The sequence below is a fragment of the Xenopus laevis genome, chromosome 1L, assembly GCF_017654675.1.
Source record: "Xenopus laevis strain J_2021 chromosome 1L, Xenopus_laevis_v10.1, whole genome shotgun sequence".
NCBI classification, from domain to species: domain Eukaryota; kingdom Metazoa; phylum Chordata; class Amphibia; order Anura; family Pipidae; genus Xenopus; species Xenopus laevis.
In genome coordinates this window covers 10,250,688-10,322,434 of record NC_054371.1, presented here as the reverse complement: position 1 = coordinate 10,322,434, position 71,747 = coordinate 10,250,688, and the positions used below count along the sequence as shown (strand labels likewise).

General features: G+C 42.4%; 4 protein-coding genes and 1 pseudogene across 10 annotated transcripts in view; 4 read left to right on the top strand and 1 right to left on the bottom strand.

Moving 5' to 3' along the window:
* The window catches only part of XB22166507.L [provisonal] (uncharacterized protein containing Ig superfamily v domain L homeolog), a 15,356-nt gene extending 10,415 nt beyond the window's left edge, over positions 1-4,941 (top strand). For all 7 annotated transcript variants that reach the window (XM_041586806.1, XM_018227477.2, XM_041586814.1 and 4 more), the window contains 6 exons: positions 1,049-1,183; positions 1,284-1,364; positions 1,833-1,949; positions 3,328-3,420; positions 3,636-3,731; positions 4,307-4,941. In XM_041586806.1, the coding sequence (XP_041442740.1) occupies positions 1,049-1,183; positions 1,284-1,364; positions 1,833-1,949; positions 3,328-3,420; positions 3,636-3,731; positions 4,307-4,473 (689 nt within the window). In that variant the 3' untranslated portion in view covers positions 4,474-4,941. The remainder of the gene's footprint in view (positions 1-1,048; positions 1,184-1,283; positions 1,365-1,832; positions 1,950-3,327; positions 3,421-3,635; positions 3,732-4,306) is intronic.
* A 16,214-nt stretch (positions 4,942-21,155) lies between these two features.
* On the bottom strand, positions 21,156-25,939 carry LOC108719417 (annotated as a pseudogene).
* Positions 25,940-28,648: 2,709 nt separating this feature from the next.
* On the top strand, positions 28,649-36,948 carry LOC108697487. Its single transcript, XM_018227574.2, has 5 exons — positions 28,649-29,044; positions 30,174-30,272; positions 32,115-32,247; positions 32,556-32,724; positions 36,527-36,948. Exons 1-5 carry the CDS (start codon positions 28,924-28,926, stop codon positions 36,728-36,730), a joined length of 726 nt encoding a protein of 241 aa, XP_018083063.1. The 5' UTR covers positions 28,649-28,923; the 3' UTR covers positions 36,731-36,948.
* A 6,162-nt stretch (positions 36,949-43,110) lies between these two features.
* LOC108719426 (neurotrophin receptor-interacting factor 1-like) lies at positions 43,111-43,828 on the top strand. The gene has a single exon (XM_018268280.2). The coding sequence runs from the start codon at positions 43,226-43,228 to the stop codon at positions 43,799-43,801; it is 576 nt and encodes a 191-aa protein (XP_018123769.1). The 5' UTR covers positions 43,111-43,225; the 3' UTR covers positions 43,802-43,828.
* Positions 43,829-49,114: 5,286 nt separating this feature from the next.
* On the top strand, positions 49,115-65,190 carry LOC108719437. Its single transcript, XM_041583649.1, has 5 exons — positions 49,115-49,185; positions 52,755-53,636; positions 55,909-55,997; positions 59,117-59,220; positions 64,849-65,190. Exons 1-5 carry the CDS (start codon positions 49,115-49,117, stop codon positions 65,050-65,052), a joined length of 1,350 nt encoding a protein of 449 aa, XP_041439583.1. The 3' UTR covers positions 65,053-65,190.
* Positions 65,191-71,747: the final 6,557 nt, after the last annotated feature.

Sequence of the window (71,747 nt, the reverse complement as noted above, 5' to 3'; positions counted from 1 at the left end):
GTACTGGATTGGATATGTGATTTTTTTTTTCCTCCAAACCAGGCTTTTAACCCTTTATCTGAATGATGTAGAATTGAAGTCAATGACAAAAAATGAGTGCCAGCAAGATAGAGGTTTTTGGGTTCCATTCAAGTAAATGGTGAAAAATGGCATTGCTAGAAAATTCATGGTCCCAAAGTGCCACACGGACTGGCACTTAAGGGCTGAATCAAAGATCACTTGCTGACTGATAAAGTGTCTCCAGAGTTATAATGTTGGTTATGTATGAAGTTTGGAGGGTCTGTGTGAGGAACCTAATATACAGGAATAACTAGGGAGACTTCTCACCTATAATCTGCTTATATCTCAGATTTTCATGGATATATTGATACAGTGTTGAGCATACCTCCCAACTGTCCCTTTTTCGGAGGGACAGTCCCTCATTTGTACTGGAAAGTCCCTCTTTTCTCTGCACTGAAGAGCCAGAAAAAGAAACAAAGTTTCTCACTTAATTGGCTTTTAGCAGAGAGCCCAGAACAACTAACAGGTGCAAATAAGATACTTTGTAACAATTTTGAGACACAAAAACACAGTTTAGATAAGGAGAAATATTTTCAAACTTTCATAACCTGCCAAATTTTGTAAAACAAACATGGTAATTAGGGGGTGTGGCCACAGAAAGAGGTGTGGTCAAAAACATTGCCACGCTACGTGCGGAAAAAATTTTTTTGTCCCTCTTTTTACTTCCAAAATGTTGGGGGGTATGATTGAGCAGCTCTTCCAACTGTTTATAACAAGTGTGAGTTATATTCCCTGTAGCATACACTGTTCTCTCACATAGGGCTCAGTGTGGCACAGAGATTGGCAGGCCACCCGGCTGCTATTTTACCAGTTACTTGATGCCAATGTTATTAATAGAAAAGAAAAATTCAAATATATAAAAAAGGTGGGGATCCTAAACAGAGAGGATTTGCCCTTGGGGATCATAAATAAAGAAATCCTGTAGAATAGTAAATTCAGCCCATTTGTGGTTCCGTTATGTGCAGTGACCATTATTCTTTTCTTGCAGTAAGTCTCATGGAAACATTGTGTTTTTGCCTCATCATCGCTGGCCTGGCCTTCTCACTCTATGTCATAGCATTCGGGCTGTTCTGGAACATTATTGTGCCACGGGCCAGACAGAACAAAAGGATCAAGGCTTCACGTAAGTAATTCATTATAGGAACACTAACACTATATTCTTATTGGATCAACTCCCCCTGCCCCGTGTGACGTCACAATGGTGTTTCTTGTTTCCCACTCAGCACTTATAAAAGGCCTCGCGGATGTAGTTTTTATTGTGAAGATCTTGTCTCCATTGGCAGCCACTGTGGTTTCAGCCTTCGGTAAGAACTGCTCCGTTCTGTTCCTTTCCCCAGCAAAATAAAATTCTTTAAATTCGGGGAGAACCCCATTTTTAAAGGCTAAGAGCACTTGTACCTATTTGCTGTAGCCCCATTAGGAACTTACCTCTGGGTAGGGGAATCCAGATTTGCCCCCCAAAGTGGCATAGAAGACACAAACGCACAAATCAGTGGAAAGAAGCAGAGCTTTGTATGGAGAGCCTGGGAAGACTGGGGATAATACCAATGGGCCCAGGTTTAATTCTTAATTGTGTTACCCATTCACAGAATATTTTGCCGTAGTACTAGTGATAAACGGGCACAGTGGGTGGCACAGCTCACATCAGGCGCCAGTAGCTCCAGCAAAGAAGAGGCAGTCGGTGTAAATCAGCCCCTTTGATAAATGAGCCAATGATTATGTGTTCACAGACCATAATAACAGCTTTCCTATGTTTCCTGCTTGGGTTTCAGGTCACTATTTGATCAGCTTCTTCCAAGTGTCATTTATTGTTTTATCTGTCGCTTTCTTCGCCATCAGGATTTTCTTCTCCATCATCCCCTACTGCCAATACTGCAGCAACCTGAGCAGTAAGTAGAGTATAGTGTCCCACGGAATCTGTCACATGACTAATATCATTGCGCTGTGGGTGGAGTCTGTGTATATGATGTCAGTGTAGGATTCAGTTTAGTGGTGTTGCTCTGTGACTACAGTTGGGGTTGTAAAGGGGCAGGGTGGTGATGTAAAGTGGCTGGGGGCAAGATTGGGCAGATCAAGAGAAGCAGGGGCTTTTACTGGTTAAACTGGAGGGGAACCTGGGCTGTTTGAGTCTATACTCCGACATGTCACACATCCTCTTTACCACCCACAGCACCACTTTGAGGCTCTCCCCAGGTAGGGGACCCAGAGCAGTGACTGGAGGGCCCAGCATGAAGGCCAGTTTGTGTGATATTTGCAGAGAACGTGTCCTTGCTCTAGATCCCCACTTGGAGGGTTAAATATAAAGTGAACATTTATTTGCTTCCCTGGCTGAATGGCAGTGCTGTAACTGGGCACCTGCTGCCCCCCCCACCCCATCCCTCACCTGCAGGCCACTCCCCTGCATCCCTCACCTGCAGGCCACTCCCCTGCATCATCCCTCACCTGCAGGCCACACCCCTGCACCATCCCTCACCTGCAGGCCACTCCCCTGCACCATCCCTCACCTGCAGGCCACTCCCCTGCACCACCCTTCACCTGCAGGCCACTCCCCTGCACCATCCCTCACCTGCAGTCCACTCCCCTGCACCATCCCTCACCTGCAGGTCACTCCCCTGCATCATCCCTCACCTGCAGGCCACTCCCCTGCATCATCCCTCACCTGCAGGCCACTCCCCTGCATCATCCCTCACCTGCAGGCCACTCCCCTGCACCATCCTTCACCTGCAGGCCACTCCTCTGCACCATCCCTTACCTGCAGACCACTCCCCTGCACCATCCCTCACCTGCAGGCCACTCCCCTGCATCATCCCTCACCTGCAGGCCACTCCCCTGCACCATCCCTCACCTGCAGGCCACTCCCCTGCACCATCCCTCACCTGCAGGCCACTCCCCTGCATCATCCCTCACCTGCAGGCCACTCCCCTGCACCATCCTTCACCTGCAGGCCACTCCCCTGCACCATCCCTCACCTGCAGGCCACTCCCCTGCATCATCCCTCACCTGCAGGCCACTCCCCTGCACCATTCTTCACCTTCAGGCCACTCCCCTGCACCATCCCTCACCTGCAGGCCACCCCTCCCCCCATGCACCAGCTGAAACAGTAAAACGGTGGTCCGGGATGATGAAGGTGGGCCAGAATCGGCATTGTGGGCTGTGAGTTGTCAGTTATAGGGTTGCCAGTCCCAGTACATGTATAGAACTAGCCTTATCTTTTTTTCTCTCTCTTGTTGACGAAAGGATTGTCACTTTTATTTTTTATCATTTTAGACTACTCTTTTATCAAGTGGATAATGGGTTTCACTGACTATTTCTTTATCTCTGGATTTTTCCTGTCTGAGACCATTTTGTTCAGCAGAAACTGTGAGTTACTTTCATGGATTGCAATTCTGTTTCATAGGCCAAATCACTGATTATTTCCCCATTCTTTGTTATAAGGAGAAATATTAGGTAATTACCCATAATTCTGTTTATGTCACATGGTATAACTGAATCAGTAAAGACAAAACTCAGCTATATAAGGGCAGCAATAAAGGACTTTATATCATTAGAATGAGACTTGTGCTTGTTACCAACAGACCCTCCCCCCTGTGAGAAGACGTTGGAGCCGGGGCTTCTCTATACACTGCCCTGGTTCATTCCTTGTGTCTTATTGGTCTTGGCCGTCTTTGTCTGTGAGTATTTCCTTCTCCTATAAATAATAATAGTGTAACCTTGGAGATTTACTGAATCTTCCAGTCTGATCATTGGTTTTTATACTTATATCTAATTATAACTCTTTATAACGTTAAAGGATTGTTAAAGGGATGATAAAGGCTAAACCTTCCCTGTACTCAAATAATCCAGTGGCACAGCCATATGGAAGATTATAAATGGGGGGCCTCAACCCTAAACGTCTGGGAACCTCTGCTCTGCATTGACATTGTCACCAGAAAAATCATCCTGGAAATTTAGCAGCAGTTAAATGTACCCCGATATATAAATATATGACCATTTAATAAACTCTCCGATACTATATTCACATGTAGGGCCTTCCAGCTGGAAAAGATGTTGATTCTCTCAGAAGGGGTTGTAATGGCAGATACATTAGATACTTTTTCAAGAAAGGGTTGGAGGCATTTTTAGCAAATGAAAGGTTCTGGGGTATCAGTACTTATGGGAAAGGGCTGGGGCAGATATTGATGGGTTTGTTACTATGTTACTGATACTGTGATATCTTATGTATTGTGTCTTTATCTTTTCATTGTAGACCGGAAGGTTAAACCTTGGAATAATGCAACAGAGCAGAACCCGAAACAGCCTTTAGCCGGTGATCGTGTGGGGGGGATGGATACAGGGATGGAAGGAAGCGACAGTTGTAAGCCAGACAGTTCCTTTATAGGAGTGGCAGCTGAGGGGGATCTGGCTACAGGTTGACGGTTACAAAGCAGACAAACTGCAGAGGGGATGTGACAATTCCAAAGCATATTCTGTATTACACATGATATCACAATGGGCAGCGCAGCCTTCCTGAGCATCAGGTGAGAGCCCAGGAGCAGAGCAATAAGCCGAGGTAGGGCACTGGCATATCTGAAAACTGGTTGGCTAAGCACAAGGGCCCTCCACAGTTTCCCAGTTTAGTGCCTCTCTAGGAAAGGAAGCTGCCATGTTGCTTGTTATATGTAAACTGCCTGTACCAAAGTGACGGGGGGGGGAGAGCTTGGCACAGAACTAAAACTGCTAGGGTTTCCTACAGGTGTTAGTTCAGATAATCCCCTGCCTCATAAACGCCATCCCCAATTACAGTTCTATACACCTTTTAAAAGGGACATATATTCATAGACACACACACCCATATATATATATATATATATATATATATATATATATATATATATATATATATATATATATATATATATAGAAAAAATAAAAACTGACACAGCACTCCAAATTTTGTATGCAAAAAAGAAGATATATTGTAAAACACATACCAAAAAGCCCAATGGGCGACGTTTCAGGGTATACAAACCCCTTTCTCAAGCCAAGGGCAGCATTCAATTAACAAGCATTGGTTTACACCTATTTATACAAGGTAACACAGGAAGTTATACATAGCACATGACATCATTAACGATCCTCACACATTAACCCCTGAATTGCTTAATGCTATCCATGCAGGTATACAACGACTCAGCGTTAGTCCACTGCATGTCCAAATCCAGCTAAAAAGAAACAGAACAAAGAATAAAAAACAGAAATGTGGTCAATATTTATCCCATCATAGAAATACATATAGGTCATAGTCTTTATTAAGGCCATTAGGGGCTAACGAATTTAATTGATGTATCCACCATACCTCTCTTTTCCTCAACATTAGCTCTCTATCTCCCCCTCGTTTAGGGGAGGGTACACTTTCCAGAACCATATATTTTAAATCTGTATCCTTATGCCCTTTCTCCACATAATGTTTAGAAACTGGCAACTTCACATTGCCCTTCCTAATTGTAGATCTATGTTGGGATATACGTGTTTTTATTTGTAATGTGGTCTCCCCCACGTAGAGTAGACCACAAGGACAAATCAACACATAAACAGCAAATTTAGTCAAACAAGTGTAGTACCCCCTCAGAGTATATTTGCGACCAGTGGTCGGGTGCTCAAACGTTGTACCTTTATGCACACAGCAACATTGTGAACATGTAAGACAGGGGAACATCCCCTGTGATTTATTACCCATATACGATTGTATCAAAACTTGTTTTTCATTCGTGTCAGAGTGTACCAACTGACTTCCCAGTGTTCTCCCCCTTCTATATGACACAAGTGGGGGTCGGCCAAACTCCTGAACTTCAGGATATGAGGATTGAAGAATCCCCCAATGTTTACGGAGAATGCTAGCCACCGTGTTGCTGCGATCACTATAGTGAGTAACAAATGGTATAGACTGTTCTTTTTCTCTACGATGAACCTTAGCTTTCCTTGCCCTAGATTGGGCTCTGTCCAGTACATATTTAGGATACCCACGTACAAGGAACTTATTATACATTTCTTTAGACTGCTGGTCACGTCTCTCCGGCTGACTGACTAGCCTCTCAACTCTAGTGAACTGACTAATGGGGATAGAGTCCCTAGTATGTGCTGGGTGATAACTGGTATAATGCAGTAATTGGTTCCGATCTGTGGGCTTCGAGTACAATTCTGTAGTAAATACACCTCCTTGTCTCTTTACTGTAACGTCTAGAAACTGTATAGACCCCTTATCTCTATGTATAGTATACGCTATATTTGGGTGTACCCCATTGATCTCCTGATGGAACTGGTCGAGTGAGTCCATGTCGCCCCTCCATATCACAAAAATATCATCGATATAGCACCACCACACAACTACGTGTGTGGTGAACGATACACGACGATAGATGTTATCCTCCTCTTGCATGAGCATAAAGGAGTTTGCATATGAAGGGGCGACATTAGAACCCATCGCGGTTCCCCTAAGCTGTAAGTAGTACTTGTCCTTGAATCTGAAATAATTCTCACAAAGGATAATTTCCAAAAGTTTCAAAAAGAATTCCACTTCCTCTTCACCATATTGTTTACTTCCCCTTAGTAATGTAGCACAAGCGTCAACACCATCTCTATGTGGTATAGATGTATATAATGAGGACACATCAAAGGTAACTAGTAGCAATTCCTCAGAGTCTTCCACCTGTACGGACCTTAATTTATCTAGAAAATGGTTGCTATCTTTTATATATGATTTTCCTTGCTGCACCAATGGTGCAAGGATCCTGTCCAACATGGAGGCCATGGGGCAGAACAAAGAACCTATGCTCGCCACAATAGGCCGACCAGGTGGTTGGACAGGATCCTTGTGTATCTTGGGCAGCGTATATAGTATTGGGGTAACCGGTTTATCAACTACTAAAAAATCTCTAAGTTCAACAGAGATGGTCCCCTTTGTAAGCATTTGTGAAAGGTAATCCCAAATTTTTCGCTTTATACGGAATACATATTCCACACGTAGTTGTGTGGTGGCGCTATATCGATGATATTTTTGTGATATGGAGGGGCGACATGGACTCACTCGACCAGTTCCATCAGGAGATCAATGGGGTACACCCAAATATAGCGTATACTATACATAGAGATAAGGGGTCTATACAGTTTCTAGACGTTACAGTAAAGAGACAAGGAGGTGTATTTCCCAAGTCACCATGGCAGCAATTCACCAACATGGGTTATCCCCTCCCCTTTTGGTCATTGGACAGGAACAGAAAACCTCCTCTACAAAGCCTCCTCCCTCCCCCTCATCACTGTCTTTTTTTCCTGTCCTTCGGTCATATGGATTGTTGGAGTGCTTACCCAGGATGTATTCCGTAAGAGGGGGGTTTTTCTCTCTCTTTTCCCCCCTCTTCGATGCCTCCCTTGTGCTCTCTGCGGAGGTCGCCATGGGAGAGGAGCTTCCAGAGGACGATGCGGGTCCAGGAGTCCGTACCCTTTGAAGCAGGGTGGGTGCTGGAAGCTAATAAGTATAATATGCAGGGAAATGGGCCTAGCATACTTTTCCGGAACATGTGCAGTCCAAAATGGCGCCTATGCGTTCCAAGGACCGGAAATGACGCACACATCCGGAAGTACGTTGGACGCAGAATGCACGGCGTGTTTACGCAGGCGTGTTTGCGTGGTTACGCGAGCGTAATTACGCGAGCGTAATTGCGTCACTTCAGGCGCCTTAAAGGAACGCCGGCGTGTTTTCGCCCGCGACGGTCGCCATCGCTGGAAACGTGTTTCAAGATGGAAATGGTTAGCTCTGGGAAAGGAGCACAATCTAAAGGCTCTGGGTAAGCAAAACAAGGATTGAAAAAAAAAAAAAGAGAGATATATGGAGTATATGGCTGATGATTTATATCTTGCCTTTTAGTCTCCCTGCCTCCAGTGACACTCAGAAGGATGCTTCTGGATCCAAGAAGTCAACAGAGGGACAGTCTCCTGCGGGACAACAACAGCAAGCCGCAGTGATGCCTCAGCTGGATGCTTTAGTATCGCTAATCAAGCAGGCTGTGGTACAGGGAGTGCAGGAAGCCTCAGCATCGACGTCTGTACCTGTAGCTGGCAGGAGGTCTAGGAGAGTCAGGGAATCGCTCTATGACTCGTTATCTGAAGTTTCAGAACAAGAATTGTATGATCCAGAGGAAAGTTTAACTGAGGAAGGAGAATTTGTTTCAGAGTAGAAACTACTCTAGATGTCGCAGCTGTTGACAGTTTGATTAAGGCTGTAAGAAAAGCGCTGACATTAACAGAGGAGACTCCAAAAGGTTCCTCAGCAGATAGATTCTTTCCATCTCTCAAGAAGAAAGCACCGACATTTCCGGTACACGAGTCGATTAAGGATTTGATTCACTCAGAGTGGAAGAATACGGAGAAGAAAGTGGTTATACAGGGGAGATTCTCGAAGAGATATCCAATTGAGAATGCTTTCTCAAAGCTGTGGGATAATCCACCCAAAGTTGATGCAGCAGTGGTTAGGTTGGCAAAGAAGACTACGTTGCCAGTCGATGATGCGGCTGCATTCAAAGATCCTATGGAGAAAAGATTAGAGTTTAATCTTAAAAAATCCTATGTTTCAGCTGGAGCAGCTTGTAGGCCAGCAGTGGCAATAACTTCTACCTCAAGGGCAATGAAGGTGTGGCTGGATAACCTGGATGAGGCCATTTCATCTAATGTGAGAAGGGCGAATTTGAAAGAAATGCTCTCGGAGTTAAGGCTCGCTGTGGATTTTATGGCGGATGCCTCTTTGGATCTGGTAAAACTTTCGGCGAGGTCCATGGCACTGTCAGTGGCTTCAAGGCGTGCCTTATGGCTGAAGCCATGGTTGGCAGATTCAGCATCTAAATCAAATCTGTGTCAGTTGACCTTCGAAGGAGAGATGCTGTTTGGGGAAAAATTAGATTCAATTATTAAAAAGGCATCTGGAGGGAAGAGCGTATTTCTTCCCCAAGAAAGAAGATTCAAGCGGCAGAGGTCTAGACAATCGTCCCCAACTGGTAATACTTTTCGTGACCGAAGATATTCCAGACCAGGTAGAAGCTATGGCAAACAGCAGAATTGGAGAAACTCTCGCGGAGACGGACGGCAGTCCAATAAGAAGACTTCAACCTTTCTCGCAGGTTCCAGTAAGTCACAATGAGATATTGCGGACCCAGGCTGTGGCGGTGGGGGCGAGGTTAGCCCTTTTTCAACAGATCTGGGTCTCAAAAATCCAAGATGTCTGGGTCTTGAAGATAATCCAGGAAGGGTATCAACTGGAGTTTTCCAAGATGCCGAGACACAATATTTTTTGTTGTTCAACGGCCCCGAAAGTTTTAGGGGCGGAAGCTATTTTTCAAGATTATGTTCAACAGCTCAAGATGTCTGGCGCGGTGGAGATGGTGCCGGTCTCCCAGCAGCGCTTGGGATTCTATTCGAAGCTGTTCTTGGTGAGGAAAGCATCGGGGGCCTTCAGGCCAGTCCTGGATCTGAGGCCCCTCAATCGGTTCATTTCATGTCGGAAGTTCAAAATGGAGTCATTAGCCTCAATCATTATGACGATTCGTCCAGGGTCTTGGTTGATAAAGTTAGACCTGAAAGACGCCTATTTCCATATACCAATTTACAAGCCGCACAGGAAGTTCCTTCGATTTATGACGGGAGGCCAACATGTTCAGTTCACCTGTCTTCCCTTCGGGCTGTCAACGTCGCCAAGAACGTTTTCGAAGGTGCTAATAACCAATATAGCAGCCTTAAGAGAGGTCGGAATTTCGGCATACCATTATCTAGACGACATTCTGTTGGTGGCCGAGACAGAGGAAGAGGCCGCAAGAAACAGAGACCATGCGATACAGACATTGCAAGCTTTCGGATGGGTCATAAATTGGCAGAAAAGTTGTCTTGTGCCAACTCAGGACTTGGTATTCTTGGGGGCTCAAATAGAGACCGAGTAAGTCTTCCTCAGGAAAAAGTAGAACAGATTCAAGAAAGAATATCTTTATTTTCGGCACAAACAAAGGTCACAGTGAAGGACTGTATGTCACTTCTAGGGGTGATGACATCAACCATTCAGATGGTGAAGTGGGCGAGATGGCATCTCAGGCCTTTACAACAGTTCCTGATCAAGTCAGGTTCGCTGAACCCTCTAAATCTAAAAAGAGATCTTTACTTGCCAGAGGAAGTTCGAGCAAGTTTAACATGGTGGACGGAAAGACAGAATCTTACCAGGGGCATGCCTCTGTCCGAACCCCAGTGGGTTACAATTACAACAGACGCATCGGAGTCAGGTTGGGGAGCAGTCATGCCTGGCAGATCAGCGCAGGGAAGCTGGGATCTGCGTGCCGTCTCTTCCAATATTCTGGAGCTGAGAGCCATAGGTCAAGCTCTAAGAGCCTTATCGGAAGAAATATCTCACAAATGGGTGAAGATACGTTCCGACAATGCCACAGCAGTGGCTTACATTCACAAGCAAGGGGGAACCAGAAGTCCCAGCTTAATAAAAGAGTTGACTCCAATAATGTTTTGGGCAGAACAAAATCTAGCAGGACTAGTAGCCTTTCATGTGCCTGGGGTTCAGAATTTGCAGGCAGATTATCTAAGCCGCAACATCCTAGCTCCTGGGGAGTGGAGTCTCAACTCTGCGGTTTTTCACCAAATAACTCAAAGATTTGGAATACCAGAGGTCGATCTGATGGCGACAAATGTGAACTGGAAATGTCAAAAATTCTTTTCCAGAAGAACCTGCCCATCAGCCGCAGCGGTGGATGCCCTGTTGCAGGATTGGAGCAAGATGTTCTCCTATGTCTTTCCTCCATTTCCTATGATCTGGAGAGTTCTGAAAAAGATAGACCAGGAGGGTGCCGTAGTGATAGCGGTAATCCCTCATTGGCCCAGAAGGCCTTGGTTCCCGTTGTTGCGACAGTTGGCGATGGAGAGACCATGGAGACTGCCAGTCAGACGGGACCTGTTGTCACAGGGTCCTGTGTTCTGCGAAGAGGTGGCACACCTGTCCTTGACGGTGTGGAAATTGAGAGGCAGAGGTTGTATGAGAAGGGGGTCAGTGGAGACCTAGCGACCCTTCTTTTAAAGTCCAGAAAGGCTTCTACCTCATCACAATATTATCGAGTTTGGGATCGATTTGTGCAGTTTGCTCAGTCCCAAGGTTTTGAACCTAAAGATCCAGAGTCCTGTCACATCGTGGATTTCCTTTTCTCTGGATACAAGAAAGGCTTGAGTAATAGTACATTAAGGGGCCAGATTTCAGCCTTGTCAGCTTTGAATGGTAAAACCTGGGCTGAAGACTCCTTGGTTGTAAGATTTTTTGCGGCATTGAAGAGAATTCGTCCATATGTTAAGCCGCGTGTCCCTCCCTGGGAGTTGCCCGTGGTACTGAAGGTTTTGATGGGTTCACCGTTCGAGCCAATAGAGAAAGCTTCAGATTGGCATGCAACCTTAAAAGTACTGTTCCTGGTGGCAGTCACCTCAGCATGTAGGGTAAAGGAGATCCATGCCCTTTCAGCAAAGGAACCGGACACAGTAATCTTTCAAGACAAGGTTGTGATGAGACCTTCGTTTGGGTTTCTTCCGAAAGTAATTTCTCAATTCCACATGGATCTGGAGGTGGTCTTACCCTCATTTTGTCCCAAGCCAAAGACAGAGCGCGAAGAACAATGGCATACACTAGATTTAGTGCGAGCAATCTCTCACTATTTGGAGCGAACAAGGAATTGGCGCAAGTCAGATAGACTCTTTTTGATTCCAAGAGGCCCAAGAAAGGGTCAGGCTCCGTCTAAATCTACGATTAGTCGTTGGATAATTAATTGTATAGTGACAGCTTATCAGTTGACTAGCAGGGAGATTCCCAGAGACCTGAAAGCTCACTCAACCAGGGCTGTTGCCACATCCTGGGCGGCGGAAGCCAGGGCCCCGCCAGAGGTGATCTGTAAAGCGGCTAGATGGACATCAGCCTCAACCTTTGTTCGGCATTATAAGTTGGACGTGTTACAGTCCCAAGAAGCTAGATTTGGGAGAAAAATCCTTCATTCTGTTATTCATTAATCAATTAAAAAAAGTGAAATTATGCAGCAGACAATGTGTCCCTCCCTTCTTTTTTGCTTGGTAGATCCCATGTTGGTGAATTGCTGCCATGGTGACTTGGGAAAGGTAGAAATTTTTTCTACTTACCGTAATTTCTATTTCCAAGTCACTTTCATGGCAGCATTCACCAACTGCCCACCCTTCAGACGCTGGTTACGAAGACAGTGATGAGGGGGAGGGAGGAGGCTTTGTAGAGGAGGTTTTCTGTTCCTGTCCAATGACCAAAAGGGGAGGGGATAACCCATGTTGGTGAATGCTGCCATGAAAGTGACTTGGAAATAGAAATTACGGTAAGTAGAAAAAATTTCTACCTTTACTACAGAATTGTACTCGAAGCCCACAGATCGGAACCAATTACTGCATTATACCAGTTATCACCCAGCACATACTAGGGACTCTATCCCCATTAGTCAGTTCACTAGAGTTGAGAGGCTAGTCAGTCAGCCGGAGAGACGTGACCAGCAGTCTAAAGAAATGTATAATAAGTTCCTTGTACGTGGGTATCCTAAATATGTACTGGACAGAGCCCAATCTAGGGCAAGGAAAGCTAAGGTTCATCGTAGAGAAAAAGAACAGTCTATACCATTTGTTACTCACTATAGTGATCGCAGCAACACGGTGGCTAGCATTCTCCGTAAACATTGGGGGATTCTTCAATCCTCATATCCTGAAGTTCAGGAGTTTGGCCGACCCCCACTTGTGTCATATAGAAGGGGGAGAACACTGGGAAGTCAGTTGGTACACTCTGACACGAATGAAAAACAAGTTTTGATACAATCGTATATGGGTAATAAATCACAGGGGATGTTCCCCTGTCTTACATGTTCACAATGTTGCTGTGTGCATAAAGGTACAACGTTTGAGCACCCGACCACTGGTCGCAAATATACTCTGAGGGGGTACTACACTTGTTTGACTAAATTTGCTGTTTATGTGTTGATTTGTCCTTGTGGTCTACTCTACGTGGGGGAGACCACATTACAAATAAAAACACGTATATCCCAACATAGATCTACAATTAGGAAGGGCAATGTGAAGTTGCCAGTTTCTAAACATTATGTGGAGAAAGGGCATAAGGATACAGATTTAAAATATATGGTTCTGGAAAGTGTACCCTCCCCTAAACGAGGGGGAGATAGAGAGCTAATGTTGAGGAAAAGAGAGGTATGGTGGATACATCAATTAAATTCGTTAGCCCCTAATGGCCTTAATAAAGACTATGACCTATATGTATTTCTATGATGGGATAAATATTGACCACATTTCTGTTTTTTATTCTTTGTTCTGTTTCTTTTTAGCTGGATTTGGACATGCAGTGGACTAACGCTGAGTCGTTGTATACCTGCATGGATAGCATTAAGCAATTCAGGGGTTAATGTGTGAGGATCGTTAATGATGTCATGTGCTATGTATAACTTCCTGTGTTACCTTGTATAAATAGGTGTAAACCAATGCTTGTTAATTGAATGCTGCCCTTGGCTTGAGAAAGGGGTTTGTATACCCCGAAACGTCGCCCATTGGGCTTTTTGGTATGTGTTTTACAATATATCTTCTTTTTTGCATACAAAATTTGGAGTGCTGTGTCAGTTTTTATTTTTTCTATGATATTGGCTACTTTGGCAGTGCCTTTTTGACAATTGCACCCAGAAACTAAGAGGGTTGTGCGGCAATATCTTCCTTTTTATATACTATATATATATATATATATATATATATACACACATATATATACATATATATATATATATATACATTTTTTTTTTCTTCTTGGATCCACGCAGAACAGTGAAATTGAAAACATATTTGTTCTCCATCTTCCTTTGTTCTTCAGAACAGTTATAGGAGCATGAGAAGGCACTTGGTGATGCTCCCTGTATAAATGAACTCCTCCTGTTCTGTAAACCTGAGCCGTATCATCTGAGGGAAGGGAGGTGATTTGTTATATAGGGGAGGTAGAGTGGATATCTTATCTGCCTTGCTCTGGATATATTTCCAACAATGTGAGTCTGATAATGGAACATTCCTGCATACTTTGGACATTATTAAACATTGAACAAAATGGGCCTCCTCTCACTTACCTGTAGCTCCTATCATGGGGCAACCTGGAATGTTCCCTGGGCTTGGACAGAAAAGCTTTTCACTGGTGCCAATCTCAAGGCCTTAGGGGCAAATTCACTAAGCGCCGAAGCGCCTAACGCTAACGTGAATTCGCTAGCGTTGGGCATTCACTTCTCAAATTCACTAACGGACACTGGCGTAACTTCGCTAGTGTTACTTCGCACCCTTACGCCTGGCGAATCTGCGCAACGGACATAACCGCAAATTCAGTAATGCGTGCATTATTCTGAACGCTACCTTTTACGCCAGACTTCCTTCGCCACCTCAGACCAGGCGAAGTACAATAGAGTAGATAGGGATTGCTTCAAAAAAAGTTTAAAAATTTTCTAAGTCCCTAAAAACGCTGACGTATTTTCTTTATTATGGGTGATAGGCTGAAAAAGATCGAAATTTTTTTTGGGGCTCCCCTCCTTCCCCCCTACATTTCTTAACTCATGGCAACTTAACTATACAGTGGGCACATGTGTAGGGCAAAATAAACATTTTATTTGCTGTTTTGAAGGTTTCCCAGGCTTGTGTAGTGATTGTACATATTCCTCCATTGAAATTTGAATTTGGCGCCGGATGCAAATTAACCATCGCTAGCGTAACTTCGCTTTGCTTAGCGAATCAACGCTAGCGCAACTTCGGATTTTAGTGAATTTGCGCAACTACGATTCTTAGTGAATGTCCCACTTAGTGTCTTGAAACACCTTTATGGCCTCTCTGACCCTATAAAAAGTTATAGATTCCAAAAGAAATATCCTTCCTCCCCTTCACAAAGGTTTTGCTTCAACACTTTCTTAAATGGGTCAGAATACACCAAGGTCCTTCTACCTAGAATCAATCGGAAAGTACAGGTCTATTTATATCTATTTATATTTGTATTTCAATTTGTATTTGTTTTTAACATTTTCTTGTCCTAATGTGTATGGTTTATATTGTACATATTCTTTTTGAATTACAAATACATGATTCTGCATACGCTTGGGATTATCAAAAGGATATGTAAATTATTTATATTTTATTGCAAACTCAATAAAAAGAATTTGAAAAGAAAGAGAATCAATCTGCGCTATTTCCCTGTATCCCTAAGGAGCTCTGTCTTGTCCCGGATTCTCCTGGAGACGTATTCCCCACATGTTCTTCCTTATGTGAAGGCAAAGGACCTCAGTCATTCCCTAGAGGAGCAAAACCGGCAAAAAACGTGGGACTCCATATCCCATAGTTCCATTAATACATCCTGCTGGAATCAGGTGATAAGACTTGATGGTTCCTGGTCCCAATCAGGATTCCTAATATGAACAATTCCTATAGGCCACTATGTCCCAGGGCATGTGGAGAGGAGGCCAAGCTCTTCCATACATGGTGGCAATGCTCCAGGGTTTGGACAATTATGAAGTTATATTTTCAGTCACTGATTTAGACATTCACATGATGCCAGAAAAAGCCCCCATACAAATAATTACACCAGATTTATTATTGTAAGAAGATGGGACCCCTCTTTACAGAATGTCACCCAGGCTTGTATGGACTGTGTTCTTCTCTCCAATGAATCAACCAATCATGTTGGGCAGCTTTGTTGGTGTAAGAGGGACAGTAAGGGAGGTTCAAGGCCTGAAGTGAACAACTGTAGCCTGGAAGCACCTTAAGAAACATTTCATTTGGGCACTTTCTTGATGCCCCATTCATGGTTTTCCATAACCTATTCTGTGATATAACAGGGAGAACCCTGAGAGCTAGGGGGGAACTACAAGTTATTCAGCCTTCAGTTATAAGTTTGTTTTTTCCTTTTCTTTGTTGATCAACCTCATGTACCAAGACTGTCTATAGTTTAAATGAGCAGATATTTGAGATCTTGGACCTCTAAAATACTTGAACCCAGACTCCACAATCTACCCCCAATCTACTGCTCCCTTTACCCAGATTTGCCTCCTTTTTGCCCTTTCCCCTTTTCTTTGCAGACAAGACATGAGACACATTATTGTCCACTACTGTTTTTTCCCTGATTTGTCACTGTTTATTTATCAACATTTTTCCTTGTAAAATGAAATGTCTCTATAAAGACATTTTCTTGAAAACATTGGGGCTCATTAATAAACCCTGGGCAAATTTGCACCTGGACAGTAGCCCATAGCGACCAATCAGTGATTAGCTTATCACAGGCAGCTGCAGGTTGATCAGTGAAAGCAATTATCTGATTGGTTGCCATGGGTTACTGGCCAGATGCAAATTTGCCCAGTGTTTATAAATGACGAGACTTTTATTAAATGACAAAGCAGAACACATATTGATCACAATGGGAGAGCAGGTGGTGAGCAGCTTCAGACTCTGATAAAATGTTCGGGAGTTCCTGGGAGTTCTTAATTCAAATACAGAAGGCTCCTGCCTTAAAGGTAAACTATACCCCCCAAACAATGTAGGGGTAATCATGGGCCATTGGGTAATCATAAATAGAAAACTGCCATTTTAAAAAATAACGGCCGGCCCCTGGGATTGTAGGATTCACGGTGCACACAAACAAACCAACAAACCATACTTGTTAGGTCACATGAGCCAATTAACAGAAAGAGTTCTGTCTTTTTCTTCCACACTTCTTCCTGTTACAGTTAGAGCTGCAGTATATCTGGTCAGGTGATCTCTTCCTGTTACAGTTAGAGCTGCAGTATTTCTGGTCAGGTGATCTCTTCCTGTTACAGTTAGAGCTGCAGTATTTCTGGTCAGGTGATCTCTTCCTGTTACAGTTAGAGCTGCAGTATTTCTGGTCAGGTGATCTCTTCCTGTTACAGTTAGAGCTGCAGTGTTTATGGTCAGGTGATCTCTGAGGCAGCACACAGACCAATCCCGAAATGGTGGCTCAAGGCAAGAGATGAAGGGCAAGATTTACTCAAATATATATAATATAGACCAGTTTGTTAAGATTTTTTAATATGCCACCTAATATGAAATAAACTCTGTTGTGGGGGGTATAGTTTTCCTTTAATATTTATGGGTTCATTGCTAGAATTAGAACAACAGGAATTGCAGCTGTAGTGTGTCATTGGCTGTAGCAATACAACATCACAAATGAATAAAGCAATGTGCAATGCTGTGCAATGAATCCTTTATTGAGCCCGGTTTTACCACAAAGATGCAGAACAACGTTTTGGGGGGTCTTCACCTCCCTTCGTCAGGTTACAAATGTGAGCCAAAATAACCCTTAAATTTACCCCATAACCCCACCTTCATGACATCATCGTGTGGATGTGGTGATTATGCAAATATCTATGACAAAGTCCAATCAGAGTCCATTTTCCTTGCAGAGTGTTGTAGTTTAACAATGTAGTGTCCTCACTATTAATTTACAAATAGGAAGATTGATATACGTTAAAAGCTGGGCTTATTATCATTACTCTTACGTGTATCTATTCCCCAGCCAGTTATCTGTAAATAAAATACAAAGCTTCAGTTAATTATAAAAAAAAAGCAATGGTTCATTTTAAGAATCAATTAATTTTAAGAAAACACACAAACATTACAAAAGCAACGTAGATTCCATTGTTCATTAAGGCCTCGTGGATTCACTGTTTCCAGCCCCCATATCCAGAAGTTTTCCCTTTGTAGCAAAAGTTTTTGTTTTATATTTTTATTTTTTGCCTCCACTAATTCCAAAACTTGCCGCCTAATTTGGCTAAACGTGTGTCTCAATTCATAAAAATGTTTTGCCAATATTGTCTCTTTTTTGTAACTTTTAGTTCCTTCTGTTTCCTTCACACTTTTTTGTTCTTGTTCTGGTTTATGATTTTTTATTGTGCTCTTATGTTCGTTAAGTCTAATTGTTTTTTTTCTTGATGTTTGTCCCACATATGCAAACCCACAAGGGTCTTTAAGGCAGTGAATTACATTATCCGTGTTACAAGTAGGGATGCACCGAATCCAGGATTCGGTTCAGGATTCTGCCAGGATTCGGCCTTTTTCAGCAGGATTCGGATTCGGCCGAATCCTTGTTCCTGACCGAACCAAATCTGAATACTAATTTGCATATGTAAATTATGGGCAGGTAGGGAAATAACGTGACTTTTCATCACAAAAGAAGAATTTTTTCCACTTTTTCCTTTCCTGTCCCTAATTTGCATATGCAAATTTGGTTCAGTATTCGGCTGAATCTTTCACCAAGGATTCGGGGATTCGGCCGAATCCCAAATAGTGGATTCGATGCATCCCTAGTTACAAGTAGCAAAATCATTTAGTGGGATTATTTTTCTTACATTCTCTTTGGTGTCCGCTCACATTACGTTTTCCCCTTTTGCCTTTTCTATAACAGAACCGGGGTCGATTTTTGAAAGTTTTATCGTACACCTTATCTTTTTGTAAGATTGGTCAGTACTTTTTGATTATTTTCATCAAGAAATATGAGTTGTCCGAATGTTGTGACACAAGGGATACTTTGTTCCACCACATCTTTTGGTTTTGATTGGCGTAACTCCTTCCTATCTTTCTGTGCTATTTCACTTTTGTAAATTAATTAAAGGTGTATTTGGAGACCAAATTAATCTGAATGCATAAAAATTTTATTTTGCTTTAAAAAAAATTTCATTTTAAAACTTGGCCGGCCAGGAACCCAACATATCACAATATAAATACATAAAAAGATTTATAAAAATAATTCAGGTAGGTGGTCACTTAGGGTCGAATTTCGAATTTGAAAAACGTTGAAATTCGGATTTAAAAAGACCAACCGAAATGAAGTCAAAGTTTTTTGGCCGAATAGGTCCGTTTTCAATTGAATAGGTCCGTATTCAATCAAATCCAAATCAAACAAATCGAAGTAATAGCATATTTGATCTAATTCGAATCACAATTTTTCCCAAAAAATGTTGATTTGACTCCTAATTGACTCCTAACCTAATTGACTCCAAATAGGTTCTAGGAGGTCCCCCATAGGCTAAAACAGCAATTTAGCGGGTTTTAGATGGCTGGGGTTGAAGTTGAATTTTTAAAGAGACAGTACATGATAAATTTTCAAATTTTTTCCAAATTTAAAACGAATTTGGACTATTCCCTAATCGAAGTACACAAAAAAATAGCTTGAAATTTGAATTTTTTGAATTCAAAATTCACCACGACCTTTGATAATTCTGCCTCTAAAAATCGCAGTAATAGGAATTTTCCAAATCTCCTGAATGATTCCCCCAGTCTTGCAACAACAATTATGTAGCGCAAAATAGGTGTGAGTTACAGTTCTCCAACTTGGGAGTCTTACGGTGTGAGTTCTACATTTCTTCAATTTGATAATCAAGTAAGAGGTAATTTTCCCAATTGGGTTCTCAGGCTTATTATGTGGGGCCCAATTGGGACCATGTTGGCGGGGCCCCTAGACAAAGTGTTGCTGGCTACTGACACACCAAGTATTTAGGAAAATAAGGGCATACAGGCACAAAATAGAGAGGAACAGACAAGGTAAGAGAGTGATGAAATAGGGGCACATAATAGGGGCACACAGGGTAAGAGAGAGAGGGAGGAAATAGGAGAGTGGGGCAGGCTGGGCCGATTCAGCTTGGGAGCAGGCTTGGTTGGATTGGGGGCAGGCAGAGCCTATCAAGGTTGGAGGAAAGCTGGGCCTATGAGAGTTGGGGGCAGGCTAGACCTATGGAGTTGGGGGATAGGCTGGCTTATCAGAGTTGGGGCTGGGCTGGACCTATGGATTTGGGGATGGGCTGGACTCTCAAAGTTGGGGCCAGGCCAGGCAGCATCATGTGCTGAGGGAAATATTATCTGTGCTGCCCTGTGGTGCGGGGCCCCCAGAGGTGCGGGGCCCTATTGGGCCCAATTGGTCCAATTGGCCTAAGGTCAGCCCTGCTGGTGTGCGCTATTGAAGTGTAGAGGTCCTTCACATATAAAGTGCAACGTATATCTTCCTCATTTGGTATTTCAATATGTTCCAATGTATTAAGCAAGTCAGTGGTGTCTAATTGTGTAAATGTAAGTCAATGTACATTGCTAATGGCTGTAGTAAGGAGTCCACTGTGGAAACTATAGGTTAAATACCTGGTGGTTTATTTAATGATTTATGTATCTTTGGCAACAAGTTAAAGATGAGAACCCTTGGATTATTTTTCTTTAAGAGTTAATATGTGCCTGGATCTATTATCCCATTTACCAAAGAATCTGCCAGGAAAATATCAATATCCCGTTTGTAAATACTGGTGGGATCCTCTTTCATTTTTTTTGTCTAATTTTTCGTTACGTTGTCTAATGACCTCCTCCTCATAATCATTCCTGTTCATAATAACAACACCCCCTCCCTTATCCGCCTTTTTATTACTAATGGAGGAGCCTGTTGTAAACTCCTAACGGCATTCCTTTCATCTCTGCTTAAATTATCCTGTTTGTCCCAAACCTTGTTGCTCATATAATGTTTAATGTCCGTATTTACCTTATTTACAAATGTGTCCATAGATGCATCATTAATGTTGGGCATGTATGAACAATTTATTAGCTACAATGTCTTTTTACTTGCGGGGCTCCATATGGCCATTGATTTGTCCATGTACAACATTTTTAATTCAATTTGTCTGTAAAATTTAAACATTTCCACCTGTACCTTAAAAGGGTCAGGTTTGTACACAGGTACAACCCCCATACACTTATTAAGGGAAATATTATGAATTATTAGGAATAACACCACCGTGAAAACCAGCAGCAGAGAAGTGTGAGTAGTGCTCCCTTTCCAAGCCTGTAGAAATACTGCTGAGATTGAAGAACGATAAAGGTCCATCAAGATTTTCCCTCAAATGCTTCCCACCGACCTTCTAATTTATCTACACGCAGAAAAACCATAAATTCCATCTTAGAAACAGCTGAGTGAATAATAAACTTGTATTTCCCACCCATAGAAATCAATTTAAGCCCTTGGAGATGCTTCTATTGTACAGAGGAGCTACGAGTCCAAGGTCTATAGAAATATGGATTAAACCATTGAGTGTTGGGCTTGCTATGATGTTTTTATATAATGGAGGCTGGAGAAGGCTGTACATTTTCCATAAATGCCCCAACGCACCTGGACATGGTGTTTCTTAAAGCTGATTCTGTGCAGAGTATTGTATTGTGTCTGTTCCCAGGCTCACGGCTTTGTATCCACATTCTTCAGTCACTCACCTTTAGTCACAGCACCTTGGCCATTCCCTGCCTCCGGTGCTCCCTTCCAACACAAAGAAGCCTGTGCACCTTCTCATCTTCTGAGTCCTCTGATGGCTGAGCAGTCACCATGACTACAAACTTCCAACCCAACAACAGGAATTGCTCCTCACCATGTAAGTCTTCTCTGTGTCCTGCAGCTCCTCTCTCTGCATCTGAATCACATACTGGTGATATCTAGAGTTCATCACCCACCTCCAGCCAACATGGCGGCCAGGCAGGTGAATGAGATCTCACAGGACTTGGATCCCAATAACACAGAGGCAAATAATAACAAGAGTGTCACATAGACCTGCGGCACCTTCAGAATATACAGACAGACTGCAGGAAAGTGCTCCATGGTGCCCTCCTGTATCTCCGTATAGAGAAGCTGCCCACTCACATTGTACTTATATCCAGGCAGGGCCACATCAGTGGGGTACTACTGTAATGGCTTTGCTGCACTTTTTGAAAGAGCTGGGCCCCCTTGACAGCACCAAAGCCGCGCCGACTCTCCTGAAGGCCCGAGCTGACAAAAAGCCAAACACCCAAAGTGGCAAAAAGACACAAAGTCACGAAAGGAGGCGAAGTTGAAGTCCTGAAGCCACGAGTTCAATTCTACTGAACACCAATTTGTGTTTTTTTTTAAAATCCCCTGGCCACCAATGTATTATTTTAATACTCTTTAGGTCCCTGCCACCAATATGTTTTTTTAAAATATTCTCTGGTGCCCCAATTTATTTTTTACTTGTAAGGGGGGCCCTGACACCAATGTTTTGTTAAAAGATATTCTCTGGGGCCCCAATTTATTTTTTACTTGTAAGGGGGGGGCCCTGGCACCAATGTTTTTTTAAAAAAAAACTTTTATGGGGGGGGTCCTGGCACCATAGTTTTTTTTTTTTAACTTATAGGGGGGCCCTGGCGCCACAGTTTTTTTACCTCAAAGGGGGCCCTGACCATCAAAAGCTTTTTATAAGTTGTGCATGTGTAGAGGGGTTACCTTTTTGCGCTGATGTCTATGTGGTCTTTTAACTGTGATGTTGAGTTGGCGGGATCTTTTGGGGCCCCAAAAATGTTGTCGTACCGGGCCCAGTGATTTCTAATTACTTTATTTAATTATACTTCCCCCTATACATGATTAACAGATGCAGACTATAGGCACCAGCTCATACTCTAAATACATATATATGTTTAACAGTTTATTCTGGCTTTTGCCTTTTAAGTAACAGAATAAAAATATACTTTTAGCGTCTACTTGGGAATCATATTTTGATGAATATAACACATTGATTTGCATATATTTTAAATTGTGATTTAGACGTTGCCCAGTAGATGTCGCTATTTGACCTGTAAGCCTATGATTAAGGGATTCCTTTCCCGAAATGCGTAAGGCCATGTGGCTCCATCTACTGCTGGAATAAATTCTCTTTATTCATTTTATCCGGTGTGCCGCCTATCTGTTTTCATAATTACAAGGCACTTGTGATGTGCGGGTCAGGGTTTTCCTGACTCGCACCTGACCCTAACCCGTCCTGCTCCAGCCCGCGCCCGCCCGCACCCGCTCTTCTGGGGTCCTTTTATAGACCAGCCCGCCAGCCAATGATGTCACAATGACGTCACAAAAGGGGCGGGGCGAGCAGACACGAGACTATAAAACCGGAAGCCGGTATTTGAAGGTGGCACCCGCCCGCCACCCGCGAGGAGCAGTGCGAGGTCAACCCGCACATCAGTACAAGGCACAGTTGGGGCGCTGGTGGTGGAACGAGTGGAGGAGGAAAAACCCGTGAGGGGTGAGTTTGGAGCGGTTATCGAATTCTTATTACAGGGGCGGTTCACCTTTCAGTATGTTGTAGAATGACTAATTCTAGGAAACTTTTCAATTAGTCTTCATTATTTATTTTTTACAATTTTTTTCAATTTTTATTATTTCTTTTTCTGACTCCAGTTTTCAAATGGGGGTCACTGACCCCATTTAAAAAAAGACATGCTCTGTAAGGCTACAAATGTATTGTTTCTAGTTTTTATTACTTGTATTTCGATTTCAGCCCTCACCTATTTGTATTCCAGTCCTTTATTTAAATCAATGCATGGTTGTTAGGGGGATTTGGACCCTAGCAACCAGACTGCTGAAATTGCAAACTGGAGAGCTTCTGAATAAAAAGCTAAATAAGTCAAAAACCACAAATAATAAAAAATGAAAACCAATTGCAAATTGTCTCAGAATATCCCTCTCTACATCATACTAACAGTTAATTTAAAGGTGAACAACCCCATTAACTAGTGTGGACGGAGGACAGGATGAGGTGTGGGCCCTGATTAATTTTGACCATTTGACTGAGGGTTGGAAACTTGCTGGTATTTTACTGGCCCAGCTGGTAAAAAAAATTATACTGAGTGGCGTCTACGAGAAGAAAAAGAATATTAACAGAACACTCAACTTCCCACTGAAACAAGTGTGTCTGTATGTGAGTATGTGTTAGTGTGTCTGTATGTGTGTTTTAGTGTGTCTGTGTATGTTAGTGTGTATGTGCGTGTTAGTGTGTCTGTATGTGTGTGTTAGTGTGTCTGTATGTGTGTGTTAGTGTGTCTATGTGTGTGTTAGTGTCTCTGTATGTTTCTGTGTGTTAGTGTGTCTGAATGTTTCTGTGTGTGTTAGTGTGTCTGTATATGTGTGTTAATGTGTCTGTATGTGTGTTAGCGTGTCTGTATGTTTCTGTATGTGTTAGTGTGTCTGTATGTGTGTGTTAGTGTGTCTGTATGTGTTAATGTGTCTGTATGTGTGTGTTAGTGTGTCTGTGTTTCTGTGTGTTAGTGTGTCTGTATGTTTCTGTGTGTGTGTTAGTGTGTCTGCATGTGTGTGTTAGTGTATCTGTATGTTTCTGTGTGTGTTAGTGTGTCTATGTTTCTGTGTGTGTTAGTGTGTCTATGTTTCTGTGTGTTAGTGTGTCTGTATGTTTCTGTGTGTGTGTTAGTGTGTCTGCATGTGTGTGTTAGTGTGTCTGTATGTGTGTGTTAGTGTATCTGTATGTTTCTGTGTGTGTTAGTGTGTCTGTTTCTGTGTGTGTATGTGTGTCTGTATGTGTGTTTTAGTGTGTCTAGGTGTGTGTTAATGTGTCTGTATGTTTCTGTGTGTTAGTATGTGTGTTAGTGTGTCTGAATGTTTCTGTGTGTGTGTGTTAGTGTGTCTGTATGTTTCTGTGTGTGGTAATGTGTCTGTATGTGTGTGTTAGTGTGTCCATGTGTGTGTGTTAGTGTGTCTGAATGTGTGTATGTCAACTACCGCAAAAGAATGAAAAAGGGCTGCATACTTACAGTCAGGGATGTTAGGTTAATTTTAGAAGCATCCTTGGGCAATGACCCCAGTTAAAATTTTGAATACGGGAATGTTAAAAGTTTGGCGCTACCTGACCAGATACACGAGCCAGTCGATATCCCCTATACACACACAGAGGGCATTAGACGAGATGTGGACAAATTCTGTATAGTGGAGAATTACTTAAACAGGGGGTCTCACTATTGGTAGTTTATTAGGTAAAACACACTTTATTTATTCCAAATGTAAAATACACATACATATTAAACTGGACATAGCAGCAATGTGCTAAGTGTAGCATTTCATTGAGTACCTGAGTACTGTTAGGGATTCACAAAAAGATTCCCATACAAATAATGATAAGTATTGTTCAATAACAGATTTTTGCCCAATGCCCCAATTGCCTTCCGGCACAAGTAAAAATAAATAATTTCACAAAATAGAGAGTCTACAATGAAGGCAACCACCTGGCACTGCGCAATCCTTTAGTCCTCACCTTAAAGGGATACTGTCATGGGAAAAAAACATTTTTGCAAAATGAATCAGTTAATAGTGCTGCTCCAGCAGAATTCTGCACTGAAATCCAATTATCAAAAGAGCAAACAGATTTTTTTATATTCAATTTTGAAATCTGACATGGGGCTTGACATTTTGTCAATTACCCAGCTGCCCCAAGTCATGTGACTTGTGCTCTGATAAACTTCAATCACTCTTTACTGCTGTACTGCAAGTTGGAGTGATATCCCCCCCTCCCTCCCCCCCCAGCAGCCTAACAACAGAACAATGGGAAGGTAACCAGATAGCAGCTCCCTAACACAAGATAACAGCTGCCTGGTAGATCTAAGAACAACACTCAATAGTAAAAACCCATGTCCCACTGAGACACATTCAGTTACATTGAGAAGGAAAAACAGCAGCCTGCCAGAAAGCATTTCTCTCCTAAAGTGCAGGCACAAGTCACATGACCAGGGGCAGCTGGGAAATTGACAAAATGTCCAGCCCCATGTCAGATTTCAAAATTGAATATAAAAAAATCTGTTTGCTCTTTTGAGAAATGGATTTCAGTGCAGAATTCTGCTGGAGCAGCACTATTAACTGATGCATTTTGAAAAAATTTTTTTTTCCCATGACAGTATCCCTTTAACATTGCTGCGAGTCCACCCCGATGCGCATTTCGCCCAAAGCTTTTTCATAGGCGGTAAATGTCCTCATTTTACAGAAACCTTAAATAGGCTACATATTCATTATAGCCATTATAATAAACACCTGAAACTGATCCCATCACAATGAGGCTTGGCTTTGTATGTATCTTTCTGTAATACTAGAAAATCATGTAAACATGAAATACCCCAATAATCTGGTTTTGCTTCCAATAAGGATTAATTATATCTTAGTTGGGATCAAGTACAAGATGCTGTTTTATTATTACACAGAAAAAGGAAATCATTTTGTAAAATTTGGATTATTTTATTATAATAGAGCCTATAGGAGATGGTCTTTCCATAATTCGGAACTTTATGAATAATGGGTTTCCGGATAACAGATCCCATACCTGTAATGAAAATGCCATTCAAGCACAGGATACACAGTAGATAGATAAGTACTACTATAGTTTATATAAACAAGCTGTTGTGTACTAATTGTGGAAATTGAAAAAAGACTATATGGCACAGGTTCAATAGTGGATAACAGATAACACCATTATGTTCTACAGAGATTATCTGCTATCTGCTGCGTCACCTGAGCCTTTTCTCATTTGGATGGCTGCCCCCATGGCTACACAGCAGCTTGTTTAGATAAACTATAGTAGTACTTATCTGTTATCTACTGTGTATCCTGTGCTTGAATGGCTGCCCCCATGGCTACACAGCAGCTTGTTTATATAAACTATAGTAGTACTTATCTGTTATCTACTGTGTATCCTGTGCTTGAATGGCTGCCCCCATGGCTACACAGCAGCTTGTTTATATAAACTATAGTAGTACTTATCTGTTATCTACATTGTATCCTGTGCTTGAATGGCTGCCCCATGGCTACACAGCAGCTTGTTTATATAAACTATAGTAGTACTTATCTGTTATCTACTGTGTATCCTGTGCTTGAATGGCTGTCCCCATGGCTACACAGCAGCTTGTTTATATAAACTAAAGTAGTACTTATCTGTTATCTACTGTGTATCCTGTGCTTGAATGGCTGCCCCCATGGCTACACAGCAGCTTGTTTATATAAACTATAGTAGTACTTATCTGTTATCTACTGTGTATCCTGTGCTTGAATGGCTGCCCCCATGGCTACACAGCAGCTTGTTTATATAAACTATAGTAGTACTTATCTGTTATCTACATTGTATCCTGTGCTTGAATGGCTGCCCCATGGCTACACAGCAGCTTGTTTATATAAACTATAGTAGTACTTATCTGTTATCTACTGTGTATCCTGTGCTTGAATGGCTGTCCCCATGGCTACACAGCAGCTTGTTTATATAAACTATAGTAGTACTTATCTGTTATCTACTGTGTATCCTGTGCTTGAATGGCTGCCCCCATGGCTACACAGCAGCTTGTTTATATAAACTATAGTAGTACTTATCTGTTATCTACTGTGTATCCTGTGCTTGAATGGCTGCCCCCATTGCTACACAGCAGCTTGTTTATATAAACTATAGTAGTACTTATCTGTTATCTACATTGTATCCTGTGCTTGAATGGCTGCCCCATGGCTACACAGCAGCTTGTTTATATAAACTATAGTAGTACTTATCTGTTATCTACTGTGTATCCTGTGCTTGAATGGCTGTCCCCATGGCTACACAGCAGCTTGTTTATATAAACTATAGTAGTACTTATCTGTTATCTACTGTGTATCCTGTGCTTGAATGGCTGCCCCCATGGCTACACAGCAGCTTGTTTATATAAACTATAGTAGTACTTATCTGTTATCTACTGTGTATCCTGTGCTTGAATGGCTGCCCCCATGGCTACACAGCAGCTTGTTTATATAAACTATAGTAGTGTTTCTGAAGCAAACAAACCAGTTCTACCAGTGCAGAGCAACACTGCATTATGTTTTTATTACTTTAATGATGTTACTTTTCCTTTAAATGCAATATAACCGCCAAAGCCAGTGGTAACAAATTATATTTCCCCTTTACTAACCTGTCTAAGCACTGGGTAACAAGCTGGAGGATTATGGAGCTAAGGCAATGTTTGCTATATACAAAGTGTGAGATATTAAATGCATTTCTGTCATATACATGAAACTGCCAGATCTCAGGATTGAGTCCATTGATACTTATATACAGTTCATCCTGTGAAGTCGACAGTTGTGTTTGTGTAAACGCTGATTGTTATACCGTTATATCCATGAGTATTGTATACAGTATACTTGGGGTTTACAATGTGAGAGATTTCATTGTATGAATGTTGTTTATATGAAATGGGTTAACCAGTTATTTTTCATGTGATTTTTGAGTTTATTTATTCTGAGAAAATGAGTGAAGTCTTATTCCCACTTACATGTAAATAAATATAAAGTTTATCATTCTGATAATAATCATTGACTGGTCTCATGTTCTTTAAGGTTAACACCATTGATAAAGTTTATTGTACTGGAAGGATGTGCTTGTCTAAACAATTGATCCATGTTGTTTTCCATGTAAAGATTTCTGAAATAAACAATATATTTACATACCTTCCAACTGTTCCGTTCTCATCAGGACAGTCCCTCTTTTGATAGCTCAACCTGCAGGCCCTCGTTTGTACTGAAAAGTCCAGATTTTCTCTGCACTGAACAGCCAGAAAAATATACAAAGTTTGTAACTTAATTGGCTTTTGGCTGAGAGCCCAGAACAGCCACCAGGTGCAACTAAGATACTTTTTTCTTCAACATGTTTTTTTATTTCAAACATGTTGGGAGGTATTTATAGTTTCACTTGAGGTGCAAACTGATGCTCATCTCTGCACCCAGCACCCAGTCTTCACTTTCACTTTCTGTTTTCAAGTTGCCTGTGGTCAGGATTCTATAGGCACCAGGAAATCAGAGAAAAAAGTCAAACCAGTATATCCAGTTCACTATTTAAAGTTCAGTGTAAAGAGAAAAACAGACGTCTCCCTGTTAAAAGCCACAAGAAGACCATTTAGGCACATCAGCCGGCCAACGATTGTCTTGCTGCACTGGATGTTCATGAGTTGGTATTTATGGGAGGCAACAAATTGTCTCATCAGAGAAAAGACGCAATGGACGAAGAGCTCTCTCAGCCCAGTACAAGTTCAAGTTCTCCCATCCAGACGTTAGAAACTGATGGTCCAAGTATATCAGGTAAGACATTTCAAATTATGTTGTGTAATTACAGTCTATACAGTCTATCTGTATAACAGAACATTCTGTCCCAGTGGCTGATCCCCATTGTAAGCAGCAGTCCTGTCCTGCTTTATGGCAGCTGAGATTCTAGCTATCTGTATAACAGAACATTCTGTCCCAGTGGCTGCACAGATCCTATCTGATCCCCATTGTAAGCAGCAGTCCTGTCCTGCTTTATGGCAGCTGAGATTCTAGCTATCTGTATAACAGAGCATTCTGTCCCAGTGGCTGCACAGATCCTATCTAATCCCCATTGTAAGCAGCAGTCCTGTCCTGCTTTATGGCAGCTGAGATTCTAGCTATCTGTATAACAGAACATTCTGTCCCAGTGGCTGCACAGATCCTATCTGATCCCCATTGTAAGCAGCAGTCCTGTCCTGCTTTATGGCAGCTGAGATTCTAGCTATCTGTATAACAGAACATTCTGTCCCAGTGGCTGCACAGATCCTATCTGATCCCCATTGTAAGCAGCAGTCCTGTCCTGCTTTATGGCAGCTGAGATTCTAGCTATCTGTATAACAGAACATTCTGTCCCAGTGGCTGCACAGATCCTATCTGATCCCCATTGTAAGCAGCAGTCCTGTCCTGCTTTATGGCAGCTGAGATTCTAGCTATCTGTATAACAGAACATTCTGTCCCAGTGGCTGCACAGATCCTATCTGATCCCCATTGTAAGCAGCAGTCCTGTCCTGCTTTATGGCAGCTGAGATTCTAGCTATCTGTATAACAGAACATTCTGTCCCAGTGGCTGCACAGATACTATCTGATCCTCATTGTAAGCAGCAGTCCTGTCCTGCTTTATGGCAGCTGAGATTCTAGCTATCTGTATAACAGAGCATTCTGTCCCAGTGGCTGCACAGATCCTATCTGATCCCCATTGTAAGCAGCAGTCCTGTCCTGCTTTATGGCAGCTGAGATTCTAGCTATCTGTATAACAGAACATTCTGTCCCAGTGGCTGCACAGATCCTATCTGATCCCCATTGTAACGCGTTAGTTTTTGCACATACCCACTGCCATGTACTTCGCACTGTGTTTTGGAATAAAGCCGCATTTTCAAAAAGTGATTCTCCTTGATACTTGGATCAGCGCCGGATAGCGGGTTTTATCCCAATACAAGCATACCGGACAGAAGTGGCCAGGTCCCGCGAGAGCTGCGATCCACATGGAGAGACTGCACGGCTAATGGTGAGCTCCGCTACACTCATACATCCTCAATCTTTGTTTGTCTGTGACTACACTTTGGACTGACTCTATACTTATATATGGACTAAGTGATGCCTTGTGAATGATACAACTACAGGTAGGAAACTACTACCTCCACTTAAAATACAGTCATATTAAACATGTGCACATGTACAATGTAGGTGCCATTAGGGAGTCGGCCACTAGATGGCAATACTCCATTGTCTCTTTGTTAACCAATGTACGTGGCCACACTTTGGAGCTGGTAAATGTGTTGGTGGGGTGTAGGGTTTATATGTTACTCATATCACTGATGTATTCACCTGAGGAACATGCTGAAACATGTTGTGAATGATACTCCTGCAATAAATACACAATGATGCCATGAGTTACACTGTGCTCTCTGGGTTCAGTTTTCTTTTATTCATAATTTAAAGCAACACATACAGGGTTTGCTACCTGACATGACAAAGCTACAAGAGTCGGAGATGAGAAACGAGATTATATTCTTTATTGTTTTGATACACAGGGAAGTTTGTATCTAGTGACTTCCTCATATGAAATCCTAATAGTGACTCTATCAGTTCGACTTGTGTAAAGGATATCAAATCTATGGGGCAAATTCACTAAGATGCGAACTTCGCCGAGCTTCGCCGGACTTCGCCAGGCATAGTTTCGCCAGCGCTCCGCAAATTCACTAAAATCCAAAGTTGCGCTCAGGGGTAGCGTAAGGTTGCGAAGTTGCGCTAGCGTTGATTTGCTATGTAAAGCGAAGTTACGCTAGCGAAGGCTAATTTGCATACGGCGCGAAATTCAAATTTCAATGGAGGAACACGTATCTGCACTACAAATGCCTAGAAAACCTTCAAATCTGCAAATAAAAATTTTATTTTGCCCTACACATGTGCCCACTGTATAGGTAAGTTGCCATGAGTCAGGAAATGTAGGGGGGAAGGAGGAGAGCCCCAAAAATGTTTTCGATCTTTTTCAGCCTATCACCCATCATGTAGAAAACACGCCAGCATTTTTTGGGACTTAGAAAAAATGTTGACTTTTTTGGAAACAATCCCTATCTACTCTATTGCGTTTCGCCTGGTCTGAGGTGGAGAAGGAAGTCTAGCGTAAAAGGTAGCGTTCAGTACACTGCGCAAGTTAGTGAATTTGCGTAGTTTCGTCGCTAGCGAAAATTCGCCTGGCGTAAGGGTGCGAAGTAACACTAGCGAAACTACGCCAGCGTTCGTTAGTGAATTTGCGCAGTAGCGAAAATGCCAAACGCTAGCGAATTAACGCTAGCGTTCGGCGCTTCGGTGCTTAGTGAATTTGCCCCTTTGGGTTTTCAGAATCACTATTTCATAGGCTGTAGCCCTGATGGATATTTCTGGCATGTAGATAAGGATAAAGGATCGCTTTAGGGCAGAGACACACGTGGAGATTCAGGGAGATTAGTCGCCCAGGGACAAATCGCCTCTTCTTCGGGCGACTAATCTCCCCGAACTGCCTTCCCGCCAGCTAGAAAGTAAATCGCTGGTGGAATGACACTCGGAGTGATTCGTTTTCTGCCCAAAGTTTCCTTGTGAGGCAATTTCGGGCGACTTAGGAAAATTAAGCACTGCGAGTGCCATCCTGCCAGCAATTTAGATTGTAGCCAGCGGGAAGGCAGTTCGGGGAGATTAGTTAATCGAAGAAGAGGCTTTTTGTTGCCGGGCGATTAAATCTCCCCGAATCTCCACGTGTGTCTCTGCCCTTACAGAAGGCTACACAAGCCAAATCCCCCTGAAACTGACTTTCCACCTGTAATTATGAACGCTGCCCCTAATCAGTTGAAATTCATTGGAATCTCAACAGGTAAAACAATTAAGAGTATTCTGAGCCTTCAGTTCTTGACTGACGATGTCAAAACGGTTTCTCAGAGCACCGAGGTGGTGGAGCAACAGTCCTACGTTAACAGGAGCACCTCGCTATTAAAGTGCACATTCAAGTAAGTACTTTACAAACCTCTTACTATCCAGTGAGCCCATTTTCCTGACAGGCACCACTAATAAGCTACAGATCCCAATATAAAAATGTCTTCCATTATAAGTAACTCGAGTTTATTCCTTTTTTTGTAAAGTCTCTGTAACATTAGTAAATAGATTTCCCCTCGACGAAAGGCCTGTTTCTTCTATTTCCACTGAATGGAGTAGCGAGATCTGTCCCCTTCTCTCAATGATTTCACTGCATCTTTGATTCTATAATGAAACATTATTATTTGATTAATTGATACATTTTATGTGTGAATGTTGACAGGTTCGAAAAAACCTTAAAGGAAAAGAGTGAATTTAGTAAGGATCATGGATTCACCGTTGCAGCTGGCAATGAGGGGACATTTGAAGCTGGGATTCCGTGTATAGGTGACGTGAAAACAAAGGTTTCTCTTCCACACAAGTGGAACTTATTCACCAGCAACGAGAGAGAGGTGAGGGGCTTCCTACATTGATCTACATTCATAATATGACTGATTCTATTCTGTCTGATTCTTTTTTGTTTGGCCACCGGGGCAGTAAGAGGCAAGAATAGAACAGAATCAGTAAGAATCTAAATTCTTAAAGGGATACTGTCATGGGAAAACTTTTTTTATCAAAATGAATCAGTTAATAGTGCTGCTCCAGCAGAATTCTGCACTGAAATCCATTTCTCAAAAGAGCAAACAGATTTTTTTATATTCCAATTTTAAAATCTGACATGGGGCTAGACATACTGTCAATTTCCCAGCTGCCCCTGGTCATGTGACTTGTGCCTGCCTGCCTTCTCAATGTGACTGAATGTGTCTCAGTGGGACATGGGTTTTTACTATTGAGTGTTGTTCTTAGATCTACCAGGCAGCTGTTATCTTGTGTTAGGGAGCTGCTATCTGGTTACCTTCCCATTGTTCTTTTGTTTGGCTGCTGGGGGGGAAAAGGGGGGGGGGGTGATATCACTCCAACTTGCAGTACAGCAGTAAAGAGTGATTGAAGTTTATCAGAGCACAAGTCACATGACTTGGGCAGCTGGGAAATTGACAAAATGTCTAGCTCCATGTCAGATTTCAAAATTGAATATAAAAAAATCTGTTCGCTCTTTTGAGAAATGGATTTCAGTGCAGAATTCTGCTGGAGCAGCACTATTAATTGATTTATTTTGAAAAAAAAATTTTTCCCCCATGACAGTATCCCTTTAAGAGGAAGTTTAACTAAAGGGAGAAGTAGCCGACGCTAACGACCATTTGCCAGAAATCCCATCCGCAGGGACATCACCAATTCACTAACAGGCATAGAATACAATTTGCCAGCGAACGAGACCGTCTCTATCGCCAGGCGACTTTTCACTCTGTCAAACGGTCGTTACTCCACAAATTCCCTAAGATGCGAATAATACGGAACGTTACCGCTTTCACCAGAGTTTCCTTCGCCACCTCAGACCGGGCGAACTGATAAAACGAAGCTTCATCTTCCTCAATCTTATGTCAGTGACATCATATCCTGTCTGCCGGAAATGCATCAAAGTTGTAAAAAACGTTGGCGACTTTTATTTTTTTTTTAAAGCGGGATTGCCTTCAAAAGCCCAAACTATTAAAGATTTATGTGTGAACAATTTATTAAAACTAATTTGAGGGGCACGCTACATTTGTTTAAGGGTGAACTTATGTCTAGGGCATTAGAGGGTGTCCTCTGTCTTTATCATGGCTCATTGGACATGTGTTTAATAAAGTGGCCACTTCAAGCATCTGCACCAACATTACTATTAAACATGTCCTTACGACTTTTAGGTGCAAGAGTGCTAGTGAGGTTTTCGCTAGGCAGAAATGAACAATATCGAAACTTCACAATGAAATGCTCGCACCGCCCAAGTGATGCTAGTGAAAATTCGCCAGCGTTTGGCTGCTGAAACGCAACTTAGCATTTTAGTGAATTAGTGTAGTGGTAACGAATTTACGCCTGGTGAAGTGGCCCCTATGGCTTTCTGTTTGTGGATCATAAAGGTGTCACCCAGAGCCAAATAAAGACTAAATAAAATGGAAAGAAATGCAGCTTTATGGAAACACTTTTATCTAAATGGCTGTATCATATACTCATGGCACACAGTGTGGGTCACCCATGTTTTTTTATTATGTAATATTAAAAGCCAAGTGAGAAGGAATATCCTGCACTGGAAGGGGAGACTACTTGCCCGTGGGACAATAAGGCGGAATAACATCACTATCCTGGTCCCCTTCATGCCCCATTAACACAAGCCCCATCCTCTTGTGCAGACAAATACATGGATCAGATGCTGGTGGAGCAGCCAGGAGTGAAAGTGCCAGGGGTACATGTACTTCTGGATCCAGGCCAGAATTTTTGGAAAGGCCACAAAGGCCTGGGCCTAAGGCAGCAGAATTTTAGGGTCGGAATGTCACCCAGCCACATCGTAATGGGAAGCACTGGGGACATGTGGACATAGCTCTTTAAATCTGCTGTGCACCAATCCCTATGCTCTACCCAACAAGATAAGACTTTGCATTTTCATATGAATAGGGGGAGGTAAAAGGGAGAAGGGGGGGGGGGTGACAAGTAGCCTAGGGGCGTCCTATGTATAAATTAGGCCCTGTCTGGGTCCCCCTGCAGTCACACAGTCTGCTGTTAGTTATGCCACTGTGGTTACTTACAAAAGCATATTGAGCTTGTCTAAAAACAATTTGTTTTTTTTTAAAGGAGAAGGAAAGCTACCGAAGCAGTTTATTGCCAATAGATTAGCCGCAATCGTGTAAGTCATAACACTATATTTAGCTCTGTCTATTTCTTTAGGATAGCAGCTGCCATATTAGCGTGGTGTGACATCACTTCCTGCCTGAGTCTCTCCCTGCTCACTCATAGCTCTGGGCTCAGATTACAGCAGGGAGGGGAGGAGGGAGAGGGGAGCAAACTGAGCATGCTCAAGCCCTAGCCCTGGAGGTTTAAGCTGAAAACAGGAAGTCTGATACAGAAGCCCATGAGTACACAATAGAAGGAAAGAAATGTGATGTTTCTTTTGACAGAGGACTCAGAGCAGCATTACTTTGAGAGGTTACTGGTGTATTTATATAGACCTTTCTGATAAAGTTTACTTAATTTTAACCGTTCCTTCTCCTTTAAGGTATGTTCAGGTGTCAGCTTTCTGTTCGATTTTCAGCCTTGTGATACCCGGACAATAATCGAGCCAATGAATTAAAAATATTTAAATAACTAAGATACTCACCTCAACATCGCTTAGTTATTATTAAGTGCACTTAATTCATTCTTATTTCAGAAACCAATAAAAGAAAATCAATCAATCTTTTTTTTTTCTTGCTAAATTAGCATTGGTGAATTTCAGAGCTTTCCGGATAACTGATTTCTGTATAATAGATCCCATACCTGTAATTTAAAGGGATACTGTCATGGGAAAATATTTTTTTTCCAAATGAATCAGTTAATAGTGCTGTTCCAGCAGAATTCTGCACTGAAATCCATTTATCAAAAGAGCAAACAGATGTTTGTATATTCAATTTTGAAATCTGACATGGGGCTAGACATATTGTCAATTTCCCAGCTGCCCCAAGTCATGTGACTTGTGCTCTGATAAACTTAAATCACTCTTTACTGCTGTACTGCAAGTTGGAGTGATATCACCCCCTCCCTTTCCCCCCCAGCAGCCAAACAAAAGAACAATGGGAAGGTAACCAGATAACAGCTCCCTAACACAAGATAACAGCTGCCTGGTAGATCTGAGAACAAACTCAATAGTAAAAACCCATGTCCCACTGAGACACATTCAGTTACATTGAGAAGGAAAAACAGCAGCCTGCCAGAAAGCATTTCTCTCCTAAAGTGCAGGCACAAGTCACATGACCAGGGGCAGCTGGGAAATTGACAAAATGTCTAGCCCCATGTCAGATTTCAAAATTGAATATAACAAAATCTATTTGCTCTTTTGAGAAATGGATTTCAGTGCAGAAGTCTGCTGGTGTACCACTATTAACTGATTCATTTTGAAAAAAACATGTTTTCTGATGACAGGATCCCTTTAAGGATTGGGCTTTGTCATCAGTTGTTTCAGCTTAACAAGCACCTGCCCCAGCTGCATTCCAGCTCAGTCTCCTCCTTGGTCCTCTCTAAAACTGGGGAGTAGACCTCAGGTCCCTGACAGTACATTAGGGCCACTGGTTTTGGACAATTCTTCAATCTATTGCCAAAATCATGTACACACTCCTTCTTTACATCAGCCTACTTTTCTTATCCCTACAGGTTTCCATCTCGGTAAATACAAATGTTGAGGTACAGGGGCGCAAAGCTGTGCGTCTGGAGGCAACAATCAAAAAGGCAAAAAACACAATCTCCTACAGAGCTGAAGTCCTCAACCTCGATGGTCATAAAGTCCCTATCTCTGGCACCTGGACTGGGGACATTTACCATGATTTGGTGGTGAAGCAAGAAGATGTATTTCTGTAGGTCTGGGTTAGTCTGCAGGTGTGGCTGCTTCTGTTATATACAGTGACCCAGTATATACTATATGTTAATCTAATTGCATATCATCACTAGTATCAGTTACATATGATTAAGATTGCAGTAGTGACAAGTGCATTGTTCATCTAAATGTTCTCCTTAAAGGGGACATTTTAATATAAGCTTCATCACACTGAAATAAGAAACTTTCCAAATACAATCAATTGAAAATTCTCTACTGTTTCTGAAATAATCAAGTTTATCTTCACTATTCCTCTCTCAGCATCTGTTTCTCTTCATTCTGTCTTCATGCAGCAGTTGGGTGTCAGATATTCATTGACAGATCCAATGACTGAGGGAGGAGTTGGGATGACTGAAGGAGAAAAGATGTGATAAAGGTTTCTAATTTTATTCCTAAGCAGAAGAACATCAGCCTCTTTCTTTCTCCTGACAACTTCCTTGACTACTTGCTGGTCAGACTGGTGGGAAACTGACCAGCAGGTGGTGATGTTGTAACAAAATTCATTCATATTAACAGCACATGTGTCTCTTAAAGGGATACTGTCATGGGAAAAAAAATTTTTTCAAAATGAATCAGTTAATAGTGCTGCTCCAGCACAATTCTGCACTGAAATACATTTCTCAAAAGAGCAAACAGATTTTTTTATATTCAATTTTGAAATCTGACATGGGGCTAGACATATTGTCAATTTCCCAGCTGCCCCCAGTCATGTGACTTGTGCTCTGATAAACTTCAATCACTCTTTACTGCTGTACTGCAAGTTGGAGTGATATCACCCCTCCCTTTTCTCCCCCAGCAGCCAAACAAAAGAACAATGGGAAGGTAACCAGATAGCAGCTCCCTAACACAAGATAACAGCTGCCTGGTAGATCTAAGAACAACACTCAATAGTAAAAACCCATGTCTCACTGAGACACATTCAGTTACATTGAGAAGGAAAAACAGCAGCCTGCCAAAAAGCATTTCTCTCCTAAAGTGCAGGCACAAGTCACATGACTGGGGGCAGCTGGGAAATTGACAATATGTCTAGCCCCATGTCAGTTTTCAAAATTGAATATAAAAAAATCTGTTTGCTCTTTTGAGAAATGGATTTCAGTGCAGAATTCTGCTGGAGCAGCACTATTAACTGATTCATTTTGAATTTTTTTTTTCCCCATGACAGTATCCCTTTAATATCTTGGAATAAAAACAAAATAAATAATGAATGTACATTGCAAAATTTCCCCCTCGTCAATTTTACAGTCATGTATTTTATAAAGGGTTACTTGTCCTTTAAAAGGGAGGGAGAGCAGAGGTATTTCCTGCATTCTTTGCAATGTACTTAGTCAAAGTGCTACAACAATGGAGGAATGACTTACAGGAGATCACGTAACGTTTGTATCAAGGATATCCTAAAATACACGCCGTTATCTCAGGCTGACTTTCAGTTCTACTGTGCAGAGTTCATGCTTTTCTTCTTCTTCCTCTTCCTCTTCCATGCAAAAATCTGTCTCACTCTTATATATTTTAACTCCCAAACTTTTTTCCACGGTGGTCACATGCTCAGGATCTCTCCTGCTGATTGGACGAGTCTGTGACTCATACCTGTCTCACTGCAGTATATCAGCCGACATGTTTTTGGTTGTCCCAGATTTAAAGCCACAGAGTTTTGTAATAAGAGAATATGTAACATTTCCCCACAACCTTTACACTAAAATGTATTTATGTTTCACCTATGCATGTCCATATTCAATTTGTTCAGTCTGAACAACCAAAAGATATCTTCCATCAAAGCCAATAGGATTGCAGGATTATCAGTCTGAGGGTCAGAAGAACAGGACAAACATGCCCAGATGGTTGAGAAGAATGGTCAAAATACGCCATTTTTTTTCTCTGCAGGAAAGCTCCGCCCCTTTTAATTAGGTTGAACAGGGATAGAGAGACCATTTTAGTTCTCTATAGGGTATAATACAGTCCCTGTTTATTGTAATTGCTATATGTCTCTCTCTGGTTGAGATTGTTGATTCCAGAACTTGTATAAGTGCATCACTACAAATCATCATCATCTAGTTCTTCTGGTATAAATCTCTTTATGTTATTTTCTAGGTGTAACTCACTTGCATCAGTAAGGTATGACATAGTGACAGTTGGGTAGACTTTCTGTCAGTTCCATGGATCTGCTGCTATATTTGATTTTTTTCTATTTGTGCCCCATGTGTTATAAAACGCTCAAATCACATTGCCATTGGCTGGATGCAAGTTGCTGATAGCGACCTACCTTAGTCATTCATGTGATATCATTCATATGATTATTGATCATATTCATATAGTCTCTTTATCTGGGATGCACGAGACTGTACTATCCTGGATGTTAACCTTTGTTTCTAATCGATTAATCTCTCAGCCTCTTCATTATAACCACCCTCATTTAATATAACTCAAGGTTTTCTTCTTTGACCCCTATTAATCTTAATATATACTAATTCTTTGGATTTCAGATTTTTTCAGACCTTACCAGGGTCAGACTGGAGCATTGGGGGCCCACCGGGGCTGAAACACCAAGGGCCCTCCAAGCAGACCCCGGGGGCCCCCTCCCAACTTCAAAACCTCTGCGCCCCCCACATGCACACGCATGTGCAAACGTCTGGAGTGGAGGATTTGGTCTGGTCCGGCAGGGGCCTGTCAGGGGGCCTATCGGCTCCCAGCAGGAGAGTCAGGACCAAGTAGGAAGCCTTTAGGGGTCAAAGTTCAGGTTCAAGGTACCAAAAAGGGTTAAGGCAAATTCAAGGTCAAAGTCCAGGCAGGGGTTCAAAGTCCAGAATACAATAATAGAGCACCCAGGAACACTAATAAACATATCCTATACTTGGGCAGCGTCTAGAAGGCCAGGGTGCCCTTTTATTACAAATTGGTGACGTCACTGCATCAGCGTCAATGCGTTGGCGGCTTCGCGGGCGGGGAAGGGAAGCGCAGGGGGAAGGGTGGGCGGGGAAGGGTGCACCACCCGGAGCTCCAGGCGGTGTTCCTGACAGGGCCCAACCGTTTTTTTTACAGGTGTTCCACTGGCCCAGTCTGACCCTGGACCTGAAGGGTGAAGGGTGTGCCGCCCGGAGGCATTTTTAGCTGTATACATCTTTAAAAGGGTTGTTTACCTTTAAATTAACTGTTAGCATGATGTAGAGAGGGATATTCTGAGAATTTGCAATTGGTTTTCATTTTTTATTATTTGTGGTTTTTGACTTATTTAGCTTTTTATTCAGCAGCTCTCCAGTTTGCAATTTCAGCCATCTGGTTGCTAGGGTCCAAATTACCCTAGCAACCATGCACCAATTTGAACAAGAGACTGGAATATGAATAGTAGAGGCCTGAATAGAAAGATGGTCAGGTGATCTCTGAGGCAGCACACAGACCATCACGAAATGGGGGTTCAAGGGAAAAGATGTAAAAGGACAATATTTACTTAAATATATATTCCAGTTTGGTAAGATTCTTTAATATGTCACTTAATTTTATATAAACTATCTATTGCTTAAATATTCATTTTGGGGGTTTAGTTTTCCTTTAAGCATACCAGGACACTTAAAGGGGAAGGAAACCTCGTCGGCGCTAACCCCCCTCCCCCCTCCCGTGTATTGCCCCCCTCCCTCCTCCCCCCTGGCCTACCCGTCCCGCTGGGCAAATGCCCCTAACTTGTTACTTACCCTTCTGCGCAGGTCCAGTCCAGGGAGTTCACAGGCGACATCGTCTTCTACGCGATCTTCTTCCTGCTTTGACCGGCGCATGCGCAGTAGGATCGTTTCGCCGGTACGGATCTACTGCGCATGCGCGTGACTTTTGTCGCATGCGCAGTAGATCCGTACCGGCAAAACGATCCTACTGCGCATGCGCCGGTCAAAGCAGGAAGAAGATCGCGTGGAAGAAGATGTCGCCTGTGAACTCCCTGGACTGGACCTGCGCAGAAGGGTAAGTAACAAGTTAGGGGCATTTGCCCAGCGGGAGAGGTAGGCCAGGGGGGAGGAGGGAGGGGGGCAATACACGGGAGGGGGGAGGGGGGTTAGCGCCGACGAGGTTTCCTTCCCCTTTAAGCAGAGACAGTACAAGGTGACACCATGTGGAAGCAGTTAGGGACCATTAGCATGAAATGCCCCATCGTGGTCTGGATCCCTTACAGAGGAATAATGAAGGAAAATAAATCTAAGCTGGATTCACTATCCAGCTACAGTCCCTTCACTTTAGGCAGACTCGGAGCCTAGGGGAGAGCTACACCCTAATACAATCCTTGTTGGAGCTCAGGCTGATATTTCTATTTAACCTCTCTGTCTCACTCATACACAAGAGAGTTAACCTGTCACTGGCTGGCCTCATTAATGGGCTCCCTGCTCCCCGACTTTACACTAGAGGTACAGGTCTCTCTAGGGCAGAACAGCTTTACTGGGCTTTGTTGATCTCAGAATCCCTGAAGCACAAACAGCTAGGTCAGCAATTGAAGGCCAAAGAGCAAGGACAACCCCTAACCCGATATTTTGTTTAAGGATAAGTAAACCTTAAAAATAAATGAATGTATAATTGATTTTACATTACATTACTTATTTTAAAGGTTTGCTTATCCTTTAATATGACTACATTTTGTTACAACAGTGGCTGTATCCTACAACAATACAAATTGATTGTGGAATCTAAACTGCAAAGAAAATATTCTTTGTTTTTTTTAAAAAAAAAAAAAAAAGGAAATAGGGTCCTGGGACAGTCCCTCTAACAGCTCAACCGCAGTCCCTCATTTGTACTGGAAAGTCACAATTTTCTCCTGACTGAACAGCCACAAAAAGAAACCACGTTTCTAACTTAATTGGCTTTTAGCAGAGAGCCCAGAACAGTCACAGCTGCAGATAAGATACTTTTGTAACAATTTTGAGATAAGCAAATAAGTAATTGTAACAATATAAGATAACAGATCCCTTGGGAGAAGTTAGACTCACAGCTTAAAGGGCAATTCACCTTCATTAGCAAAACTGTAATAACTGGAAGAAAAAACCACAGAAATATGTGCAAACTTTCATAACCTGCCGAATTTTGTAAAATGAACATGGTAATTAGGGGGTGTGGCCACATAAATGGGCATGGTCAAAAAACCTTCTTTTTATTTCCAAAAATGTTGGGAGGTATGGATACACATATAGAAACAATAGAATTCTACTGTATCTAACAGTTCAGCACTAACAATGGCTGATGTTCGGGTGACCGATATCCAAACCTTCTGCCGATATTGGTTGGCGCATCTCCCGCCATACACGCCCGTATATTATATAAAACTGAATTTTATACAATAGTGCCGGTGTGTCTATAGCCACCCTAAGTCAAAATAAATCACTGATTTCCCATTAGACACTCCCCTTATTATATAGTAAATACCTATATCATGGCAGAGCAACAGTTATATTCGTGTGAATCCATATAGCAGCCATATGCACAGCAAAGAAACTAGTGCCCATACCCACTGTTAAGGCAAACCCCAAATACCACTCTGATATAAGAGAACGTACCCCGTTTTATAGGAGTGGCAGAATCACAAATAAACAATGTTTTGAGAGACACTATCTGGACCCCACATTCACAGTGTCACCCAACGTTGGACTGGGGGGCCTGGGGCCAGGCCCGGACTGGCAATCTGTGGGTTCTGGTAAATGCCAGAAGGGCTGCTGTAAGGTGCTATAGAAAGTCAGTATTTAGTGGGCTGGTGGGGGCTGTTTGGGCCTCTTTGTGGGCTGATTGGGCCTCTGTGTACCTGAAATGCCAGGGCCTTTTTTAATTCTCAGTCCGGACCTGCCTGGGGCCCACCAGGACCGCTGTCCAGGTCCCTCTACCGGCCTCCGCGCCCGCCCCCTAGTATGTGAAGCGCATGCAAGAGGGCGCGCTAGGCCCATGTGGGGAGAGGGGGTCTGTCCCAGCGGGGGCCCATGAGGGTCGGGCCCACCAGTCCAACACTGGTGTCACACCCAGCATATCATGACAGTTACAATATACGTCCCCCAGAATTATATGAATGGCACAATTTCATGATATTCCCAAAGTGTGCCCCCAGCATTTCATGGTATTCTCAGTGTGTGCCCCCAGCATTTCATGGTATTCTCAGTGTGTGCCCCCAGCATTTCATGGTATTCTCAGAGTGTGCCCCCCAGCATGTCATGATATTTGGTGAGTGGCCCCAGCATTACTTGATAGACGCAGTGGCCCTTTATTGTGTGGTCAGACTAAGTGGGAATCTCTGAAGGCTGGAGCTGATACAGTAATGTGTTTTGTGCTGCTGCCAGTATTGCTCAGCTCAGCATCATACGTATGGATCTGCTATGTCACTATGTTAATGTTATTACTGAGAGGAGGGAGAACTGACAGGGGAGGGTGCACACAGTATATCAGTTTTGCCGCACGATATCTGCACTGGATGCTGTTCTAGAAATTCTACCAAAGGTCCTACCAAAGAAGAAGAAGAAGAAGAAGACAAGATGGAGGGAAAGGCCCATGAAGGCAACGCAGGTTGCAGCTTTCCCATGCAGAAGATGGCAGAGGCTGAGGATGTCGAGGCCTACTTTTCTGCCTTTGAACATACAGCCATGATAGAAGAACGGCCAAAGGAGCAGTGGGCAGCTTTGCTTTTACCCCTACTAACTGGAGAAGCACTTGCAGCCTACAAAGATCTACAGGCTGATGCTAAACAGGATTATGAGAAGCTGAAGACTGAGATCCTCAACTGTTTAGGAATCAAATCCTCAGTAAATGATGAATGTACAATGGATGATTGGTCCTACCAATGGGAGAAGCCCCCTCACTCACAGATCTACAGTCTCATTCATCTGACTAGAAAGTGGCTCAAACCAGATTCCTCGTCTGTGTCTCAAGTTGTGGACCGTCTAGTTCTACATCAGTTCCAGAAGGCCCTGCCTACCACTGTCAAAAGCTCCATCCACCAAATAGATCCCAAAAACGTTAAAGAGCTTATTGCTTTGTTGGAAAAAGAACCTCTCAGATATAATGTAGCACTCAAGGCTGATAAACCCAATATACCAGGTAAGCCATTCTGAGATTCTAGCTATCTGTATAACAGAACATTCTGTCCCAGTGGCTGCACAGATCCTATCTGATCCCCATTGTAAGCAGCAGTCCTGTCCTGCTTTATGGCAGCTGAGATTCTAGCTATCTGTATAACAGAACATTCTGTCCCAGTGGCTGCACAGATCCTATCTGATCCCCATTGTAAGCAGCAGTCCTGTCCTGCTTTATGGCAGCTGAGATTCTAGCTATCTGTATAACAGAACATTCTGTCCCAGTGGCTGCACAGATCCTATCTGATCCCCATTGTAAGCAGCAGTCCTGTCCTGCTTTATGGCAGCTGAGATTCTAGCTATCTGTATAACAGAACATTCTGTCCCAGTGGTTGCACAGATCCTATCTGATCCCCATTGTAAGCAGCAGTCCTGTCCTGCTTTATGGCAGCTGAGATTCTAGCTATCTGTATAACAGAACATTCTGTCCCAGTGGCTGCACAGATCCTATCTGATCCCCATTGTAAGCAGCAGTCCTGTCCTGCTTTATGGCAGCTGAGATTCTAGCTATCTGTATAACAGAACATTCTGTCCCAGTGGCTGCACAGATCCTATCTGATCCCCATTGTAAGCAGCAGTGCTGTCCTGCTTTATGGCAGCTGAGATTCTAGCTATCTGTATAACAGAGCATTCTGTCCCAGTGGCTGCACAGATCCTATCTGATCCCCATTGTAAGCAGCAGTCCTGTCCTGCTTTATGGCAGCTGAGATTCTAGCTATCTGTATAACAGAACATTCTGTCCCAGTGGCTGCACAGATCCTATCTGATCCCCATTGTAAGCAGCAGTCCTGTCCTGCTTTATGGCAGCTGAGATTCTAGCTATCTGTATAACAGAACATTCTGTCCCAGTGGCTGCACAGATCCTATCTGATCCCCATTGTAAGCAGCAGTCCTCTCCTGCTTTATGGCAGCTGAGATTCTAGCTATCTGTATAACAGTTCCTTAAATACTAGCACATATAGTCCCTCCCCTTAATAAAACCAATCACATACATATGTTACAAATGCCATATATCATCCAATGGACTACAGGCTTTGTTCAAATACAATGATCTATATGTTAGATAATACATGTTACAGGGCATATACGAAAGTGTAATTCACAAAAAGTCATAAGAAAATATAATTAAATATAGCAATTCACATCAAATGTGTAATTGAGGCCTAGTGGCAACCTGGTCTGTAGGTGAAAGATCCAATATACCTCTCTTTTCTTTAATTTCGTCAGGAGGTCACCCCCTCTAATGCCTGTCTTAATTTGTTCTATCCCTTGTATAGAAAAATACTTTAAATTACTGTTATTACATTCTTGGAAGTGCCTAGTGACATTGGTTTTGCTGCTTAGTTTAATATTGCTCACTTGGTTGATGTGTTCCCTGATACGGTCTTTCAATGATCTAATAGTACAACCCACATATTGCTTGCCACATTTAGTTCAGGTAATGAGGTAAACTATCCCCCTACTGCAACAATTGATATACTGTTTGATTTTATATGTGGTTGTAGTCACAGTCGAATTGAACTCTCCAGAGACTTTTAAATATTTACATGTGACACAGCGGTTGTGCCCACACTTAAAACAACCACTGTGTCTCAGAAAATCTTGTTTGCTGCTATTTTTCTCTTTGAATAGGCTCGGAGACAATGAGTCACCCAGAGTATAGGCCCGTCTTGCTACGCAACCTATTCCTGGATCTAATACCTTACAGAAATCCCTATCGGCATACAATATAGGCAAAAACTTTTTTACTGTTTTGACAATTTTTTTATATTGTCTACTATATCGTGTAATAAAAGAAATTCTTTGACCAAATTCTTTCTTATGTGTTTTATTCTGTGGGGTCAGGAGTATCTCCCTGTCAATGGTTTCAGCTCTAGTGTAAGCCCTCTGAATAGACTTACTATTGTATCCCCTTTCTTTAAATCTGTCCCTCATTTCGTCTGCCTTGGTTTTAAATTCATCCAAAGTAGAACAGTTTCTGCGTAATCGCAGGAACTGTCCTATTGGAATTCCAGCTATTTGGCTCCTTGGATGGCAAGACTGTGCATGTAGCAGAGTGTTACCACTACAAGGTTTCCGATAAATAGTAGTATGTATAGTGTTGGTTTTGGCCATCAATTTGACATCCAAAAATTCAATTTCTTCCTTAGAGAATGTATCTGTAAAGCTTAGATTCAAGTCATTGGTGTTAATATCCACCACAAATTCCCTGAACTTATGTTCTCCTCCTGTCCAAATACACAGCAAATCGTCAATGTAACGAATATAGAATTTTAGATGTTGGTTGCTGATTGTTGTCAGATGGGTTTCTTCCCACCACCCCATATAGAGATTAGCGAAGGAGGGCGCAAATTTAGCTCCCATAGCCGTCCCGCACTGTTGCAGGTAATATTGGCCATTAAACAGGAAATAGTTGTGTTTCAATAAAAAACCTATAGCTTTTAGGAGAAAGTCTTTCAACTCTTCTGTATATTTGCTGTATTTATCCAAATGAAATTTAATAGCTTCCAATCCCTTATCGTGTGGAATAGAGGAGTAAAGCGAGGCCACATCAAGTGTGGCCCAGCTGTACTCCTCCCGCCACACAATCTTGTCAAGTTTGTCCAGTACATCTGTGGTGTCCCTGACATAACTAGTCAGTCGTAACACCAATGGCTGCAAGTGAGCATCTATCCATTCAGACAGGTGCTCATTAAGTGAGCCTATTCCAGATACGATCGGCCTACCAATTGGTGGCCTTTGATTTTTATGTACTTTAGGTAAATGATAAAATGTGGGTATAACAGGAGAGCTCGGTATAAAGATATTCCTTGATTATATCAGTGATCAGCTCCTTTGAATAAGCCAGCTCCACCAATGTCACTAGTTTATGTAAAAATGTTTCTGTAGGGTCCCTTTCCAATAACAAATAAGCTCCTCTATCTTCAAGTTGCCTCAAGGCCTCATCTTTATATGTTACAGCATCTAGGACTACTACCATTCCACCCTTGTCTGCATTCTTTATGACTATGGAGTTATCTTCCTGTAGTTCCTTAAGTGCAGCTTTTTCTTTTATTGTCAAGTTAGAAGACCATTGAGTATCAGCATTCTTAAAATGTAACTGCCAAAGTGCTTCTTCCACTCTTGTCTGGAATACGTCAACCAATGGTCCCCTAAATTGTGTAGGATAAAATTCACTACGATTTTTGAATCTAGAGGTGTCTATTGTTTCTGGGGGGGTTGGGATAGCCAAATCTCTCTCATTCTCTTCTCTTTGTGCAAAATACTTCTTCAATACAATTTTCCTAACAAATTGGTTAACGTCTAACATTGTTTCAAAAATATCAAAATTCCTAGTAGGAGAAAAAGAAAGTCCCTTCGCCAGAACCTGTAAATGAATAGGGGAAAGACATTTAGATGACAAGTTCATTACTTTCTCGGTGTCTTCTTCCTCAGTGCATAGCTTTCTCTGTCTTTGTCCCTTGGTGTCTCTTGTTCTTCCATAGGGTTCTTGTTTTTCCATAGGGATCTGTTTGTCTTGTTCTGTGTCCACTGTCTGTTTTCTGTGTTTGATGTTTCTTCTGTCCCTAAAAAAACCTTTTGGGCTTTTTCAGTCCTGTTGGCCTGTGAAGAGACAGGGGAAGAGCCAGCAAAAGAGCCTTCTGAAAGATCTTCACCCTCCATACTTGAAAAGCTAACCTTTTTTGGGGTACTCGTATTCTTTAAAATCGATCTTTGTGAATAGTTGTGTCCCTGTGTAAATCTATTCTCCCTCCTCCTTTGTGCCCAGGTATAAACCTGGTCTCTTCCATAATCTGTCGTATCCCTATTAAATTTATTTTTCTTATTCTCCATAATGTCTAATTCAATTTTATTTACCTTTTTCTTAGTGCTCTCATATGTGTCAATATATTGTGCATGCCCTTTAAACGACTCTAAATCCTTTTCCATCCTTCTCAAATCTAATTTGATTTGTTCATGTGCTTTACTCTTATACTCAATCATCAGTTCCATTAATTTAAATGAGCAATCCGACAATATTTTGTTCCAGCTAGTAACAAATACCTCGTCTTTCTCCACAAAAGAAGGGAATTTTTTGATTCTCAAACCACGTGGTATCATTTGGCTATCTACATATTTTTCCAGAGAAGCTATATCCCACCATGTATAGAGTTCTTTTATGGAGAGACGTTCCAGGTCTCTAAACATTTTGATTAAATTCAGACCATCCTGTGAGGTAATTATGCTGGTACAAAATGTGCGGTTTGCTTTATCCACCCGTGTGGTGCAATCCAAAAATTCCTCCATATTGAGGAAAAGAGCAAAAAGTAGAAAATATTTAGTGTATATTACAAATAATAAAAAATGTGTATTTTTTTTTTTTTTTTTTTTTTTTTTTATATTACAAAGTACTGAGTGTATATTATAAGTGTCTATACCAATGTGTCATAAATCTTAACAACCACATTCAGCAATATGTAATATAGACAAGTGTGTGTATAACACCTTAATCTGACATGAGAATAAAAAATATATTAGTACCCAATACGTTAATTAGACAATATACTAATATTAGAGGTTTACAGACTCCAAGGTGGGAATGAGGGGAAGTTATACAGATCTCCTTAGACACACCCTCAGAGCACTAAATACAATTTACAGATTCAGAAAGGAGAAGTATTCTAAACAATTGCTCATAAGAATATTAAGCCAAGAAAGTTAACCATAGTAAGCAAAATATTGTTTTAGTTGTGATGAACTTGGCTCACCAAGTGTTTGTTGCGTCCAGATGCTAATCTAGCCCCGGACGTGACGCTTGATGTGAGTCAAAAGACTTTACTGCTAGCCCCACAGATATCTTATCAATAAACAAATACTGCTCACCCGAGCCACGTGGCGCCCAGGTGCTGTTAGGCCCCAGGCGTATAACTTAAGGGAGGGGATAAATTCCCGCTGGTGCAGTGTAGTACAAGATTGGTAAAGCAAACAGTATGGGCTCACCGTGTAAAAGTTGCGCCTGAGTGCCACTGCCTCAGGCGTTTCGCTAGGGGAGAGGCTCCAGAAGAAAGAGTATGCAGGAGGCTGTTCTATGTCTCTGCTGGGCCCCAGATGACTCAATTGGCGGGAGCTTCCTGCTTCCTCGTGGTGGTTAGAGTAGATGCGAAAGATGGCCGCAGCTGGGCGCTTCAAATACACGCTCCGCTGTAGCTCCGCCCCCCTCTGACGTCAGCCGAACAGCGTAGCGCAGCCGTCACTCCTCTGCGTGTCACAGTGCGTTCCAGCACAACAAGCGCACAACAAACCCTCGGTAAAATGAGCAGGGAGAAGGGAGGGAGAGAGGAATCGAGACAGGGAATATCTAAAGAGTATATTCACCAACTGAGGTACTAGGCGCTGTGTTTCAAGTCCTTAAGTCCACATAAAGAGTTTACAATCACTTTTATCATGGGCCACTGCGTCTTGTGCCAATCAGGATGCCGTTCAGCATATAGAAAAAGCGGTTATATCAAAGAAGTAAAAATATAATTGTCCATATCACAACACACCGCTTTATAATCAAAATATGAGTAAATTACTGCTACCAATTACTGGTCACTAATAAACAACTAATTTAAGTCAAATTGGGAGCAGAAGTAGTAAATACTATTAGTAAGCATGTTGGAGACCTCTAGTGACCAAAAAGAGGCAAAACCACAATCTCAATAATTTCTCCAAAACATGCTATTCAATAAAAAAATTATTTTATTCACATCAGTAGTTAAAAAACAAGTATAGTAATCCCTCTAACGCCTAACGCGTTTCATGCTTACCCAGCACTTAGTCATAGGCAGAATCCAACTAGTCTCTCTTATTTAGTTCCTTAAATACTAGCACATATAGTCCCTCCCCTTAATAAAACCAATCACATACATATGTTACAAATGCCATATATCATCCAATGGACTACAGGCTTTGTTCAAATACAATGATCTATATGTTAGATAATACATGTTACAGGGCATATACGAAAGTGTAATTCACAAAAAGTCATAAGAAAATATGATAGAACAAATTAAGACAGGCATTAGAGGGGGTGACCTCCTGACGAAATTAAAGAAAAGAGAGGTATATTGGATCTTTCACCTACAGACCAGGTTGCCACTAGGCCTCAATTACACATTTGATGTGACTTGCTATATTTAATTATATTTTCTTATGACTTTTTGTGAATTACACTTTCGTATATGCCCTGTAACATGTATTATCTAACATATAGATCATTGTATTTGAACAAAGCCTGTAGTCCATTGGATGATATATGGCATTTGTAACATATGTATGTGATTGGTTTTATTAAGGGGAGGGACTATATGTGCTAGTATTTAAGGAACTAAATAAGAGAGACTAGTTGGATTCTGCCTATGACTAAGTGCTGGGTAAGCATGAAACGCGTTAGGCGTTAGAGGGATTACTATACTTGTTTTTTAACTACTGATGTGAATAAAATAATTTTTTTATTGAATAGCATGTTTTGGAGAAATTATTGAGATTGTGGTTTTGCCTCTTTTTGGTCACTAGAGGTCTCCAACATGCTTACTAATAGTATTTACTACTTCTGCTCCCAATTTGACTTAAATTATCTGTATAACAGAACATTCTGTCCCAGTGGTTGCACAGATTCTATCTGATCCCCATTGTAAGCAGCAGTCCTGTCCTGCTTTATGGCAGCTGAGATTCTAGCTATCTGTATAACAGAACATTCTGTCCCAGTGGCTGCACAGATCCTATCTGATCCCCATTGTAAGCAGCAGTCCTGCCCTGCTTTATGGCAGCTGAGATTCTAGCTATCTGTATAACAGAGCATTCTGTCCCAGTGGCTGCACAGATCCTATCTGATCCCCATTGTAAGCAGCAGTCCTGTCCTGCTTTATGGCAGCTGAGATTCTAGCTATCTGTATAACAGAACATTCTGTCCCAGTGGCTGCACAGATCCTATCTGATCCCCATTGTAAGCAGCAGTCCTGTCCTGCTTTATGGCAGCTGAGATTCTAGCTATCTGTATAACAGAACATTCTGTCCCAGTGGCTGCACAGATCCTATCTGATCCCCATTGTAAGCAGCAGTCCTGTCCTGCTTTATGGCAGCTGAGATTCTAGCTATCTGTATAACAGAACATTCTGTCCCAGTGGCTGCACAGATCCTATCTGATCCCCATTGTAAGCAGCAGTCCTGCCCTGCTTTATGGCAGTTGAGATTCTAGCTATCTGTATAACAGAACATTCTGTCCCAGTGGTTGCACAGATCCTATCTGATCCCCATTGTAAGCAGCAGTCCTGTCCTGCTTTATGGCAGCTGAGATTCTAGCTATCTGTATAACAGAACATTCTGTCCCAGTGGCTGCACAGATCCTATCTGATCCCCATTGTAAGCAGCAGTCTTGTCCTGCTTTATGGCAGCTGAGATTCTAGCTATCTGTATAACAGAACATTCTGTCCCTGTGGCTGCACAGATCCTATCTGATCCCCATTGTAAGCAGCAGTCTTGTCCTGCTTTATGGCAGCTGAGATTCTAGCTATCTGTATAACAGATTTTTTTGTAAGCATATTTTTTTTTGCACATGGTTGTATTGCCCATGTTTTCTCTTGAAAGCTGAAATATTTTACTGTGCACTCGTCTTGTGCACAAAAATTCACAAATGAGACAGATGTTTGTGTGAGTGTTGCAACTGTAAGAGGTTGTATGAGGGAAAAGAAATTCACAATTTGCAAAACTGTTTTGCTAATATTTTCCACCAATGTTGTGGCATAACCTGAACGTAGAGTGTGCGCATAAATATTTACAATTTGCCATCAAATTTGTGTTTCTGTTTGCATATTAAGGGGCTGATATATTAAGGGTCAAACAGTAAATTAAAGTTAGCATTTTTGAAAATTCACACATTCAAATTGTAATCCCCTTATTGGAATGTAAATTTGAATGTGAGCTTTATCACAGCTCGGCCGTGTAAACTGTCCTAATTCTGATATTCACCACCTAAAACCTGCTAAGTTCATTTACAAGTCAATGGCAGAGGTCCGTTGAGCCATTTGAAGTTGTTAAGAGCCTTCCTGACATTCGAGTTTTGAATACGGATCAAATTTTCGGATCGTTCCTATTCAATCGAATATTAGACGTTCAAATGTTTTCTCAGATAACCTCCTATTCGAGTTGTGAGTCTATTCGAAATTTATTCAAGTAAGAAAAAAATTCACATGAATTCGAAATTCAACTTTTGATAAACCCGCCCATTAATCCACCACTCGTATCCAGCTTTATAAATAGAACCAAATATGTTCACTGTGCGAAACCATTCTGAACTAAAGTAACATTAATAGAAACACCATCCGATAAAAAACAGGCTTTTTATTGCTGGGCACTGTGGAAATACATAGGCCTTATGCGTTTCCGGAACACCTTCCCTTAATCATAGGCTTACAAAGTGAATCGAAAATTTTCTTTATATACAATAGGTCTCCAGCGACCCCTGTTGGTTGTCTGGATTGTTACAGTTAAAAATGCACATCTTCTATTGCTTTATTATATTATTTGTATTAATAAAAACGACCACACTCTGCTAAAATGTATAAAACAAAAAAAGAGGAGAAGGGGGTAAGGGGGTAAAAGGAAAGAAACCCCTTTGGACCTTGGATATTGCATATAATTATCTATTCAAATTAGCATATACCATAATCATAATGGCTTAAGAGCTTGCAATTTTATAATAAAAATAAAATTGCAAGCTCTTAAGCCATTATGATAATGCTATATGCTAATTTGAATAGATAATTATATGCAATATCCACGGTCCAAAGGGGTTTCTTTCCTTTTACCCCTTTTACAATAGAAAGCCTCGTATTTATTTGCATTCACGTAATAGAGAGAAAAAAGAAGAATAAGCCCTCTAATACAAAACCTGATCAGAATTACTGGCTAGTGGATCTCATCAAATTTTTTTTGAAATTTCATTAATCATTTTATTTGCCGTCTTTAAGAATTTTACAGTAAAAGTTGGGAGACCACCAAAGGATTATATGGATTCCTTCTATGACAGATCAGATTTTGTGGGAAAACTACCCAATGCCAGTCTCATTGCCTTTCACCCAGACGGGAATCTGTATGTCATTAAAGACACAGAGATTTACATGGGGCCTATTCCATCAGACCAGAGCCAGGACTGGTTTTCTTTGGCCAAGAGAGTAGGAAAAAACACGTGGAATCAATTTAAATCTGTGTTGTTCCACCCAAATGGGGATCTATATGCGGTGACAAAAGATGGAGATCTGTACAAGGGCCCGGCACCAAGTAATGATAATATCTCCTGGCGTTATGAACAAGCTACAAGGATTAGTGAGGGTGGATGGAATTTTGATGCTTATTTTTTTGATGGAGAAGGTTTCTTGTATGTAGTGACTTCCTCGGGCGAGCTTCGGAAAAGACACCCACCAATCAACATCTCTGATAAATGGTATGAAGCAAGTTCAATAGTTGATGGAAGCGATTGGCAAAATCTTACCCATTTCATAGGTTTCAGCCCTGGTGGAGACCTGTGGTGTGTGGAGAAGAATAAAGGAAACATATACAGAGGGCCACTTCCAACCAACAGGGAAATGAAATATATGGATACGGCAAAACACTTGGGTTATGACTATAATCTATATAAATTCCTTAGCTTCTCCAGAGATACAACAATCACAAATATCCTGGCGTTTGAGTTCCTGATTGATGAAGCCAAAACCCTTTCCGAGAGCATCGAGGTGGTGGAGAGGCAAAACTATGATAACAGGAGAAGCACCACGCCATTAAAGTGCGCATTTACGTAAGTACTTTAACTTGTTACTATTTGTGGCAGCACCCACAAAATGCATATATAGCACAGTCTGAAAATAATAAATAGGCATTATCCACCTTTATTAGTAACTAGTAAGCTTGCACAGTTACTTACATTGTTCAAGGAACAGTAACACCAAAAAAATGAAAGTGTTTTTAAGTGATTAAAATTACTTACGTAAAATTAGTATGCTTGCTTTAGAAAGACTACTATAATTTATAAAAAATGCATCAGGTTACATAGCAGATAACAGACAGGCCCTGATTTGTTGAATGGCCACAAAGGCCCGGGCCTAGGGAGGCAGAATTTTCGGGGCGGCATGTCACCCCACCACATCGTAATGTGTTCAGAAACACTGGAGACATGCGGACAAAGCTCTTCAAATCCTGTGCACCAATCCCTGTGCTCTGGACCCAATAAGATAAGACTCATATGAAGGGGGAAAGGAAGGCAACAATAGGTCCCAGTCTATCCGGCCCTGATAACAGATGCACTCTGTAGAACACCATTGTATTCTATTACAGAGCTAATCTGTTATCTGCTAAGTAACCTGTGCCTTTTCTCCTTTTTCAGCTTAAATGGCTGCCCCCATGTTAATATAGCAGCCTATTTATATAAACGATACTATTATTTTTGAAGCAAACACATAACTTTTACCAATGCAGGGCAATAGCACATTATCAATTCTTTGTTCTTTTAAGTTGGGTTGAAAAAAAACCAATGTCCATCAAGTTCAACCCTCCAAATAAAACCCAACATCCATACACACACACACACTGACCCCTCCATACCATCATATAAATGATATATACCAATAATTTTAGTACTACAATAGCCTTTGATATTATGTCTGTCCAAGAAATCATCCAAGTCCCTCTTATAGTCATTAACTGAATCATCACCCGGCAGTGCATTCCCCAACCTCACTGTCCTCACTGTGATGAACCCCCTACTCTGTTCCTTTAAATGAAACTTCTTTTCCTCTAGTCTGAAGGGGAGGCCTCTGGTACGTGATTCTCTTTATGGGTAAAAAGGTCCCCTGCTATTTGTCTATAATGTCCTCTAATGTACTTGTAAAGTCTAATCATGTCCCCTCACAAGCGCCTTTTTTCCAGAGAAAACAACCCCAACCTTGTCAGTCTCCCCTCATAATTTAACTCTTCCCTCCCTCTAACCAGTTTAATTGCACTTAGTCTCTGCACTCTCTCCAGCTCATTTATATCCCTCTTAAAGTAACAGTAACACCAAAAAAGAAAGTATTTGAAAATATAACATACTGTTGTGCTGCACTGCTAAAACTGATGTGTTTGCTTCAGAAATTCTACAATTGTTTATATAAACAAGCTCATTATTTGTATTACTAGAATCGGGACTATTAAATTGGAAACCTTCATTAGTTGCTTCCTCATTTGTGTAGACAGAGGAAAAATAACCAGTTCAGAATCTCAGATTTTTCTCTGTTCTCATGAACCAACTTCCCACCCCTTCCTGCTTAATTTTTTTATTATTTACATATTTAAAAAAATATTTTTTTCTGCTTAGCAAAGATTTGAGAAAGGTTTCTAATTATTTTCCTAATCAGAAGAACATTAAAGCAGCCTCTTACTCCTGCCAACTTCCTTGACTACTTGGACAAAATTCATTTATACTAACAGTACATGTATCCTTCAGAATTAAAAATTCCCGGATTGGACTGGGAATCAAAATAGGTCCTGGAATTTCAAAAAATGTTAAACCTGATCAGGGAAAAAAAAAATCCGCATGAAGCCAAGAAATTCAAATGCAGAAACCATGTAAACAATCATTTTAGTACCCAAAGGCCCGAGCATTAGATAATTGACAGTTTTGTCTCATGGTAATCTAATAGAATAAACTATAAATCGTGTTTTCATTATCATTACCATTTCAGCACGTTAACTCTCTTAAACCTGCATTTGCATTACAGTTTTTTTTATATATTTTTTATTACTATTAGCTCAAATATATCATCAAGGCAAAAGGGAGAATGGGATAATCATATTTATACATTTTTAAAAGTTTCCTTTTTCTTTGAGATTAATCATTTTGCTTCATTATATTAGTCTATTAAACAGATAAATTGTCCCCTTCTCTCCTTACTGGAGGGATTATTATTCACGGCTTCTCTTCCCCTGGAATTATAAGAAACCCCGACTGATTTGATAAGGAATGTTTTATTACACTGAAGATCATTTCTCCCACAGTTGAGTTTATATGTATATGTTGTGTGTAATGTTGGCAGATTCAGTAGAACCATAAAGGAAGTGAGCGAATTTAGCCATGAACACGGATTCACCGTTGCACTTGGTAGTGAACTGACATTTGAAGCTGGTGTAGCACACTTAATATTTGCACCTGTAAGACTGCTGGGTAATGTAGTCCCCCCCGTGCCTTCCACTACAGTACAGAGGAACTAGTTAATGCTTCAGACTGCAGGAAGGAAGGGATTTTCTCCAGCCAATGATAAAGGAGACAGTCTGTGCCCTGCCCTCTCAGCCAGGAACAGAAGTGGAACCAGGGCCTGGAACAGGAGGAGGAGAGACCAGCCAGCATGGAGAGATGTGCTGAGAGATCTAGAGACTGGGTTTGTGTTCCAGCCTGCTGAGTGACCAGCCAAAGAGAGAGACTGCTATTAACCTGCAAGGGGAGAACACTAGTGTGCAGCCTGCTTGAAGCTGTTTGCTGCTGTTCCCTGGAGGAAGTTTTGTTGTCAGCACCATTGTGATCCAGGAGTACAACAGTCAGCCATCTTGATAAGGAGAAAGCCACAGTGTGGAGAGAAGCAAGGTTCCTTGTCAACTGTAAGTTATTAACCCTTTGTGCTACCAGTTTAAGGAACTTTGGGAGTTATAAAACAGACATTATCCTGCTAGTCCATTGGAGGCTGAGACATATTGTGCAAGGAGAGCTGACAGCATTGCACCATCTATACCCTTACCAAGGGACACATCACCAGTTCTTTTATTGTGGTTACATCCAGGGAGATAATTCAGTTGCACAGTTCAGCAGCAACCTAAGGTGGAATTTGCCATTCATTTAGACTGCTGTGCTATTTGCAGCCCATCCAGTTCTTTCAACTCAGTAAGGGGGCCCCCCATCGGTACCCAACTGTTTCAGGACTTAGGTGTGCACACCGGGGTTTGACGGGTCTTACAGGGGTTGTCTTTGTTAAATTGTCATATTTCCTACAGTGTTAGCAGAATACTAATTGCCATATTATTGTTTTATTTCTAACCAATCATCTCTTACAGCTGCAGCTGTTTAATAAAGTCAGGTTGTGCCTGTTGCACTGCCATCTTGTGTGCCTGGTTACTGGGGCCTTGGGGTGTCACCTGGTTAAGAAAAGCAGACTCATATAGACTACTGCCAACACCTACGGGTGCGCTACACTTGGGGGCTCGTCCGGGATTACTAGCTTTCTACGCCCAGTCTCCCTCTAACCAGCAAGATGGAGCCAAGTGATGTTACTAAATGGTGCAAGGTAGCGGGTGTGGATCCTTCCCATTGTACTGCTTTACTTTTGCCTGTCACAAAATTCTCATCAGAGCAGATCTACAGACTGTTAGACCGCCTAGCACCACAGAACAGATGCTGCATTGTAAAGCTGCAAAGAGAGGAGCACATGGGGCATCTCCAGGTGTTACTACAGTGGGATTGCCGAGTCACTTCTCTTGTTGTAACTGACACAGTTGAGGTGGGTGATGAAGGTAACAAAGCTCAGATTGTGCGACCTAAACTTGCCCACACTGAGTACCGAGCTGTGGAGAGTCCTGCTGCACTGGAAGTGCCACCTGCCCCATCACCTGTGGCTATGATTGGGCCCGAGTTCTTTACAGCCATGGGAGAATTCATGGCTAAGTGTAATCAGGGTTATGGTGCCCATATTGGTGCAGGCTACCGAAAACTGAAGATCTTCTCAGGGGTACAACCATTGCCCATGGGTGAAGAGGAATATGAAGTCTGGATGGATCAGGCATTACAGGCCCTTGATGAGTGGGACATACCAGAGGCACAAAAGAAGCAGCAAATAGCAGAGTGTCTAAGAGGTGCTGCATCTGAAGCAGTGAGGAATTTAAAGCTGAGTCAGCAAGATTGCACGACATATGATTACCTTGCTGCCCTTCAAACAGTGTTTGGCAGAGTTGAGGATGTAGAGGATCTCCACTACCAGTTGAAGCACACTTACCAGTGGGAGGGAGAGAAATTATCTAATTACATCCGACGCCTTGATAAGATTATTCACCAAATCTTACTAAAGAAAGGCATAGACTCTAAAGAAGTGGATCAAGTGAGAGTGAAGCAAATCCTCCAAGGGGCTCAGCCACTAGACCCTATTGTGATCAAATTGAGAACCCGAGGAGCTGGGGGGACCACCCGCTACATTGATCTGATCAAGTGTAGCGCACCCGTAGGTGTTGGCAGTAGTCTATATGAGTCTGCTTTTCTTAACCAGGTGACACCCCAAGGCCCCAGTAACCAGGCACACAAGATGGCAGTGCAACAGGCACAACCTGACTTTATTAAACAGCTGCAGCTGTAAGAGATGATTGGTTAGAAATAAAACAATAATATGGCAATTAGTATTCTGCTAACACTGTAGGAAATATGACAATTTAACAAAGACAACCCCTGTAAGACCCGTCAAACCCCGGTGTGCACACCTAAGTCCTGAAACAGTTGTGTACCGATGGGGGGCCCCCTTACTGAGTTGAAAGAACTGGATGGGCTGCAAATAGCACAGCAGTCTAAATGAATGGCAAAGTCCACCTTAAGTTGCTGCTGAACTGTGCAACTGAATTATCTCCCTGGATGTAACCACAATAAAAGAACTGGTGATGTGTCCCTTGGTAAGGGTATAGATGGTGCAATGCTGTCAGCTCTCCTTGCACAATATGTCTCACCCTCCAATGGACTAGCAGGATAATGTCTGTTTTATAACTCCCAAAGTTCCTTAAACTGGTAGCACAAAGGGTTAATAACTTACAGTTGACAAGGAACCTTGCTTCTCTCCACACTGTGGCTTTCTCCTTATCAAGATGTCTGACTGTTGTACTCCTGGATCACAATGGTGCTGACAACAAAACTTCCTCCAGGGAACAGCAGCAAACAGCTTCAAGCAGGCTGCACACTGCAGTGTTCTCCCCTTGCAGGTTAATAGCAGTCTCTCTCTCTCTCTGGCTGGTCACTCAGCAGGCTGGAACACAAACCCAGTCTCTAGATCTCTCAGCACATCTCTCCATGCTGGCTGGTCTCTCCTCCTCCTGTTCCAGGCCCTGGTTCCACTTCTGTTCCTGGCTGAGAGGGCAGGGCACAGACTGTCTCCTTTATCATTGGCTGGAGAAAATCCCTTCCTTCCTGCAGTCTGAAGCATTAACTAGTTCCTCTGTACTGTAGTGGAAGGCACGGGGGGGACTACATTACCCAGCAGTCTTACAGGTGCAAATATTAAGTGTGCTACACTGGGATTCCGTTAATAAGTAAAGCTGAAATAAAGGCTCATTTGGACGTTAGCACAACACACAACTGGAAATGGTCCACAATCAATGAAAGGGAGGTGAGAAGCTTCACAAATTGATTTTTAGTTCATGTGATATTGAAGTTGTTGTACTTTTGTCTATGGCGCCAGTAATTAGCACTTTAATAACGGCATAGACAGTGGCAAAACTACAGGGTGATGGCTGGGGAGGGGGATTTCTATGAAGCTGTGTGCTAGGAAACACTACTTGGGTCATATTGAAGTGCATAGTACAGCTAAAGAAAATACATTTGTTGGTTCAAGAATAAAATGTTAAATGTTAGAGTGAATTATATACAATGTAAACAGTGTAATTTAAAAATTAAAAGTAAACCATGTAAATCATGAGTGACAGAATCCCTTTAAGTATGACCTAGATGAAATACAGTAGTCCCTAAATCTGAATACTTTATCCCTAGTCTGGGGTAGTGCACCCAGGGTTCTATTTCATAACTCTCCTTGGTGAAGCTTCAGGCTGCTCAGCTAGCTACCCTAATCCCTATCTATCACACGTAGGGGCAGATTTACATAGGGTCGAATATCGAGGGTTAATTAACCCTCGATATTCGACTGCCGAAGGTAAATCCGCAATTCGTTCGATTCAAAGGATTTTAATCCATCGATCGCACGATTTTTCTTCAACCAAAAAAAGCTTGCAAAGCCTATGGGGACCGTCCCCATAGGCTTACATTGAGGTTCGGTAGGTTTTAGATGGCGAAGTAGGGGGTTGAAGTTTTTTTTTTTAAAGAGACAGTACTTCGACTATCGAATGATTGAATAGTCGAATGATTTTTAGTTCGAATCGTGGGATTCGTAGTCAAAGGTTGAAGTAGCCAATTCGATGGTCGAAGTAGCCAAAAAAAACATTCGAAATTCGAAGTTTTTTTTATTCTATTCCTTCACTCGAACTGAGTAAATGGGCCCCGTAGTGTTAGCTATAACAAAGCATATCCTATCACTTTGCTTAGGCTCAATTCTAATTCCAGCCAGAAAGAAATAGAGTAAGTGTGTGTGCTCCATTTAAATACTTTATCAAAGTGATATCTGCTGGCCAATTCCTAAACTGCCAGGAGCATACTTTAACATTGGAAAGGGGACCTCATTACATCCAATATCCAAGGTCCAGTGGTAGGCCCCCCATACACAAATACAAACCTTTGGAGGGTCCCTGTGCACAGCAATGCCTACCCACCCTCACCTGCCTACTCTCTGCCCCCTGCTGGCCCATTCTCTTGCCTCCTGCACCTCCCTCCTTGGAGTCCCTTCTCAAAGGTTTCTTTTTATTCTCACATCTTTCTCTCATTTCCACCATTTCTTTTTGGAGTTTTTCCACCTCTTCTAGAATTATTTTTCATCTCACCAGACAAGCACAGTAACTTCTGGTACATTTAATGGCAGGTGGGTGTGGCCTGTCCCATAATTACTCTCAGCTTAGACAGGAAGAGGAACAGGAGTGAGTCATAAGATAATGGCAAAACAGCAGGAATGCCCTTAACCAAAATGGCCACACAAGCAGGTTACTACAATAAGAATAGCCATATCACCTAAAATGATCATATTTATATAAGTTTTGCATTATATATTATATAAAGGTATGGTAGTTTAGTAGGTAGCACCTCCCATTGATAGTGATTTGAAACAACAATAGTGGTGTGCAAGGTCATTAAAAGTTAAATATAGAGAAAAAAAGGAGAAAAGTATGACCCATAGATTTGCACCATCCCACACTGGTTAACTGGATTCCCAAAGCAACAAATTGATGTAATAAAATATAACTTTTATTAAATATATCCTAAAATTATAATGAGACAAAATAAGGGTAAAGTGTACATTAAAATCAAGGTTAGGTAGGGGAGCTGAAGTAGACTCAAGATCATCAGCTAATAGACGGTATTTGCTTGTCAGAACAATGCGGTTTACGTTCAAAAGTGCGGTGAGTTACCCAAGACTTCACTCACAGTCTTGGGGTACTAGTGACCCACCATGTATATGTGGATCGGGTGGAAGTAGGGTTCAGTGGTACTGTATGTGTAACCCCGAACTGGTCCGTGAATAAGCTCCAATTCTACAGACCTTACTCTATTTGGGCAGTTTGAAGTCCCTTATCCTTTAATAGCCTTAATGAACTTTGTATGTTTTTAAGCCAAGAGAGACCGAATCCGCCGAATTGCGAGATCCGTCTGCTCTGTTTAGCTAGACAGAAAATAATTATACTTGGTGTGCGGACCGTCCAGTACATGCAGAGAAACAAACGCCCGCTTACTCCATTACAAATAGCCGTCAACGCCGGCAAGGAGAGGAGGCTTCTCTAATCAGATTTAACTGTCGGCTTCAACCCGCACCACCCTTCCATTAATGAGACCAAACCGCCGGCTGGAGAGTAACAAAGCCACGGAGCAGCGCAGCTTGTGTCAGTATACCGATATTACCCACATCATCCTTCCGCCCTTCCACCCTTCCACCCTTCCACCCTTCCGTTTTGTTAAGCCCGCAGTTACTCAAGCCACCGTCCCTGCCTAACAGTTTTAAAATTCTAAGAGCGCCTGACGCGCGTTTCGCTTGCTAATCCGCAAGCTTTATCAAAGGCAATTTTTTGGCGCTGAGAAGGTGCAGGTTCAAATAGGGAGAGAAATGTCACTCAAAATTTAAATTGGCCAATCCTGACATAGTGGGTGGGGCTGTATGTTATACATTGTATCTGCCCCATATCCTTGCGAAGCAAAAAAGTGTCATTGGCAGTAGACAGATTAATAACAAAAGTATCAGAGTGTAAGGGCTTAAGGTAAATTTAGTAACATATATAGAGAAGTAACTGAATATATATATGTTGTAAAAAGCAGCATAATGTGGGAAAAATCCCCTTATTGTAATCAGTTTTTTAGTTAGATTTTAAATGAAATGGAAATGCAGGTGTGGAAAGTGTCATAAACATAGTATGATCAAATAAAAATATTCATGGTGATACTTTCATTGAGACCTTGCGGACTCAGGGTATTTAGTAGGAAAATTAATTCACTCTCCTTGGAGAGGAGAGATGTCTCCAAATCACCTCCTCGAAGGAGATTCGAGGAGGTGATTTGGAGACATCTCTCCTCTCCAAGGAGAGTGAATTAATTTTCCTACTAAATACCCTGAGTCCGCAAGGTCTCAATGAAAGTATCACCATGAATATTTTTATTTGATCATACTATGTTTATGACACTTTCCACACCTGCATTTCCATTTCATTTAAAATCTAACTAAAAAACTGATTACAATAAGGGGATTTTTCCCACATTATGCTGCTTTTTACAACATATATATATTCAGTTACTTCTCTATATATGTTACTAAATTTACCTTAAGCCCTTACACTCTGATACTTTTGTTATTAATCTGTCTACTGCCAATGACACTTTTTTGCTTCGCAAGGATATGGGGCAGATACAATGTATAACATACAGCCCCACCCACTATGTCAGGATTGGCCAATTTAAATTTTGAGTGACATTTCTCTCCCTATTTGAACCTGCACCTTCTCAGCGCCAAAAAATTGCCTTTGATAAAGCTTGCGGATTAGCAAGCGAAACGCGCGTCAGGCGCTCTTAGAATTTTAAAACTGTTAGGCAGGGACGGTGGCTTGAGTAACTGCGGGCTTAACAAAACGGAAGGGTGGAAGGGTGGAAGGGTGGAAGGGCGGAAGGATGATGTGGGTAATATCGGTATACTGACACAAGCTGCGCTGCTCCGTGGCTTTGTTACTCTCCAGCCGGCGGTTTGGTCTCATTAATGGAAGGGTGGTGCGGGTTGAAGCCGACAGTTAAATCTGATTAGAGAAGCCTCCTCTCCTTGCCGGCGTTGACGGCTATTTGTAATGGAGTAAGCGGGCGTTTGTTTCTCTGCATGTACTGGACGGTCCGCACACCAAGTATAATTATTTTCTGTCTAGCTAAACAGAGCAGACGGATCTCGCAATTCGGCGGATTCGGTCTCTCTTGGCTTAAAAACATACAAAGTTCATTAAGGCTATTAAAGGATAAGGGACTTCAAACTGCCCAAATAGAGTAAGGTCTGTAGAATTGGAGCTTATTCACGGACCAGTTCGGGGTTACACATACAGTACCACTGAACCCTACTTCCACCCGATCCACATATACATGGTGGGTCACTAGTACCCCAAGACTGTGAGTGAAGTCTTGGGTAACTCACCGCACTTTTGAACGTAAACCGCATTGTTCTGACAAGCAAATACCGTCTATTAGCTGATGACCTTGAGTCTACTTCAGCTCCCCTACCTAACCTTGATTTTAATGTACACTTTACCCTTATTTTGTCTCATTATAATTTTAGGATATATTTAATAAAAGTTATATTTTATTACATCAATTTGTTGCTTTGGGAATCCAGTTAACCAGTGTGGGATGGTGCAAATCTATGGGTCATACTTTTCTCCTTTTTTTCTCTATATATATTATATAAAGCAGCATTGTATTTCTCAGCCATTTGTAAAAACTTCCATTTATGAACCTGTAGTGTTTAACAGCAGCTCTTTTAGGAAAGGTTTGTTCATGTTTATTACTATGCAGCACAGGGGACATTAGAGGCGCCTCTATAGCAGGTCAGATACTTTGCCTTAGCCATGTGGAGCAGAGCTGGCCACTTCTCATCTTGTTTGTATATGGCAATAAGCTTTGTTCTTATTGGTTCAGGAATGTAACTGACAGTGTTGCTTCACAGAATAGTTATTTTATCTGTTTTGTGGAACAAAACTGTCATTTTGTGGAAAGAATGGATCCTGTACTATAAAATCTTGCTTTCTGTCACAGATATCTATTTTGTCATTCAAATCTAGCTTGACAAGCAATAGTTAGTTACACTATTATATATTATGTGCAAGTTTGTTTTTACATAATTCATTCTGTAAGTAACTTTGCACATAAGTGTGTCCGTTACATGGAGGTTATACATTTGTGAGACAGATTGCTTGTTAAATGTACAGAATGGAGTTTGTGATTATAATGACATCCTTTTGTGCACTAACCAGATTTTGTTTTCATTCTTTAATAGAAATAAGTCTTTTGTATATTTTTTTCTCTGTGTCTGGTCATAAATACTTATATAACATGAGAGACATTCATTCTGTGTATTAGGGATAGTTTTGTATACAGAATGTATTTGGGACAAATGGCACCCCATAGAAGTGTGGTTTGGGAAGGGGTGGGGGGCATCTAAAGGGGACAAAAGTGCTATAAAGGGGTTTCATGTGACCTTGCACCTTACTGTACTGTGTACTTTTCCTCTCCTTGCATTGGAACATCTGCAGTATGTTGAGTTTCGTCAGGAGCCAATAAAACAGCCGGTATGTTTTTGCAGTGTGGGAGGAAACTGGAAATAATTCACTTAAACACAGGGAGAACATTAACAATACTTACATTTAGTGGCCTGCTTAAACTGAATTCAGTAGCCCATCTCTGAAAAGCAGCATTATGAACCCCTGTGCCTAGGGTTGACACCTGGCCAGTATTTTACCCGCCTGGCTGGTAAAAATTATGGCTGATCTCAATGTAATTAATAGGGAAAAAAGATAAATATATAGGAAGGCCGGTATTTCTTTCCAGAAAAGGTGGCAACCCTACCCGTGCCCGATACTAATGTCTCCATGTTAATTTCTTTTCCACTTTTCTACAGGTTTCCTTCTCTGCAACTACAAATGTTGAGGTACAGGGGGGCAAAGCTGTGCGTCTGGAGGCAACAGTCAGAAAGGCGGAAATCAACATCCCCTACCGGGCTAAAGTCCGCACCCTCTTTGGCTATGAAAACATGATCTCTGGAACATTTAATGGGGTTTCTCACTATGATCTTGTGGTCAAGCAAGAAGATGTGACTCTGTAGGTCTGGCTTGGCTTGTAGGTGTCACTGTTTCTAATATGTAATCGCTCAGACTTAATATATATACACACAATACACTCTCTTATAATTAATAGTAAAAGAATTGTTAAAAGGGTTATTCTCCTTCAGATTCTCTTCAGCATGATGTAACCAATGTGTAAGGAAATCTGTATTACCTGGGATTGGGGGTGCTGTAAGTCGGCCGAGGGGACGCCCGCCACGCCGGCCGCGGGGACGCCCGCCTCGTGGTTCCACCATCTTGCCTCCTTAGGACGCGCGGGCCCGCGTCTCGTTTCCTTTATTGACGCAGACGCGCGCGCGTCGATTCTGACGCGTGTGCGCCGATTTTGGCACGAAAACCTTGGCGCCCAAACAAGGTATAAATAGGCCACTTCCACTCCCAGCAAACTGCCCGTGATAGAACTTGTTTCTGGTGCTCTGTTCTGAAGCCTTGTGCTATTTTGTCTGTTTGAATCTGATTATCCGTGTTTGACCCAGCCTGTACCTTGACCATCCCGAATTCTGAATCCTGACCAGTGCCTGTTATCCGACTACTCTTCTGCTTGTACCCTTCCTGCTTGATACCCGGTTTTGACCCTTGCCTGCCTGACGACCCTTGCTTTCTGCCTGCCACGACCCAGCCTGTCTGACGATCCTTCTGCCATATCCTTGTCTGTTACCGTGATCCTCGGTCCCAAAGACTCTAGCTACCAGCCGTGCCCCATTGCCTGCCAGAACACTTGCTTGAACCTCTCGTAAGACCAGGTGGCACCCGATTAGGCTGAGGGCTCCTCCCGAAGCTCAAAGGTGGTCACACCACTGGTGAAGCTTAGCTCAGACCCAGGATTCGAGCACTTGTTCTGGTGTTGGGTGCCGGCCGTGACATTATCACGGGCCATGGAGGACGACGATCACACCGAAGCTGCTGCCGCTGCTCCACTCCCATCTTCTTGCGAGCTGTTGCTAACTACTCTGCTGCAACGTATGGAGGAGCAGGAGCGAAAGCAGAACTATTTGCTCCAGGGGTTCCATAACCTAACACGCCAGCTGGGACCCTCGCAGCAGCCAGCCAGTTCTGTTCCTACTCCTTCTGTGGGTTCCCTGCCTGATAGGGGTGCTGTATTCAGACCCCAGGAACCCAAGATTGCATTTCCTGCCAAGTTTGGTGGGGACAGAACCCAGTTTTTTGTTTTTCAAGAGGCCTGTAAGCTGTACCTCAGCTTTTTCCCCCACTCATTTCCCTCTGACGAGGAAAAGGTCAGGTTCGTAATGACCCTATTAGTGGGTGACCCCCAAGTCTGGGCACTTAGATTGCCAGCCACTGACCCTGCCCGTTACTCTTTAGATATTTTCTTCCGCTCTATGGCCATTCTTTACGATGATCGGATCGCGCCTCTTCGGCCGATTCCGCGATTCGCAAACTACGCCAGGGTAAACGGGAGGTGGAGATTTACTGCACAGAGTTTCGTAGGTGGGCGGTGGAAACTGGTTGGAACGATGCAGCTCTAAGGAGCCAGTTTCGCATCGGTCTAGCCAAATCTGTCAAAGACAGCCTGGTCAATTACCCCCTATCTACCAATCTGGATGACCTTATGTCTCTGGTTATCCAGGTAGATAGGAGACAGAGGGAAAATCGGGAGGAACAGGGTACTTCTTCTTTGTATAAGCATAATTTTAGTGCTAAGTTGTCAAACCCCTCTGTGTCTCAACCTCAGGAGGAGCCTATGCAGCTGGGCATCTTTCACCTTACTCCTGAGGAAAAGGCACGGAGGCGGTCTCTTGGGTTGTGTTTGTATTGTGGGGAGAAGGGTCACTTCCTCAATCAGTGTACCAAGAGGCCGGGAAACGCCCTAGCCTAAATGGAGAAGGGGAGCTCCATTTGGGTGCAGGCGTTTCCTCTCCCCAATCTGCCTCCAAGGTCCTATTATCTGTTAAATTAACCTGGCCTACGGGCACTGTTAAATTGTCAGCCTTCATTGATTCTGGGGCGGAGGGTAATTTCTTGGACGCAGCATTCGCTGCTAAAAATAAAATTCCTTTGGTTGCCCTCAATCCTCCCATGAGAATTCTGGCTGTCGATAAAAGACCCTTGGGATCAGGGGTGGTTTCCCAAAAGACCACAAATCTTTCCATGTGTGTAAATAATCTGCACTGTGAAGAGATAGCTCTATACCTCATTGAGGGAGCTTCCTCTCCTCTTATTCTTGGTTTACCATGGCTCCAGAGGCATAACCCTCTGATAGACTGGGTTTCTAAGGGGGTGACTCAATGGGGTACAGGATGTAGTGGGGTTTGTTTTCCCTCAGTAGTAGCCACTACTTCTCTTGAGGGGTTACCCACAGCATATTCTGTTTTCTCTGATGTTTTCTCTAAAAGAGCAGCTGAGACCTTACCTCCGCATCGGCAGTATGACTGCCCTATTGATTAAGTTCCTGGGTCAACTCCTCCACGTGGTAGAACCTACCCCCTTTCATTGCCCGAAGCCCAGGCAATGAAAGAGTATATACAAGAAAATCTTGACAGGGGCTTCATTAGGCCCTCTTGTTCCCCTGCGGGGGCAGGGTTCTTTTTTGTGGGTAAGAAAGACGGTGGTTTACACCCCTGTATTGATTATAGGGGGCTTAATAAAATCACTGTAAAAAACCGCTACCCCTTACCATTAATCTCCGAACTATTTGACCAGGTCAAGGATGCTAAGATCTACTCCAAGCTTGACTTGAGGGGTGCCTATAACCTCATTCAGATCAGGGAGGGGGATGAGTGGAAAACGGCTTTTAATACTAGGGATGGCCACTACGAGTACCTTGTTATGCCATTTGGTCTATGTAACGCCCCAGCAGTGTTTCAGGAGTTTGTCAATGACATCTTTCGGGACCTGCTGGGGATATACGTAGTGGTCTACCTAGATGACATCCTCATCTTCTCTGCCAATCTGTCTGATCATCGTCTTCATGTTTGTGAGGTATTGCGTAGGCTTAGAGCTAATAACCTGTATGCGAAATTGGAGAAGTGTACTTTTGAGGTTGCTTCCGTACAGTTCTTGGGATTTAATATTTCTTCCAAGGGTCTCGAAATGGATCCAGACAAGGTAAGAGCTGTCCTGGAGTGGACCCAACCTTATTCTTTACGTGCAACCCAAAGGTTCCTAGGTTTTGCCAACTATTATAGGCAATTCATTAAAAAATTTTCACTTATTGTGGCTCCTATCACAAATCTTACTAAGAAAGGTGCTGACCCCAGTATGTGGCCTCCGGAAGCTATCCAAGCTTTCGAGTTCCTCAAAAGGGAGTTTAGTTCTGCCCCAATCCTCCGCCATCCTGATACAACACTACCTTTTATAGTCGAGGTAGATGCTTCTGAGGTGGGAGCAGGGGCAATTCTCTCTCAAAGGCACCCGATAACTAATAAGTTACACCCCTGTGCATTTTTCTCTAGAAAATTTCTTCCTGCAGAGGCAAATTATGACATAGGGAACAGAGAACTGTTAGCTGTCAAGTGGGCCTTTGAGGAATGGCGGCATCTACTAGAAGGGGCTAAACACCAGGTTACGGTCTACACTGACCATAAAAATCTGTTGTATATTGAGTCAGCAAAGCGTCTAAATCCTAGACAGGCAAGGTGGGCTTTGTTCTTTTCTAGGTTTAACTTTACCTTGACGTTTAGGCCTGGTACAAAGAACGTCAAGGCAGATGCTCTTTCCAGAAGCTTTGACTCAATATATTCTGAAACTGATGACTGTTGTACAATTATTCCGGGTGAAGTCATTGTGGCTACTTTGGAATCTGACCTCTCTTCTTTGTTATCCCCTGTTCAGACAGACGCTCCCTCTAACACTCCTGTTGGGAGATTATTTGTTCCTGAAGATCTTAGAGAACAGGTTCTAAGAGAGGTTCATGATTCCAAGATGGCAGGACATCCTGGTGTAAGTAAAACTATTTCATTACTTACTCGAAGTGCTTGGTGGCCGACCTGTAAACAAGATGTTAAATCTTTTGTGGATTCTTGTCCTGTCTGCCAACGCTCCAAGACTTCTAGAAATTTGTCCCAAGGGTTACTGATTCCCCTCCCTATTCCTGAAAGACCATGGACCCATCTTTCTATGGATTTTATTGTGGAGTTGCCTGTGTCCCAGGGGAAAACAGTAATTTGGGTGGTGGTGGATAGATTCAGTAAGATGGGTCATTTTATTGCTCTTCCTCACCTCCCATCTGCCAAAACTTTGTCCGAACTTTTTATTCAACATATATTTAAGTTGCATGGTTTTCCCAGTAATATTGTTTCAGACAGAGGTGTTCAATTTGTCTCTAAGTTCTGGCGCGCATTTTGCTCGTTAGTGGGGATCGATCTTTCTTTTTCAACCGCCTATCACCCACAAACCAATGGGCAAACCGAGAGAGTGAACCAGTCTTTAGAGCAATTTTTAAGATGTTATGTGTCCGAAAATCAATCTTCCTGGGCAGAACTGTTACCCTGGGCAGAATTTGCCTACAATAACGCTACTCACTCCTCCACTGGGGAGTCTCCGTTTTTTATTGTTAATGGGTTACACCCAAAAGCTTTTTCCTTCTCTAATTCTGGTTCTTCTGTCCCTTCCGCTAATTCCTCTGTCGAACAATTTTCCATGATTTGGTCCCAGGTACATGATTCTTTGTCTACTGCTACTTCTGCTCAGAAAAGGGCTGCTGATAAAAGACGTAGAGAAGCACCCCAGTATAAAGTGGGAGACTTGGTGTGGCTCTCTACCAAAAACATCAAGTTAAAGGTTCCTTCCCTTAAGCTGGGTCCCCGTTTCATTGGTCCTTACCCCATCACTACTGTCATCAACCCTTCGTCTGTTCGCCTTAAATTGCCTGTTAATTTCAAGATTTCTGATTCTTTTCATGTTTCTTTGCTTAAACCTGCCGCTAATACTCGCCTTACTTCTGTTCCCCCTCCAGTGCAAGTTGACGGTCAGCCTGAATTTGAGATCCAGGAGTTCCTTGATTCCCGAATGGTACGTAACAAACTCCAGTACCTCACTAGGTGGAAGGGATTCGGTCCTGAGGAGAACTCCTGGGTCTCAGTTGATGACATCAAGGCTGATCGTTTTAGGAAGCAGTTCCATTTAAAGTTTCCTGGGAAGCCTGGGGGTCCGGTGTCCCCCCCTAGAGAGGGGGGTAATGTAAGGAAATCTGTATTACCTGGGATTGGGGGTGCTGTAAGTCGGCCGCGGGGACGCCCGCCACGCCGGCCGCGGGGACGCCCGCCTCGTGGTTCCACCATCTTGCCTCCTTAGGACGCGCGCGCCCGTGTCTCGTTTCCTTTATTGACGCGGACGCGCGCGCGTCGATTCTGACGCGTGTGCGCCGATTTTGGCGCGAAAACCTTGGCGCCCAAACAAGGTATAAATAGGCCACTTCCACTCCCAGCAAACTGCCCGTGATAGAACTTGTTTCTGGTGCTCTGTTCTGAAGCCTTGTGCTATTTTGTCTGTTTGAATCTGATTATCCGTGTTTGACCCAGCCTGTACCTTGACCATCCCGAATTCTGAATCCTGACCAGTGCCTGTTATCCGACTACTCTTCTGCTTGTACCCTTCCTGCTTGATACCCGGTTTTGACCCTTGCCTGCCTGACGACCCTTGCTTTCTGCCTGCCACGACCCAGCCTGTCTGACGATCCTTCTGCCTTATCCTTGTCTGTTACCGTGATCCTCGGTCCCAAAGACTCTAGCTACCAGCCGTGCCCCATTGCCTGCCAGAACACTTGCTTGAACCTCTCGTAAGACCAGGTGGCACCCGATTAGGCTGAGGGCTCCTCCCGAAGCTCAAAGGTGGTCACACCACTGGTGAAGCTTAGCTCAGACCCAGGATTCGAGCACTTGTTCTGGTGTTGGGTGCCGGCCGTGACACAATGTTATTCTGGGGCACAATTTTTCATGATGGAACTTTCTGTTCTGGAACTCTCTATTCCGGCATTTAAACCAATAAACTATACTTGCCGGCTGGGTTTGTGAGTACTTTGATGAATAAATAACATGTACAGGTTAGAAGTGGATAAGTTATAAAATCACATTAAGAAACATAAACTTATATCGACTAACCTAACTTTCAGCATTAATAATTTCATTAACTATCAGAAAAACTCCCCTCAGGCATCAAATAATCTCAACAGGATGAAACTTCACTGGCCAGGCACGGGCAGATTTAAGCTGTCAATTAAAAAAAAAAGTCAGAATTGTGATAAAGGTTGGTTGATAGAGCTTTGGCCACTAGAGAAATCTCTAATTTCTTTAAGCTTTACACTGGCTTCCCCTGTCCTGTAGAGATAAATGGGAAAACACCCAGTCAACCCTTTCATTTGGGCCCATGCAAAGTTACCCCAGATCAATGAAGAACTTCGAGGAAAATATCTCCTCAATAAACCCTTAGCCATTAACCCTAACTGCAAGGCAAAAAGGTTGTTAAAGTGCTGTAAATTGCCCTCAGTGTGTCAGGAAAGGGTTACCACGTTTAGTTTAATACCATCTGGGTATGCCAGGCGGTGGGGCTGTGAATCAGGGGGTTAGAGTTGCCACCTGTCTGGTTTTCAGCCGGACAGCCCAGTTTTTTGAACGTCTGTCTGTGTCAAAACTGCCTGCCCGGTTTTCCAAATTAGGAAAACTGGGAAGGATTCCCTATGATTGACATGGCGATCTGCAATTGCCCATCATAGCTCCGT

Bases quoted from the DNA above. Each gene is read 5' to 3' on its own strand.
- LOC108697487 (XM_018227574.2), top strand. From the start codon at position 28,924: ATGGGAGGCAACAAATTGTCTCATCAGAGAAAAGACGCAATGGACGAA. The intron at 29,045-30,173 runs GTAAGACATTTC...TACTTGGATCAG, and splicing joins TGATGGTCCAAGTATATCAG to CGCCGGATAGCGGGTTTTAT. The intron at 32,725-36,526 runs GTGAGGGGCTTC...TTATCCCTACAG, and splicing joins TCACCAGCAACGAGAGAGAG to GTTTCCATCTCGGTAAATAC.
- LOC108719426 (XM_018268280.2), top strand. From the start codon at position 43,226: ATGGAGGGAAAGGCCCATGAAGGCAACGCAGGTTGCAGCTTTCCCATG.
- LOC108719437 (XM_041583649.1), top strand. From the start codon at position 49,115: ATGAGCAGGGAGAAGGGAGGGAGAGAGGAATCGAGACAGGGAATATCT. The intron at 49,186-52,754 runs GTACTAGGCGCT...ATTACTGGCTAG, and splicing joins GAGTATATTCACCAACTGAG to TGGATCTCATCAAATTTTTT. The intron at 55,998-59,116 runs GTGTAGCACACT...GCAAATATTAAG, and splicing joins TGAACTGACATTTGAAGCTG to TGTGCTACACTGGGATTCCG.